At 44.2% G+C, this 72,089-nt stretch overlaps 1 protein-coding gene and 1 long non-coding RNA gene across 2 annotated transcripts; both read left to right on the top strand.

Annotated features, from left to right (window-relative positions):
- The first annotated feature begins 31,332 nt into the window (after positions 1-31,332).
- On the top strand, positions 31,333-43,874 carry LOC147087176 (Fc receptor-like protein 5). The gene is made up of 6 exons (XM_085978080.1): positions 31,333-31,450; positions 32,847-33,179; positions 35,177-35,470; positions 37,381-37,674; positions 41,818-42,114; positions 43,714-43,874. The coding sequence occupies exons 1-6, from the start codon at positions 31,333-31,335 to the stop codon at positions 43,872-43,874; spliced, it is 1,497 nt and encodes a 498-aa protein (XP_085834206.1).
- A 1,768-nt stretch (positions 43,875-45,642) lies between these two features.
- On the top strand, positions 45,643-50,200 carry LOC147087175 (uncharacterized). The gene is made up of 2 exons (XR_015075599.1): positions 45,643-47,618; positions 48,675-50,200. It is a non-coding gene; the product is annotated as an uncharacterized LOC147087175 (long non-coding RNA).
- The last annotated feature ends 21,889 nt before the right edge of the window (positions 50,201-72,089 follow it).

Genomic DNA, 72,089 nt, shown 5'->3' with positions numbered 1-72,089 from the left:
CAGTTACTCTGTACTCGGTCTGATTGTGTTCAGTGGGTCAATTACTGTGTGTTCGATCTGGTTGTGTTCAGTGGGTCAGTTTCTGTGTGTTTGGTCAGGTTGTGGTCAGTGGGTCATTTTCTGTGTGAACGGTCAGGTTATTGGTCAGTATGTCAGTTACTGTGTGCTCGGTCTGGTTGTGGTCAGTGTTCGATCAGATTGTGGTCTGTGGTTCAGTGTCTGTGTGTTCGGTCAGGTTTGTTCATTATGTCAGTTACTGTGTGCTCGGTCTGGTTGTGGTCAGTGAGTCAGTTTCTGTGTGTTCGGTAAGATTGTGTTCAGTTTTTCAGTTTCTGTGTTTTCGGTCAGCTTGTGGTCAGCGGGTCAGCTTTTGTTTGTTTGGTCAGGTTGTGGTCTGTGGGTCAGTTACTTTGTGCTCGGTCTTGTTGTGGTCAGTGGGTCAGTTTCTGTGTATTCGGCCTGGCTGTGGTCAGTGGGTCTGTTTCTGTGTGCTCGGTCTGGCTGTGGTCAGTGGGTCAGTTTCTGTGTGTTCGGTCAGGTTGTGTTCAGTGGGTCAGTTTCTGAGTTTTCGGTCAGGTTGTGGTCTGTGGGACAGTTTTTGTGTGCTCATTCTGGTTGTGGTCAGTGTTTGAGTTTCTGTGTGTTCGTCAGCTACTTGTCTATGGGTCAGTTACTATGTGTTCGGTCAGGTAGTGGTCAGTGGGTCAGTTACTTTGTGCTTGGTCAGGTTGTGGTCAGTGGGTCATTTTCCATGTGTTCTGACTGGTTGTGTTCTGTGGGTCAGTGTTTGTTTGTTCGGAGAGGTTGTGGTCAGTTGCTCAGTTTCTGTGTGTTCTGTCAGGTTGTGATCAGTTGGTCAGTTAATGTGTGTTCAGTCAAGTTCTGGCCATTGGGTCAGTTTCAGTGTGATTCGTCAGGTTGTGGTCAGTGGGTCAGTTTCTATCTTTTTGATCAGTGTTCGGTCGGCAGGTCAGTTTCTGTGTGTTCGTTCAGGTTGTGTTCCGTGGTCAGTTACTCTGTGCTTGGTCTGGTTTTGTTCAGTGGGTCAGTTACCGTGTGTTCGATCTGGTTGTGTTCAGTGCGTCAGTTTCTGTGTGTTTGATCAGGTTGTGGTCAGTGGGTCATTTTCTGTGTGATCGGTCAGGTTGTGGTCAGTGGGTCATTTTTTTTCTTTTCTATCAGTTTCTGGTCATTGGTTCAGCTTCTGTGTGTTCGGTCATTTATTGGTCAGTGAGTCTGTTATTGTGAGCTCGGTCAGGTTGTTGTCAGTGGTTCTGTTTCTGGGTTTTCAGTCAGGTTGTGGTCAGTGGGTCAGTTTCTGTGTTTTCGGTCATGTTGTGGAAAGTGGGTCAGTTCCTGTGTGTTCGGTCACCTTGTGGTCAATGGGTCAGTTTCTCTGTGTTCGGTCTGGTTGTGATCAGAGGGTTAGTTTCTTTGTTTTTGATCAGCTTCTGGTCAGCGCGTCAGTTTCTGTGTGTTCGGTCAAGTTGTGGTCAGTGGGTCAGTTGCTGCGTGCTCGATTTTGTTGTTGTCAGTGGGTCAGTTTCTGTGTGCTCGGAGATGTTGCAGCCAGTGGTTCAGTTTCATTTTGCTCGGTCAGGTTGTGGTCAGTGTGGCAGATTCTGTGCGTTCGGTCTGGTTGTTGTCTGTCTGTCAGTTTCTCTGTGTTCAGAAAGGTTGTGGGCTGTGGCTCTGCTTCTGCTTGTTCGGGCAGATTTTGGTCATTGGATCAGTTCCTGTGTGCTCGGTCAGGATGTATTCAGTCTGTCAGTTACTCTGTGCTCTGTCAGGTTGTGGTCAGTGGGTCAGTTTCTGTGTGTTCGTTCAATGTTGTGGGCTGTGGGTCAGTCATAGAGTCATAGAGTCATAGAGTCATAGAGTTTTACAGCACAGAAAGAGGCCCTTCGGCCCATCGTGTCTGCGCCGCCCATCCATCCCTGTCCAGTCTAATCCCATTTTCCAGCATTTGGTCCATAGCCTTGTAAGCAATGGCATTTCAAGTGCTCATCCAAATGCTTCTTGAATGTTGTGAGGGTTCCTGCCTCCACCACCCTTTCAGGCATTGAGTTCCACATTCCAACCACCCTCTGGGTGAAAAAGTTCCTCCTCAAATCCCCTCTAAATCTCCTGCCCCTTACCCTGAATCTATGCCCCCTTGTTATTGACCCCCCCCACTAAGGGGAAAAGTTCCTCTTTATCTACCCTATCTATGCCCCTCATTATTTTGTACACCTCAATCAGGTCCCCCCTCAGCCTTCTCTGCTCCAAGGAAAACAACTCCAGCCTGTCCAGCCTCTCTTCATAGCTGAGGCGCTCCATCCCAGGTAACATCCTGGTGAATCTTCTCTGCACCCTCTCCAAAGCAATCACATCCTTCCTATAGTGAGGCGACCAGAACTGCACACAGTACTCCAGCTGTGGCCTCACCAGCGTTTTGTACAGCTCCATCATAACATCCCTGCTCTTATATTCTATGCCTCGGCTAATGAAGGCAAGTATCCCATATGCCTTTTTAACCACCTTATCTACCTGCTCCGCTGCCTTCAGGGACCTGTTCGGACAGGTTGTGGTCATTGGATCAATTTCTGTGTGTTCGGTCATGTTATGGTCAGTGGGTCAGTTTCTGTGTGTTCGGTCAACTTGTGGTCAGTGGGACAGCTTCTGTGCTTTCACTCAGGTAGTGGTCATTGGATCAGTTTCTGTGTGCTCGGTGAGGTTGTTGTTCAGTCTGTCAGTTACTGAGTGCTCGGTCAGTTTGTAGTCAACATCTCAGTTTCTGTGTGTTCGTTCAGGCTGTGGACAGTGGGTCAGTTTCTATGTGTTTGTTCAGGTTGTGGTCAGGGGGTCAGTCTGTGTGTTCGGTTAGGCTGTGGTCAGTGTGTCAGTTTCTGTGCATTTGTTCAGGTTGTGGTCAATGGGTCAATTTCTGTGTGTTCGTTCAGGTTGTGGTCAGTGGCTCAGTTTCTGTTTGTTCAGGTTGCGGTCATTGGTCAGTTTCTGTGTGTTTGTTCAGGTTGTGGTCAGTGAGTCAGTTTCTAAGTGTTCGGTCTGGTTGTGTTCAGTGGGATAGTTTCTGTGTGTTCATTCAGGTTGCGATCAGTAGGTCTGTTTCTATGTGCTCGGTCAGGTTGTGGTCAGTGAGTCAGCTTCTGTGTGTTCAGTCAGCATGTCGTCAATGGCTCATTTCCTGTGTGTTCAGTCAGGTTGTTGTCTGTGGTTCAGTTTCTGTGTGTTCGATCAGTTCGTGGTCAGTGGGTCAGTTTCTGTGTGTTAGATCAGGCTGAGGTCAAAGGGTCAGTTTCTGTGCGTTCGGTCAGGTTGTGGAAAGTATGTCAGTTCCTGTGTGTTCGGTCAGCTTGTCGTCAATGGGTCAGTTTCTGTGTGTTCAGTCAGGTTGTGATCAGTGGGTCTGTTTCTTTGTGTGCGGTCAGGCTGTAGAAGGTGGGTCAGTTCCTCAGTGTTCCTTCAGCTTTTGGTCAATGGGTCAGTTTCTGTGTGTTCGGTCAGGCTGTGTACTGTGGGGCAGTTACTGTATGATCGGTCAGATTGAGGTCAGTGGTTCACTTTCTGCGTGTTGGGTCTGGTTGTAATCTCTGGGTCAGCTTCTCTGTGTTCGGACAGATTGTTCTCAGTGTGTCAGTTTCTGTGTGTTCGATCAGCATGTGGTCAATGGCTCATTTCCTGTGTGTTTGGTCAGGTTGTGGTCATTGGATGTATGTCTGTGTGTTCGGTCATGTTGCGGTCAGTGGGTCAGTTTCTGTGTGTTCGGTCAGCTTGTGGTCAGTGGGACAGTTTCTGTGCTTTCGCTCAGGTAGTGGTCAGTGGTTAAGTTTCTGAGTGTTCTCTCAGCTTGTGGTCTGTGGGTCAGTTTCTGTGTGTTCGGTCAGGTTGTGGTCATTGGATCACTTTCTGTGTGCTCGGTCAGAATGTTGTTCAGTTTGTCAGTTACTGAGTGCTCGGTCAGGTTGTGGTCAACATCTCAGTTTCTGTGTGTTCGTTCAGGCTGTGGTCAGTGGGTCAGTTTCTGTGTGTTCGTTCAGGTTGTGGTCAGTTGGTCAGTTACTGTGTGTTCGGTCAGTTTTGTGGTCAGTGAGTCAGTTTCTGAGTGCTCGTTTAGGTTGTGTTCAGTGAGTCAGCTTCTCTGTGTTCGGTCGGCATGTGGTCAATGGCTCATTTCCTGTGTGTTCGGTCAGGTTGTGGTCTGTGGTTCATTTTGTTTGTGCTCAGTCAGCTTCTGGTCAGCGGGTCAGATTCTGTGTATTCGGTCAGGTTGTGTTCAGTGGGTCAGTTTCTGTGTGTTAGATCAGGCTGAGGTCAAAGGGTCAGTTTCTGTGCGTTCGGTCAGGTTGTGGTCAGTGGGTCATTTACTGTGTATTCGGTCAGTTGTGGTCAATGGGTCAGTTTCTGTGTGTTCGGTCAGGTTGTGATCAGTGGGTCTGTTTCTGTGTGTGCGGTCAGGCTGTAGAAGGTGGGTCAGTTCCTGTGTATTCTGTCAGCTTTTGATCAATGGATCAGTTTCTGTGTGTTCGGTCATGTTGCGGTCAGTGGGACAGTTTCTGTGCTTTCGCTCAGGTAGTGGTTAGTGGGTGAGTTTCTGAGTGTTCTTTCAGGTTGTGGTCTGTAGGTCAGTTTCTGTATGTTCGATCAGGTTGTGGTCATTGAATCAGTTACCGTGTGCTCGGTCAGAATGTTGTTCAGTCTGCCAGTTACTGAGTGCTCGGTCAGGTTGCGGTCAACATCACAGTTTCCGTGTGTTCATTCAGGCTGTGGTCAGTGGGTCAGTTTCTGTGTGTTTGTTCAGGTTGTGGTCAGGGGGTCAGTCTGTGTGTTCGGTTAGGCTGTGGTCAGTGTGTCAGTTTCTGTGCATTTGTTCAGGTTGTGGTCAATGGGTCAATTTCTGTGCGTTCGTTCAGGTTGTGGTCAGTGGCTCAGTTTCTGTTTGTTTGTTCAGGTTGCGGTCATTGGTCAGTTTCTGTGTGTTTGTTCAGGTTGAGGTCAATGGGTCAATTTCTGTGTGTTCGTTCAGGTTGTGGTCAATGGGTCAATTTCTGTGTGTTGGTTCAGGTTGTGGTCAGTGGGTCTGTTTCTGTGTGTTTGTTCACGTGGTCTGTGGGTCAGTAACTGTGTGTTCGTTCAGGTTGTGGTCAGTTGGTCAGTTACTGTGAGTTCGGTCAGTTTTGTGGTCAGTGAGTCAGTTTCTGAGTGCTCGGTAAGGTTGTGTTCAGTGAGTCAGCTTCTCTGTGTTCGGTTGGAATGTGGTCAATGGCTTATTTCCTGTGTGTTCGATCAGTTTGTCGTCAGTGGTTCAGTTTGTTTGTGCTCTGTCAGCTTCTGGTCAGCGGATCAGATTCTGTGTATTCGGTCAGGTTGTGTTCAGTGGGTCAGTTTCTGTGTGTTAGATCAGGTTGAGGTCAAAGGTTCAGTTTCTGTGCGTTCGGTCAGGTTGTGGTCAGTGGGTCAGTTACTGTGTGATCGGAGAAGTTGTGGTCAGTGGTTCAGTTTCTGTGTGTTCGATCAGTTTGTGGTCAGTGGGTCAGTTTCTGCGTGTTCGGTCAGGTTGTGGAAATTGGGTCTGCTCCTGTGTGTTCGGACAGGTTGTGGTCAATGGGTCAGTTTCTGTCTGTTCGGTCAGGTTGTGATCAGTGGGTCTGTTTCTGTGTGTGTGGTCAGGCTGTAGAAGGTGGGTCAGTTCCTATGGGTTCTGTCAGCTTTTGGTCAATGGGTCAGTTTCTGTGTGTTTGGTCGGCTGTATTCTGTGGGGCAGTTACTGAATGATCGGTCAGATTGAGGTCAGTGGTTCACTTTCTGCGTGTTGGGTCTGGTTGTAAACTCTGGGTCAGTTTATCTGTGTTCGGACAGATTGTGGTCAGTGGTTCAGTTTCTGTGTGTTCGGTCAGCATGTGGTCAATGGCTCATTTCATGTGTGTTCGGTCAGGTTGTGGTCAGTGGGTCAGTTTCTGTGTGCTCAGTCAATTTCTGGTCTGTGGGTCAATTTCTGTGTGCTTGATCGGGTTGTGGTCAGTGGGTCAGTTTCTGTCATTTTGATCAGTTTTCGGTCAACAGGTCAGTTATTGTGTGTTCGGTCAGGTTGTTTTCAGTGGGTCAGTTTCTGTGCGTTCAGTCAGGTTGTGGTCAGTGGGTCAGTTACTGTGTGTTCGGAAAAGTTGTGGTCATTGGTTCCATTTCTGTGTGCTCGATCAGAATGTGGTCAGTGGATCAGTTTCTGTGTGTTCGGTCAGGTTGTGGAAAGTGGGTCAGTTCCTGTGTGTTTGGTCAGCTTGTGGTCAATGGGTCAGTTTCTGTGTGTTCGGTCAGGTTGTGATCAGTGTGTCTGTTTCTGTGTGTGCAGTCATGTTGTGTTCAGTGGGTCAGTTTCTGTGCGTTCGATCAGGTTATGGAAGGTGGGTCAGTTCCTGTGTGTTCTGTCAGCTTTGGTCAATGGGTCAGTTTCTGTGTGTTCGGTCAAGCTGTGGTCTGTGGTGCAGTTACCATATGATCGGTCAGATTGAGGTCAGTGGGTCAGATTCTGCGTGTTCGGTCTGGTTGTAATCTGTGTGTCAGTTTCTCTGTGTTCGGACAGGTTGTGGTCAGTGGGTCAGTTTCTATGAGTTCGGTCAGGTTGTGGTCTTTGGGTCAGTTTCTGCGTGTTCGGACAAGTTGTGTTCATTGGATCAGTTTCTGTGTTTTCGGTCAGGTTGTTGTCAGTATGTCAATTTCTGTGCATTCGATCAGGTTGTCCTCAGTGGGTCAGTTTCTGTGTGTTCGGTCAGGTTGTGGAAAATTGGTCAGTTCCTGTGTGTTCGGTCAGCTTGTGGTGAAAGGGTCAGTTTCTGTGTGTTCGGTCAGATTGTGATCAGTGGGTCTGTTTCTGTGTGTGCGGTCATGTTGTGGTCAGTGGGTCAGATTCTGTGTGTTCGGTCAGGTTGTGGAAGGTGGGTCAGTTACTTTGTGTTCTGTCAGCTTTTGCTCAATGGATCAGTTTCTGCGTGTTCGGTCAGGTTGTTGTCAATGGGTCAGTTTCTGTGTGTTCGGTTAGGTTGTGGTCAGTGTGTCAGTTTCTGTGTGTTTGTTACGGTTGTGGTCAGTGGGTCAGTTTCTGTGTGTTCGTTCAGTTTGTGGTCAGTGGTTCAGTTTCTGTGTGATTGTTCAGGTTGTGGTCAGTGGGTCTGTTTCTGGGTGTTCATTCAGGTTCGGGTCAGTGGGTCAGTTTCCACGTGTTCGGACAGCTTCTGGTAAGCGGGTCAGATTCTGTGTGTTCGGTCATGTTGTGTTCAATATGTCTGTTACTGTGTGCTTGGTCAGGTTGTGGTCAGTGGGTCAGTTTCTGCATTTTCGGAAATGTTGTTGTCATTGGGTCAGTTTCTGTGTGTTCCATCAGGTTGTGTTCAGTATGTCAATTATTGTGTGCTCAGTCTGGTTGTTGTCAATGGTTCAGTTTCTGTGTGTTCGGTCATGTGGTGGTCAGTGCGTCAGTTTCTGTGTGTTCCGTCTAGTTGTGGTCAGTGGGTCAGTTTCTCTGTGTTCGGGCACGTTGTGTTCAGTGCGTCAGTTTCTGTGCTTTCGGTCAGCTTATGATCAGTGGGTCAGTTTCTGTGTGTTCGGTCAGGTTGTGGTCTGTGAGTCAGTTTCTGTGTGTTCTGTTAAATTGTGGTCAGTGGGTCTGTTACTGTGTGTTCGGTCTGGTTGTGGTCTGTGTGTCAGTTTCTGCGTGTTCGGACAGCTCATGGTCAACGGGTTAGTGTCTGTGTGTTCGGTCAGAATGTGGTCTGTGGGTCAGTTTCTGTGTGGTCGGCCAGGTTGTGGTCTGTGGTCAGTTTCTGTGTGTTCTGTCAGGTTGTGGTCAGTGGGTCTGTTACTGTGTGTTCGGTCTGGTTGTGGTCTGTGTGTCAGTTTCTGTGTGTTCGGACAGTTCGTGGTCAGCGGGTTAGTTTCTGTGTGTTCGGTCAGATTGTGGTCTGTGGGTCAGTTTCTGTGTGTTCGGCTAGTTTGTGGTCAGTGGGTCAGTGTCTGTGTGTTCGGTCAGGTTGTGGTCAGTAGGTCATATTCCGTGTGTTCAGAGAGGTTGTGGTCAGTGGGGCAGTTTCTGTGTGTTTGATCCATTGTGGTCAGTGGGTCAGTTTCTATGTGTTCAGTCAGGTGGTGGTCAGTGTGTCAGTTTCTGTGCTTTCGGATAGTTTGTGGTCAGTGGTCAGTTTCACTGTTTTCAGTCAGGTTGTGTTCAGTGGGTCAATTACTGTGTGTTCTGTCAGGTTGTGGTCAGTGGGACTTTTACTGTGTGTTCGGCCTGGTTGTGGTCTGTGTGTCAGTTTCTGTGTGTTCGGACAGTTCGTGGTCAGCGGGTTATTTTCTGTGTGTTCGGTCAGATTGTGGACTGTGGGTCAGTTTCTGTTTTTTCGGACAGGTTGTGGTCAGTGGGTCAGTTTCTGTGTGTTCGGTCAGGTTGTGGTCAGTAGGTCATAATCCGTGTGTTCAGAGAGGTTGTGTTCAGTGGCTCAGTTTCTGTGTGTTCGGACACGTTGTGGTCAGTGGGGCAGTTTCTGTGTGTTTGGTACATTGTGGTCAGTGGGTCAGTTGCTGTGTATTCGGTCAAGTTGTGGTCAGTGTCTCAGTTTCTGTGTTTTCGGATAGGTTGTGGTCAGTGGGTCAGTTTCACTGTTTTCAGTCAGGTTGTGATCAGTGCGTCAATTTCTGTGTGTTCGGTCTGGTTGTGGTCAGTGGGTCAGTTTCTGTGTGTTCAGTCAGTTTGTGATCAATTGGTCAGTTTCTGTGATTTCAGTCAGCTTGTGTTCAGCGGGACAGTTTCTGTGTGTTCGGTCAGATTGTGGTCTGTGTGTCAGCTTCTGTGTGCTCAGTCTGGTTGTTGTCTGTGGGTCGGCTTCTGTGTGTTCGACCAGGTTGTGGTCAGTGGGTCTGTCTCTGTGTGTTAGTTCAGGTTGTGGTCAGTGGATCAGTAACTGTGTGCTCGGTCAGATTGTGGTCAGTGTGTCAGTTTCTTTCTGTTTGGTCAGGTTTTGGCCAATGGGTCAGTTTCTGAGTGTTCAGTCAGGTTGTGGTCAGTGGGTCAGTTCCTGTGTGATCATTCAGGTTGTTATCAGTGGGTCAGTTTCCAAGTGTTCGGTCAACTTCTGATCAGTGGGTCAGGTTCTGTGTGTTTGGTCAGGTTTTGTTCAATATGTCTGTTACTGTGTGCTCAGTCTGGTTGTGGTCATTGCGTCAGTTTCTGTCCTTTCGGACAGGTTGTGGTCAGTGGGTCAGTTTCTGTGTGTTTGGTCAGGTTCTGTTGAGTATGTCAGTAACTATGTGCTCGGTCTGGTTGTGGTCAGTGGTTCAGTTTCTGTGTGATCGGTCAGGTTGTGGTCAGTGGGTCAGTTTCTGTGTTTATGATGAGCTTGTGGTCAGCGGGTCAGTTTTTGTTTGTTCGGTCAGGTTGTGGTCAATGGGTCAGTCACTGTTTGCTCGGTCTGCTTGTTGTCAGTTGGAGAGTTTCTGTGTTTTTGAACATGTTGTGGTCAGTGGTTAAGTTTCTGTGTGTTCGGCCATGCTGTGGTCAGTGGGTCAGCTTCTGCTTCTTCGGTCAGGTTGTGGCCAGTGGGTCAGTTTCTCTGTGTTCATCAGCTTGTGGTCAGTGGGTCAGTTTCTGAGTGTTCGGTCAGTTTGTGTTCAGTATGTCAGTTACTGTGTGCTTGGTCCGGTTGTGGTCAGTGGTTCAGTTTCTGTGTTTTCAGACAGGTTGTGGTCAGTGGGTCAGTTTCACTGTTTTCAGTCAGGTTGTGATCAGTGGGTCAACTTCTGTGTGTTCGGTCTGGTTGTGGTCAGTATGTCAGTTTCTGTGTGCTCAGTCTAGTTGTGGTCTGTGGGTCGGATTCTGACTGAGCACGCAGAAACTGACCCACAGACCACAACATGACCGAACACACAGAAACTGACCCACTGAACACAAATTGACCAACATACGACTACCTGGCCGAAAACACAGAAACTGACCACTGAACACAACCTGACCGAACACACAGAAACTGATCCACTGAACACAAACTGAACGAACACACAGAAACTGATCCAATGACCACAACCTGTCCGACAACGCAGAAACTGATCCACAGACCACAACCTGACCCGAAAACAAAGTAACAGGCATACTGAACACAACCTGGCCGAACACACAGAAACTGTCCCACTGACCACAACCTTACCGAACACACAGAAACTAAACCACTGGACACAACCTGACAAAACAGACAGAAACTGACCCACTGAACACAATCTGACCGAACACAAAGACACGGACACACTGACCACAACCTGACCGAACACACAGAAAGTGAGCCACTGACCACAATGGATCAAACACACAGAAACTGCCCCACTGACCACAACGTGTCCGAACACACAGAAACTGACCCACTGAACCCCACCTGTCCGAAATCACGGAAAATGACCCACAGACCACAATCTGACCAAACACACAGAAAATAACCCAGTGACCACGAACTGTCCGAACACACAGAAAGTGACACACAGACCAGAACCAGCCCGAACACACAGTAACAGATCCACTGACCACAACCTGACAGTACACACAGAAACTGACCCACAGACCACAACCAGACTGAGCACGCAGAAACTGACCCACAGACCACAACCTGACCGAACACACGTCAACTCACCCACTGACCACAACCTGTCCGACAACACAGAAACTGAACCACTGACCACATCCAGACCCAGCACACAGTAATGGACATATTGAACACAACCTGACCGAACACACAGAATCTGACCAGCTGACCAGAAGCTGACCGAACACACAGAAACTGACCCACTGAAAACAACATGACCAAACAGACGGAAGCTGACCCACTGACCACAATCTTACTGACCACAAAGAAACTGACACACTGACCAAAACCTGACTGAAAACACAGAAACTGGCCCATTGACCGCAATTGACCAAACACACAGAAACTGCCGCACTGAGCACAACCTGTCCGAACACACAGAAATTGACCCGCTGACCACAACCTGTACGAACACACAGAAACTGACTCAATGAACACAACCTGTCTGAACACACTGAAACTGACACACAGACCACAACCAGACCGAGCACACAGTAACTGATCCACTGACCAAAACCTGAACTAACACACAGAAACTGACACACTGACCACAACCTGGTCGAACACACAGAATCCGACCCACAGACCACAACTAGACTGAGCACACAGAAACTGACACACTGACCACAACCAGACCGAACACACAGAAGTTGTCCCACTGATCACAACCTGACTGAAAACAGTGAAACTGACCCACTGACCACAACCTGTCTGAAAACACAGAAACTGAACCACTGACCACAACCGGACCAAGCACACAGTAACTGACATACTGAACACAAACTGACCGAACATTCAGAAACTGACCCACTGACCACAAGCTGATGAACACAGAGAAACTGACCCACTGGCCACAACCTGACCGAAGAAGCAGAAGCTGACCCACTGACCACAGCATGGCCGAACACACAGAAACTTAACCACTGACCACAACATGTCCAAAAACACAGAAACTCACCAACTGACAACAAGAAGACCGAGCAAACAGTGACTGACCCAATGACCACAACCTGACCGAACACACAAAAACTGACCCGCTGACCAGAAGCTCATCATAAACACAGAAACTGACCCACTGACCAGAACCTGACCGATCACACAGTAACTGAATCCCTGACCACAACCAGACCGAGCACATAGTTACTGACATACTCAACAGAACCTGACCAAACACACAGAAACTGACCCACTGACCACAACCTGTCCGAAAGGACAGAAACTGACGCAATGACCACAATCAGACTGAGCACACAGTAACAGACATATTGAACAAAACCTGACCAAACACACAGAACCTGACCCACTGACCAGAAGCTGACCGAACACTTGGAAACTGATCCACTAATAACAACCTGAATGATCACACAGGAACTGACCCACTGACCACAACCTGACTGAACACTCAGAAACTGACCCATTGGCCAAAACCTGATCAAACAGAAAGAAACTGACCAACTGACCACAATCTGACCGTGCACACAGTTACTGATCCACTTACCACAAACTGAACTAACACACAGAGACAGACCCACTGACCACAACCTGGTCGAACACACAGAAGCCGACCCACAGACAACAACCAGACTGAGCACACAGAAACTGACACACAGACCACAATCTGACCGAACACACAGAAACTGACCCGCTGACCACAAGCTGACTGAAATCACAGAAACTGACCAATTGATCACAAACTGACTGAACACACAGAAACTGACCCACTGACCACAACCAGACCGAACACACAGAAATTGACCCACTGATCACAACCAGACCGAGCACATAGTTACTGACATACTCAACAGAACCTGACCAAACACACAGAAACTGACCCACTGACCACAACCTATCCGAAAGGACAGAAACTGACGCACTGAACACACCAGACTGAGCACACAGTAACAGACATATTGAACAAAACCTGACCGAACACACAGAATCTGACCCACTGACCAGAAGCTGACGGAAGACTTGGAAACTGACCCACTGAAAACAACCTGAATGATCACACAGGAACTGACCCACTGACCACAACCTGACTGAACACTCAGAAACTGACCCATTGGCCAAAAACTGACCAAACAGAAAGAAACTGACCCACTGACCACAATCTGACCGAGCACATAGTTACTGATCCACTGACCACAACCTGAACTAACACACAGAGACTGACCCATTGACCACAACCTGGTCGAACACACAGAAGCCGACCCACAGACAACAACCAGACTGAGCACACAGAAACTGACACACAGACCACAATCTGACCGAACATACAGAAACTGACCCGCTGAGCACAAGCTAACTGAAATCACAGAAACTGACCAATTGATCACAAACTGACTGAACACACAGAAACTGACCCGCTGACCACAACCAGACCGAACACACAGAAATTGACGCACTGATCACAACCTGACTGAAAACAGTGAAACTGACCCACTGACCACAACCTATCCGAAAACACAGAAACTGAGACACTGACCACAAACTGACCGAACACACAGCAACTGACCCACTGACCACAATGTACCAAACTCACAGATACTGCCCCACTGACCACAACGTGTCCGAACACACAGAAACTGAGCCACTGAACACAACCTCTCTGAACACACGGATTATGACCTACTGACCACAACCTGATCGAACACACAGCAACTGACCCACTGACCACAACCTGGCCGAAAAAACAGAAACTGACCCACAGACAACAACCAGACTGAGCACACAGAAACTGACACACAGACCACAATCTGACCGAACACACAGAAAATGACCCGCTGACCACGAACTGTCCAAACACACAGAAACTGACACACAGTCCACAACCAGGCCGAACACACAGTAAAAGTCCCACTGACCACAACCTGACAGAACACACAGTAATTGACCCACTGTACACAACCTGACTGAAAACAGTGAAACTGACCACTGACCACAAACTATCCGAAAGCACAAAAACTGACACACTGACCACAACCTGACTGAACACATAGAAACTGACCCACTGACCACAATGGATCAAACACACAGAAACTGCCCCACTGACCACAACCTGAACCAACACACAGAAATTGACCCATTGACCACAACCTGAACAAATGCACAGAAACTGACACACTGACCACAGCCTAAATGAACACACAGACTGACCCCCTGACCACAACCTGAACAAACACATAGAAACTGACCCACTGTCCACAGCCTGAACGAACACACAGAAACTGAGATGTTGACCACAAACTGACCGAGCACTCATTAACTGACAGACTGAACAACAACCTCACCGAGCACACAGAAACTGATCCAATGACCACTACCTGAGTGAAAGCACAGAAACTGTCCCACTGACCACAAGCTGACCGAACACACAGAAACTGACCCACTGACCGCAACATGACCGAACACACAGAAATTGATCCAATGACCACAACCTGTGCGAACACGCAGAGACTTACCCACAGCCCACAACATTGAACGAACACACAGAAACTGACCCACTGACCACAACCTGACAGAGCACAGAGTAACTGACAGACTGAATACAACCTGACCGAGCACACAGGAACTGATCCAATGACCAAAATCTGCCCGAACAAGCAGAAGCAGAGCCACAGCCCACAACCTTTCTGAACACAGAGAAACTGACAGACAGACAACAACCAGGCCGAACGCACAGAATCTGCCACACTGACCACAACCTGACCGAGCAAAATGAAACTGAACCACTGGCTGCAACATCTCCGAGCACACAGAAACTGACCCACTGACAACAACAAAATCGAGCACGCAATAACTGACCCACTGACCACAACCTGACTGAAAACCCAGAAACAGAACCACTGACAACAATCTGACCGAGCTCACAATAACAGACTCACTGACCAATAAATGACCGAACACACAGAAGCTGAACCAATGACCAGAAACTGATAGAAAAGAAGAAAAAGGACCCACTGACCACAACCTGATCAAACACACAGAAACTGACGCACTGAACACAACCAGATCGAACACACGGTAACTGACCCACTGAACAAAACCAGACCGAGCACAGAGTAACTGACCACGGAACAGAACCTGAACGAACACACAGAAACTGACCTGCCGACCGAACACTGATCAAAAAGATAGAAACTGACCAACTGACCACAACCTGACGAATCACACTGAAACTGACCCAATGGCCAGAACTTGACTGAACACACAGTAACTGACCAACTGATCACAACCTGACAGAACACACAGAAACTGAGCAACTGACCACAACCTCTCCGAACAAACAAACACTGACCCACAGAACACAACCAGTCAGAACACATGGAAATGACCCACTGACCACAACCTGACCAAGCACAAAGTAACTGACCCACTGACCACTACCTGACCGAACACATAGTAACTGACCCATAGACAAGTAGCTGACGAACACACAGAAACTCAAACACTGACCACAACCAGAATGAGCACACAAAAACTGTCCCACAGACCACAAACTGTCCGAAAACTCAGAAACTGACCCATTGAACACAACCTGACCGAACACACAGAAACTGACCCACTGACCACAGCCAGACCGAGCACACAGAAACAGACCCACTGACCACAGCCAGGCCGAATACACAGAAACTGACCCACTGACCACAACAAGACCGAGCACAAACTAACTGACCCACAGACCACAACCTGACCAAACAAACAAAAGCTGACCCGCTGACCACAAGCTGACCGAAAACACAGAAACAGAACAACTGATAACAACCTTACCGAACACACAGAAACTGACCCACTGATCAAAACCAGACCAAACAAACAGAAGCTGACCCGCTGACCACAAGCTGACCGAAAAAAGAGAAACTGAAAAACTGAACACAATCTTACCGAACATACAGAAACTGACCCACTGACCACAACCAGACCGAGCACACAGTAACTGACATAATGAACAAACCTGACCGAACACACAGAAACTGAACCACAGACCACAATCTGATCGAACACTGACCACAACCAGACCGAGCACACAGTAACTGACATACTGACCAATAACCTGACCGTTCACACAGAAAATGACCCACTGACCACAACCTGACCAAACACACAGAAACTGACCCACTGAACACAACCAGATCGAACACACAGTAATTGACCCACTGAACACAATCAGACCGAGTACAGAGTAACTGACCCACGTAACACAACCTGAACGAACACACAGAAACTGACCTGGCAACCGAACACTGATCAAAAAAACAGAGACTGACCCACTGACCACAACCTGACCAATCAGACTGAAACGGACACAATGACAACAACTTTACTGAACACACAGAAACTGATCAACTGGCCACAACCTCTCCGAACACAAAAAAACTGACACACAGAACTCAACCAGTCAGAACACGCAGAAAATGACCCACTGACCACAACCTGACCAAGCACACAGTAACTGACTCACTGAACACAACCTGACCAAACACATAGAAACTGACCCACAGACCACTAGCTGACGAACACACAGAAACTGAAACACTGACCACATCCAGAATGAGCACACAGAAACTGCCCCACAGGCCACAACCTGACCGAAAACACAGAAACTGACCCACTGTACACAACCTGACCAAACACACAGAAACTGACCCACTGAACACAAACTGACCAAAGACACAGATTCAGACCCACTGACCAAAACCTGACAGAAAACACAGAAACTGACACAATGACCACAACCTGACCAAACACACATTAAACTGACCCACTGACCACCACCTGTCCGAAAACATAGAAACTGACCCACTGACCAAAACCAGACCGAGCACACAGTAACTGACATACTGAACACAACCTGACCGAAACACAGAAACTGACACACTGACCAGAAGCTGACAAAACACACAGAAACTGACCCACTGAAAACAATCTGACCGATCACACAGAAACTGACGCGATGACAGCAACCTCCTCGAACACACAGAAGCCGACCTACAGACCACAGCCAGACTGAACACGCAGAAACTGACACACAGGCCACAATCTGACCGAACACACAGGAACTGACCCGCTTACCACAAGCTGCTGAGCACACAGTAACGGACCCACTGAACACAACCTGACCGAACACACAGTAACTGACCACTGACCACAACCAGATCGAACACACAGAAATGGACCCACTGATCACATCCTGACTGAAAACAGTGAAAATGACCCACTGACCGCAACCTGACCGAACACACAGTAACTGACCCACTGACCACAGCCAGGCGTAACTCAGAGAAACTGACGCACTGACCACAACATGACCGAACACACGTAAACTCACCCACTGACCACAACCTTTCCGATAACACAGAAACTGAACCAGTGACAACAACCAGACCGAGCACATAGTAACTGACATACTGAGCGCAACCTGACAGAACACACAGAAACTGACCCGCTGACCAGAAGCTGACCGAACACTTGGAAACTGACCCACTGAAAAGAACCTGACTGATCACATAGGAACTGACCCACTGACCACAACCTAACTGAACACTCAGCAACTGACCCATTGGCCAAAACCTGCCCAAACAGAAAGAAATTAACCCACTGACCACAATCTGACCGAGCACACAGTAACTGATCCACTGACCACAACCTGAACTAACACACAGAAACTGACCCACTGACAACAACCTGGTCTAGCACACAGAAGCCGACCCACAGACCACAACCAGACTGAGCACACAGAACCTGACACAAAGACCACAATCTGACTGAAAACAGTGAAACTGACCCACTGACCACAACCTGTCCGAAAACACAGAAACTGAAACACTGACCCAAACCGGACAGAGCACACATTAGCTGACATACTGAACACAAACTGACCGAACACACAGAAACTGACCCACTGACAACAACCTGACCGAACACACAAAAACTGACACACTGCCCACAACCTGTCCGAAAACACAGAAACTGACCCACTGACCACAACCTGACCGAACACACAATGACTGACCCACTGACCACAATGGACCAAACACACAGAAACTGCCCCACTGACCACAACGTGTCTGAACACACAGAAACTGACCCACTGACCACAACCTCTCTGAACACACGGAATATGACCTACTGACCAAAACCTGACCGAGCACACAGTTACTGACCCACAGACCACAATCTGACAGAACACAAAGAAATTAAACCACTGACCACGAACTGTCCGAACACACAGAAACTGACACACAGACCACAACCAGACTGAACACACAGTAACAGACCCACTGACCAAAGCCTGACAGAATATTCAGAAACTGACCCACAGACCACAACCTGACCGAACACACATAAACTGACCCGCTGACGATAAGCTGGCCGAAAACACAGAAACTGACCCACTGAACACAACCTGCCCGAACACAGAGAAACTGACCAACTGGCCACAACCAGACGGAGCACACAGAAGCTGATGCACTGACCACCACATGACGGAACACACAGAAACTGAACCACTGACCACAACCAGACTGAGCACACAGTAACTGACATACTGAACACAACCTGACCGAACACACAGAATCTAACCCACTGACCACAACCTTTACGAAAAGACAGAAACTGACGCAATGACATCAACCAAACTCGTAAAATAAATAAGGTATAACCAGTGGATGTGGTGTATTTGGACTTTCAGAAGGCTTTCAATAAGGTCACACGTAAGAGATTAGTGTGTAAAGTTAATGCACATTGGATTGGGGTAAGGTACTGTCTTGGGTAGTGAAGTGGTTGGCAGACAGGAAGCAAAGAGTTGGCATAAATGTGCCTTTTTCCAAGTGGCAGGCAGTGACTAGTGGGGTACAGCAGGGATCTGTGCTTGGACCCCAGCTATTGACAATATATATAAATGATCCAGAGGAGGGAACTAGATATAATATCTCTAAGTTTGCAGATGACACAAAGCTGGGTGGGCGTGTGTGCTGTGAGGAGGATGTAGAACAACATCAGTACGATTTGTATAGGATGGGTGATTGGGCAGATGCATGGCAAATGCAGCATAATGTGAATACATGCGAGATTATCTACGTCCCTGGCAAAAACAGGAAGGCAGATTATTACCTGAAAGGCAATAGATTGGGAAAAGGGGAAGTGCAAAGAGACCTGGGTGTCCATGTGCACCAGTCGCTGAAGGTAAGCATGCAGGTGCAGCAGGCTTTTAAGAAAGCAAATGGTATGTTGGCCTTCTTAGCGAGAGGATTCGAGTACAGGAACAACGATGTCTTACTGCAGTTGTACATTCCTTGATGAGACCACACCTTGAGTGTTGTGTGCAGTTTTGGTCGCCTTATCTGAGGAAGGATGTTCTTGCCATGTAGATAGTGCAGCGAAGATTCATCAGACTGATACCTGGGATTGCAGGAATGACGTATGAGGAGAGATTCGGTCGATTTGGCTTACATTCGCTAGAGTTTAGAAGAATGAGTGGGGATCTCATTGAAACTTGTACTATTCTAACAGGACTAGACAGACTAGATGCAGGAAGGATGTTCCCCATTGCGGGGAGTTCAGAAGCAGGGTTCACAGTCGAAGGATAAGGGGTAAACCATTTAGGACTGAGATGAAGAGGAATTTCTTCACCCAGAGAGTGGTGAAACTGTGGAATTCTCTGCCACATAGGGCAACTGAGGCCAAAATCATTAAATATATTCAAGTAGTAGTTAGATATATTTCTTGAGGCTAAAGGGATCAAGTGATATGGGGAGAAAGCAGGACAGGTACCTCATTTGGATGATCAGCCATGATCTCATTAAATGGCGGAGTAGGCTGGAGGGGCCGAATGACCTACACCTGCCCCCATCTTCTATCTTTCTATGCTTCTATACTGTTCTAGGAAACCATCCCAGATACACACTATGAACTCCTCCTCAAGGCTACCTTGGCGAATTTGATTTGTCCAATCAATAGACTACCGAATAAGGTCAGAGTATGCGGAGTCAGGAGATAAGTAGCAGAATAGGTTGCTAGCTGGCTTCAAGACAGAAAGCAGAGAGTGGGAGTAAAGGTTAGCTATTCACAGTGGCAGAAGGTGCGTTGTGGTGTTCCACAACGATCAGTGCTGAGATCACTGCTGTTCACAATTTACATTAACGATTTAAACTATTCAATCAAAACACAATTTCTGAATTTGCAGATGATAACAAATTGGGGCAATAGTCAATAATCTGGAGGAGTGCAATCCATTATAGGGGGATGTTAATAAACTCGAAGAATGAGCAAATAATTGGCAAATTAAGTTCAACATAGATACATACGAGGTAATACCTTTAGGCAGGAAGAATAGGGAGGTCACTTATCACTTGATAGGTTCGAATCTAGGTGGGTTAGAGGAACAACATTTCCACTGATTTCAAATACATACATTCACTTAAATTTGCGACATAGGTTAGCAAGGCCACTTAGAAACAAATCAAGCACGAGGGTTTATTCTAGAAGGACACAACAGAAAAGTAGGGAAGTTATGCTGAGCCTGCATCGAACCTTTGTTGGACTGCATTTAGAGTACTGCTTGCAGTTCTGGTCGCCAATTGTTAAAAAGGATTTAGATTCAAGGGAGAAAGGGCAGATGAGATTTACAAGAATGATACAAAAATGTGATGGTATACTTATAGGAAAAGATAAAATTGCTGGGTCTCATTCCTCTTGAAAAAGGAAGGATGAGGAGTGAGCTTATAGGGGTCTTTAATATTATGAAAGGTTTTAATAGATTGGATACGGAGAGAATGTTTCCACTTGTGGGGAGGAGCATAACTGGAGGCCATCACTAGAAGAGTGACACCAAGAAATCCAATAGATAATTGAGAAGAAACTTATTTTCCCAAACAGTTGTGAGAATTTGGAACTCGCTTCCAAAGTGAGTGGTTGAACCGAATAGTATAGATGCATTTCAGGGAGGCAGGACATGAAGATGAGGGAGAAGGGAACAGAGTGTTACGCTGACAGATTTAGATTTAGACAGGAGGAGGCTCGAGTGTAGCATAAACGCCGGTATGGACTGATTGGGCCGAATGGCCTGTTTCTGTGCCGTATATCTATTGAAATCCTATGTTATCCTATCGAGTCATCATCTTCCAAAAGTCTCTCGATTGAAGAATTGAACGATTGGATTGGAAAATAGCAAGACGCAGAGCATTATTTAAGAGGGAACGAGAGATCAACTAGGAAATTATGGGCTCAGTAGACTGCTCTCAGTTGTGGGGAATGTACAACAATCTATTATTAGGACAGAGTGACAGAGCATTCGGAAACAAATGAGCTGATCAGAGAGATCCAGCATGAATTTGTAAAGGTTAAGTCACCTCTGTCGAAGCTAGTTCATCGTTTTGAGGAGATACCTAAAGTGGTAGGTAAAGGATTGTCTATGGATGTTATTCAAATGGAATCTCAGAAGGCATTCGACTAGCTTGTGCATGGAATTGGAGGAAACTTATAGACTTCAAGGACAGGAAATTTACTATATTGCTGGAGACAGATAGTAGGAATAATGGCTCTGTAATCACACTGGCAGGATGTGATTAGTGGTGTCCACCGGGGATCTGAACTGAATCTCAGATTTTCAGTAAATTTAACAATGACTTGAAAGAAGGAATAGGGAGTCGTATATTTAAGTGTGCTGGTGAAATTAATTTAACTGACGCAGTAAATAATGCACTCTTGAGCAGAAAGCTTTAAAGGGACATTGATGGATTGGGTGAGTGGGAAAAATGTAGCAGAGGAATGTAAAGTGAAAAAGTGTGAGATCTTCCAATTTGGACGTAAAACAAGATTCCTGTATTTCTTATTTGGTGAAAAACTGGGGAAAATGGAGGATCGGAAAGATTTAGGAATCAAAGTACAGAAATTAGTAAAATCTAGTGGAAAGGTAGGAACATAATTACAAAGACTAGTGGAATGTTAGCCTTTATCTCAAGATGTGGAGATGCCGGAGTTGGACTGGGGTGGACAAATGTAAGAAGTCACACATCAACAGGTTATAGTCCAACAGTTTTATTTGAAATCACAAGCTTTCGGAGCGCTGCTCCTTCGTCAGGTGAAGTGGAGAAATGCATAAAGACACAGCTTATATCTCAATATATAGTTTTATCTCAAGATATAGTTTTATCTCAAGATAGCTGGGATTCGAAGTGGAGGAAGAAAGTTGTCGCTGTACAGAGCACTTGATTACGGAGACATGGTTGCAGCGTGACCAAGACTGGGTGCTGAATATCCAGGGGTATTTGATATTCAGGAAGGAAAGTCAAGAAGGAAAAGGAGGTGGGGTGGCACTGTTAGTAAAGGATGACATCAGAGCAATAGTGAGCAAGGATATTTGCTCAGAAAATCAAGATGTAGAATCAGTTTGGGTGGAGCTAAGAAGCACCAAGGGGCAGACAACATTGGTGGGAGTTGTCTGTAGGCCTCCAAACAATAGTGGATCTGTAGGGGATGGCATCAAACCGAAAAATAGAGATGAGTGCAACAAGGGTTGTACAGTAATCATGGGTGGTTTTAATCTACAAATAGGCTGGCCAACCAAATTAGCATTATTAGAGTGGAGGATGAATTACTGGAGCGTGCACAAGATTGTAATTTAGGCCAGTACGTTAAGGAGCCAACCAGGGAACATGCTATCCTAGATTGGGTATTGTGCAATGAGAAGGGGTTAATTCATAATTTAGTTGTTATGGATACTTTAGGAAGAGTTACCATAATATGATGCAATTCTTCATTACGATGGAAAGTGAACAATTCCAATCAACCAAATTTTTAACATTACTGTGGAGTAGGAATTCCTGGAGTGTTTACAGGATGGTTTCCTGGAGCAATATGTCGAGGAACCAAACAGAGATCAGGCCATATTAGAATGGGTATTTTGTAACGAGAAAGGATTAATTAGCAATCTTGTTGTACGAGGCCCCTTGAGTCAGACGATCATAATATGATCGAATTCATCATTCAGATGGAGAATGACGTTGTCGACTCACAGGCTTGGTACCTAAATTTAAATAAAGGAAACTACGACAGTCTGAGGCGCAAGTTGGGTAGGATTGCTTGGGGAATGTCACTCAAAGGGTTGATGGTGGATATGCAATGGCAAACATTCAAAGACCGCATGGATCAACTACAGTATTTGTTCATCACAGTTTGGCATAAATATAAAACGAATAATGTGACTCAACCGTGGCTACCAAGGGAAATTAGGGATAGCATAAGATCCAAGGAGAGGACATATAAATTGGCCAGAAAAAGCAGTAAACGTGAGGATTGAGAACAGTTTAGGATTCAACAAAGCAGCACAAAGGGATTAATTAAGAAAGGGAATATAGAAATAAGAGTAAGCTTGCAGGGAACATAAAAACCGACTGTGAAAGCTGTTATAGATATGCGAAGAGAAAAACATAGGTGAAGTCAATCGTAGGTCCCTTGCAGTCAGAATCAGGGGAATTTATAATGGGGAACAAAGAAATGTCCGACCAATTAAATACATATTTTGGTTCTGTCTTCACAAAGGAGGACACAAATTACCTCCCAGAGATGTCGGGGAACATAGGGTCTGATGAAAGGGAGGAACTGGAAGAAATCAGTATTTGTACGGAAATGGTGTTAGGGAAATTGATGGGATTGAAGGTGGAAAAATCCCCAGGGCCTGATAATCTACATCCTAGTGTACTTAAGGAAGTGGCCCTAGAAAAAGTAGATGCATTGCTGATCATCTTCCAAAATTCGATGGAATCTGGAACAGTAACCATGGTTTCGAGTGTAGCTAATATTACCCCACTATTGAAAAAGGGTGGTAGAGAGAAAATGTGGAATTACAGACGGGTAAGCCTGACATCGGTAATGGGGAAAATGCTAGAATCCATTATAAATGATGTAATAGCAGAGCACTTGGAAAACAGTGACAGGATCGGACAAAATCAACATGGATTTACAAAATGTAAATCGTGCTTGACTAACCTACTGGGATTTTTTGAGGATGTAACTGGTAAAATAGATAAGGGAGAACCAGTGGTTGTGTTGTATTTGGACTTTCAGAAGGCTTTCGATAAGGTCCCGCTTAAGAGACTAGCGTGTTAATTTAAGCAACATGGGATTGTGGGCAAGGCATTGAATTGGATAGAGAACTGATTGGCAGAGAGAAAGCAAAGAGTTGGAATAAGCGGGTCTTTTTCCGAGTGGCAGGCAGTGACTAGTGAGGTACCGCAGGGATCGGTCCTTGGACCCCAGCTATTCACAATATATAATAATGATCTAGACAAGGCAACTAGAAGTCATATCTCCAAATTTGCAGATGACACAAAGCTGGGTGGTCGTGTGTGCTGTGAGAAGGATGCTGAGAAAATCCAGGATGATTTGGACAGGTTGGCTCATTGGGCAAAAGCATAGCAGATGCAATATAATGTGGATATATTTGAGGTTATTCATTTTGGTGGCAAAAACAGGAAGGCAGATTATTATCTGAATGGCAATAGATTGGGAGAAGGGGAAGTGCAACCAGACCTGGGTGCCCTTGTGCACCAGTCGCTGACGGTAAGCCTGCAGATGCAGCAGGCATTTAAGAAGGCAAATGGTATGTTGGCCTTCTAAGTGAGAGGGTTTGTGTTCAGGAAGAGTGATGTCTTGCTGCAGTTATACAGGGCCTTGCTAAGACCACATCTTTAGTAGTGTGTGCAGTTTGGTCGCCTTATCTGAGGAAGGATGTTCTTGCCATGGAAGGAGTTCAGCGAAGATTCACCAGGCTGATACTTGGGATGGCAGGAATGACGGGTGAGGAAAGATTGGTCGATTGTGCTTGTACTCGCTGGAGTTTAGAAGAATGAAAGGGTATCTAATTGAAAGTTATAAAATTCTGACAGGTCTGGACAGACTAGATGCAGGGAGGATGTTCCCGATGGTCTGGGAGTTCATAACCAGGGGTCACAGTCTAAGGATAAGCGGTAGGTCATTTACGACAGAAATTAGGAGGAATTTCTTCACCCAGAGAGTGGTGAACCTGTGGAATTCTCTATCACAGAAGGCAGTAGAGGACAATACATTAAATATATTCAAGAAGGAGTTGGATATATTTCTTAAGGCTAAAGGGATCAAGGGGTATGGGGAGAAAGCAGGGGCCGGGTTCTGAATTTGGATGATCAGCCATGATCGCATTGGATGGCAGAGCAGGCTCGAGGGGCCGAATGGCCTACTCATGCTCCTATCTACTATGTTTCTATGTTTCTATGTTTCTAATCCGAAAGTAGGGTCCTTAATCTAAACAAGGGAAAGTACGAAATATGAGGAGGGAGTTGGATATAATAGATTTGGGAGCTTAATTTAATTGCATGACAGTGGATTGCAATGATTAACGTTTAAGGAACGAAAGCAATAATTGGAAAAGTTATAAATTCCTTTCTGGTGCAAAAACCGAAAAGAAAAAGCGGCCCAACAATGGATAAGCAAATAAATTTAGGATAGAATTAGCTCCAAAGAGAATCCATATAGAGTTGCCAGAAGTAGCAAGCCTGAGGATTGGGAGCAGCTTAGAGTTCAGTAGAAAAGGACCAAGAGTTTGATAAAGAGGGGAAAATAGAGTATGAGAGTAAACTTGGAAGGAACATAAAAGCGGATTGCAAAAGCTTACACAAGTATCTAAAAAGAAAACGATTAGTGTAGAAAAATGTAGGTCCCTTACAGCCAGAAACGGGCGAGTTTATAATGGGGAACAAAGAAATGGCTGGGCAATCAAACAATACTTTTTTCTGTCTTCACGTAAGAGCACATTAATAACATCCCAGAAATTGTAGGGTACCTGAGGTCTAGGCAGAACGAGGAATTAAATAATTTAGTATTAGTAAAAAAATAGTGCTGGAGAAATTAAAGGGACTGAAAGCCGATAAATCCCTAGCATCTGATAATCTGCATCCCAGAGTACCATAATAGGTAGCCATGGAAATTGTGGATGCATCGGTTGTCATCTTCCATAATTCTATAGATTATAGAACAATTTCTGCAGATTGGAGGGTGGCAAATGTAACCCCACTATTTAAAAATAGAGGGAGAGAGAAAACCGGGAACTACAGACCGGTTAGCCTAACATCAGCAGTAGGTAAAATACTGGAGTCTATTATAAAGAATGTGGTAATCGGACACTTAGAAAATATGAACGGGATTAGAAAATGTCAACATGGATTTATGAAAGGGAAATTGTGTTTGACAAACCTACTGGAGTTTTTTAAGGATGTAATTGGTAGAATAGATAAGGGAAACCTAGTGGATGTGTCGCATTTGGCTTTTCTGGTGGCCTTTGATAAAGTCTCATATAACAGTTTTGTGTGCAAAAGTAAGTATATGTGATTGGGGGTAATATACTGGCATGGATTGTTAATTGGTTATAGACAGGAAACAGAGAGTAGGAATAAATGGGTCTTTTTTGGGGTGGCAGTCAGAGACTATTGGGGTACCGCAGAGATAAGTGCTGCGGCCCCAACAATTCACAAAATATACCAATGATTTGGATGAGGGACAAAATGTATTATTGTGAAGTTTTCTGATGACACAAAGCCAGGTTGGATTGTGATTTGTCAGGAGAATGCAAAGAGGCTTCAAGGCGATTTAGAAAAGTTGAGTGAGTGGGCAAATATATGGCAGATGCAGTATAACGTGGATAAATGTGAAGTTATCCACTTAGGTATGAAAAACAGAACGGCAGAGTACTACTTTAAAGGTAATAGATTGGAAAATGTTGATGTACAAAGGGACCTGGGTGTCCTTGTACACCAGTCGCTGAAAGTAAACATGCAGGTCCAGCAACGGTTAGGAAGGAAAATGGCATGTTGGCCTTCATTGCAAGAGGTTTGAGCACAGGATCAAGGATGTCTTACTACATTTATACAGGGCCGTGGTGCGACCTCACCTTCAGTACTGTGTGCAGTTTTTGTCTCCTTACCTAGCGGGAGTGCAGCGAAGGTTCACCAGACAGGTTCCTGTGATGGTAGAACTGCCGTATGAGGAGAGATTGGGTCTGTAGTCGCTAGAGTTTAGAAGAATGAGAGGGAATCTCACTGAAACGTATAAAATTCTGACAGGGTTTGACTGGGTGCAGGGAGGATGTGGGGACTTGAACGATGGGTCGCAGTCTGAGTATACGGGGTAGGACATTTAGAACTGAGATGAGGGTGTTGAACCTCTGGAAATCTCCACCAGAGAAGGCTGTGGAGGCCATAGCACAGAATATATTTAAGAAGGAGAGAGATAGATTTCTAGACACAAAAGGCACCAAGGGATATGACGAGAGAGTGGGAATATGGTATTGAGATAGAGGAACAGCCATGATCATATTGAATGGTGGAGCAGGCCCGATGGAACGAATGGCCTACTCCTGCTTATATTCTCTATGATAGACCCCGTCTGGTGGAACTGCATTCAGTTCTGGGCAGTGGGCCATATGAATGATATGAAGGCCCAAAAATTGCGGTCAGTCTCGATGGAGCTGCAGAGAACTGAGACTTGCTCTTCGACACTGCTTAGTTGTGGGCAGCATATGACATCACTAAGGCCAGGAGTGCAGCCTACAGCCAATGAGTAAGTGAAGACACGCCCACAAAAGCAGTGAAAACTAAGCCACGCCCACATTAACCTCTTTCAGTCTCTTCCATTTTAATTACATTTTAAAAAACTTTCCAAACTTCTAAGAACTTCTAAAAATATTTAACTTACTGGTGCTTGTACTTTTTTATATATCCGCCGTTTGTTTTATTTGTTTTCATCAAACCCACAATCTATTGGTCCCTCGCTATACAACCTCTTGTTTTGACACCGAGAAAAAGTCTAACAATGTTTTATATCTCCTACAGGTAATGCTGTTGAACTTCAGAAATACATTCCCAGCCATATTTTCAATGTTAATTTCCAGTATCAAAATATATTTTTCAGACATCATTTAGACTGTTAATAAATAAATCTGCTCTCCACGTTATAGAGAGATTATGTTGTTTGTTATAGAAACATAGAAGATAGGAGCAGGCCATTCGGCCCTGCTCCGCCATTCAACGAGATCATGGCTGATCATCCAAACCCCAGCACCCGGTCCATACAGCGACAGCCATCCCACACAAGATCTATCCCCGTAACCTCGCGTATTTAATCCCCCCTAACACTAAGGGCCACTTTTTTATCATGGCCAATCAACCTCACCCGCACATCTTTGGACTGTGGGAGGAAACCAGAGCACCCGGAGTAAAACCCACGCAAACACGGGGAGAAAGTGCAAACTCCACACAGGCAGTCACCGAAGGCCGGATTTGAACCTGGGTCCCTGGCACTGTGAGGCAACAGTGCTAACCACTATGCCACCGTGCTTCCTTTATGTTGAAAGTACAGAATTGTTCACTGAAATCTGCTAGAAGTTAGAAGGAGTAAGGATACCGATCAGCAATTATCGAATTGAATGGCAGAAACAGGCTCGAGGGACTGAATGGCCTAGTTCGATTCCTATGTTCCTATATGCTAATTATGGTGTGGTTTGCTGAAGTGCTCACAGTATTCCAGATGTAATATATATCTTGCTTAGGTCGAAATTGGTTGACCAAACAGCCCCCGACACTGAACTATATTGCCCAGAGTTTTGCCCACTCATTAAGGTAGCAATGTCCCATTACAACGGTCTGCTGCTATCGCCAGAATATACAGCTTAGTGCCGTCAGTGGAGTTGGATATCTGGAACTTTATTCGTTCCTGTAACTCATAGATCAATGCAGTTAAAACACGAGGCCGCATTACAGAATCCTGGGGACACCACTTGTCACTTTTTGCCAGTTAGATTACAGACACATTATCGCTGCTCTATGATTCGTAACTGCTAATCAATTCAGTACCAATGTCACTAATTTGTCTTCAATTCCATGCGCTTTACCGGACAAATGCTCGACTTAATATTACGATGACTTATTTTGATCTAACCTGTGTATAATTTTGTTAACAACTCAAGTCCCTTTTTATCCAGCTTCCCTGGCATTCCACTCTCCTTAATTTGCATGAATGATTTATTGGTGAACAATCCACAGCGGCATTCTGTGCCTCTCCTGGCATTCTCTGAAAGGTCTATCGAGATTTCTGTCAATCTTTTCATACGTGCAGCAACGCCCACTCCCGCTCCTGCACTGTTGCTGATCACGACACCCATCACTCTTGCTGAAGCCTAATCACACAATCTATTTATCCATCCCAGTCAAGTAATTCACCACTATCCCCTTGGGTTGTTCAATGTGTCAACCAGCACCGCTACCAATTTCCATCCGGATTAATTGTTCACTATTATTATATATATGTACAAAGTGTGAAGTGGAAGGATATACGTGGATCAACATATGTAAGTGAAATCAGGATAACACTTACTACGTAGAAACTAATTTCCAAAATGGGGTTGAAGAGCAGAGGAATCTGGGGGAACAGGGCACAAATCACAAAAATTTGAGACACAATTTAATTAACACATAACAAAACAAAGAACGCCCTGGGATTCATTTCTTAAGGCAGACCACATTGGAGCACTCTCAAAAGTTCTGGTCTTAATATTATAAACTGGATATAGAGGCACTGGAGAAGGTGCAATGTGTATTTACTACGATGATACCAGACCTGAAATAATGTAACTATCAGAAGAGATTGAAAAGGCTCGGGCACTTTTCTCTAGGTATATAAAGACGAAGGGGTGACGTGAAAAAGCTCTTTAGGATTATGAACGGGTTTGATAGGGCAGTTGTAGAGAACATTTTTCCACTTCCGTGGGAGACCAGTTCTAAGGTCCATCAACATAAGATCGTCATTGATGAATCTAATAGGGAATCCAGGAAAAACCTCTTTACCCAGAGAGTAGTTAGAATATGGAACTCGCTAGTTGAGGAGAAGGATATGTTGATGGGGTCAGAAGGAGAGGGTGGGAGGAGGGTCGTGTAGAGCATAACAGCAGACATGGAATTAATGGGTCGAATGACCTGTTTCTGTGCTGCCATATAATGTAATGCAAACAAACAAGGCAGTTGCAATCCATGTGGGTGATTGCTGAATTGCTTTGATCTATTGGCTTTGCCTGAGACTTGACTCACAATGGCAACATCATGAACCTCGCTGAAGCCTCCCGACGTGCTTCCGCATTCTCGCACCTGTGGTAGCACTGTGGCCCTAATCACCAAATCTCAGCGCAGACTCTACTCTTGCTCATCTGTTACCTACACTTACATTCACCCCCTCAACATGATCCACGCTCCTGGTCTCTCCACAAGACATAGTTGCCTTAAAAACTCCAGTCCCATCCGAGTCTCTTACTAAGATATGCTTTCTCCCTTTCATCCCAGGACCTGTTCATTGAGCGACTCCTTATCCTCAGTGTTTTCAGTTCCCATGTCAGTTTCTCTCCCCACCCCGTGTGTTCGGAGCTCGGCTGTGTTCCTAAACATCTCCCTCCTCTAATACCCAAACCCACCATCACCTCCCCTAGAACTTTTCATCACAGTACTCTCCTCTATTCCTAAGGTCATCCACTCAGCTGCCTCTGATCCTTCAACTCCTTCCCTTGCCCTGCAAAAGAAACCATCCCCTTATCCCGCTCACCCTGCCCTGAACTTGAATTGCATTTTATTTCCTATTATCTCCCATCTCCCCATATGCCCTTTCTGAACTCGTTCTGAGCACGAACACCACCTCCTGCTCCCTTGACACAAGAGAGCACAAGTACCTCCCTGCTCTTCAGAAAGTGCCAGGGAATATTTACCATTCACCTGTGAGGAAGGTAAGGACCTCGGTTTAAGGTTTCATCCAAGGTTTGGTATCTCCACAGTGCATCACTCCCTCAGTATTGCAGTGGGCGTGTCGGCCCAGATTATGAGCTCCAGTGTTTGGAATGGGGCTCGAACCCACAATCATCTGACTCAGAGACGAGAGAGTGATAAACACTCGCACTTCACAAAGATGGAGAATTCTAAGATGTTTCTCCACTCGCTTCGATGTGTTATCCCACCATTTGCTTGCAACTTTAGATGCCCTGAAACGTGCATTAGCGCCTTCTGTCGGCGAACAACGCCATCACAAAAGCAGGTCACTAACATCAATCCCTTTCTATTTCGGTAGAGCATAAATTCATAGCATAATACCGTCTCTCAGGAACAGAAGTAGTCCACTGCACCCATCATGTCTGTGAAAGCTGTGTGAAAGAGCTGTACAATTGTGTCCCACACCCCAGGTTTTAAATTAAAGCTGGACATTAGCACCCTTCAATACATGTCCAATTGAATCATGAGTGTTCCGGTGGAATCTGTATCCAGCACCTTTTCACTTATTGCTTTACCAATCTTAAAATCATCTGAGTGAAGAAATTCTCCGCCGGTCCCTTCTTGTTCCTTTCTCAATTATTTTAAGCCACTGAGCTCTATTTATGGACCCAGTTTCCAGAGGATACAGATTCTCCCTATTTGCTCAAACTTACCCCTCTTAATTTAGAATACACCAATATGGTTCTCCCTTAACATTCTCTGCACAATCGCAGATTCTGCAATCTCTCCACGTAACTGAAGTCCCTCACACCCGGATCATCCTGGTAAACCTTCACTTTACACTATACAAGTCCTTGACATCGGTCTTAAAGTTTGGTGCCCAGAACACTACACTATACTCCAGCTGCCAGCAAGTCAATGCTTTATAAATGTTTAGCATGATTTTTACCGTAGAACTTCAGCTGAAACCTGAAATTACCCTGAATGAAGAATCTGGCGTGTATTTACCCGGAGAGAACATCACAATTACCTGCAATGGCGACATAAATTCCCCAGGTAGCGATTATACCTTTTATAAAGATGGGGGCAAACTTCCATTTCCCACTACCAGCAGAGTGTCTTACATTGCGTCAAGGAGCAGATATCAGCAAGGAGATTACCAGTGCAAGTATGGATACCTTGCAAACGAGCAATGGACCTGGTCCTCACTTAGTGCCTCGGTGTGAGTAACAGTAACAGGTGAGTGAGACGGGCAGCATTTTTGCAATATCACAACTGGTAAGTTTTTTATTTATCTGGAGAGACTAGATGAGATGGTTTTGTACCTTAAAGCTGAAAAGAATAAGCGGCGGCTCAATAGAGATGTTCAAAATTATAAGGGTTATCGACAGAGTAAATAAAATAGAAACTGAACCAAAGGCACAGATTTAAGATCATTGGCAAAAGATCCAGAGAGGAACTAAAGAGCACTGTGTTACACGGCGAGATGTTGTGATCTGGAATGCCAAGCCTGGAAGGGTGCTGGAGACATATTCAATAGCAACATTCAAGAGGGAATACATTTTTGAAGCATAGTAATGACCTGGACTTGGTTATACAGATCATAAGTCTCAAAGTTGGCAGACGAGAGGAAACTCGGAAATATAGTGAGCAATGAGGAGGACAGTAATAGACCTCCGGAGGACAATTACACAATCCCAAACCAGCGACCTCCACCAACCAGAAGACAAGAGCTTCAGGTGTATGGGAACACCATCACCACGAGGCACCCCTCCCACTCTCAGACCATCCTGACTTGGAAATATATTGTAATTCCTTCATTTTTCATTGCATTAAACCGTGCAACTCCCTGCGGGAGCACTGTGTGAGCACCTTCCCCACACAGATTGCGTCGGATCAAGAAGAATACCCACCCCCATCTTCTCAAGGCCAACTTGATATAGGGAACAAATGACGGCCTTACCATCAGCGGCCTCATCTGGAATGATTCAAAAATATTTTGGGACCACCGAAATAACTCCATTATTTGAAATGCGAATCCGCAGAGTTAACGTGGAGGTTCAGTAATCTTACCACATGTTCATCTTCGCTAAATTAGCAGAAATAGCGATGCCCAATTAAGCATTTTCCTTGTTCCGCCTGTATTCCAGAGTAAATTTTCTGGCCTAATATCTGACTTTGGAAAGAGAATCGAAGCTGATTTATTTTCTTTGACTCTGCCATTTGATTTCCTACATTTCAGCTGTGACTTGAGCTCCAAAGTATTACATTGTCTGTGAAGCGATTTAGGAGTTGCTGAGTTCCTGAAAGGTGCTATATAAATGCAAGTTTTCTCTTGCTTTTAATCAGGTCCCGAACTCCACTTTTGTGGAATCTCAGTCCCCAATGAAAGGACTTCCCTCCAACGTAGCACAATCACTTTTGAGTGAACAAATGACATGAACAACCGCAGATCTATTTCTAATTGTGCTTTCCGTTAATTTTACCTCAGATCCGCTAACAAAGCCAGTGATGTCTCTTGAACAACCGAGTCGGGTGTATGTAGTAGGAGAGAGGGTCACCATTACCTGCACTGTGACCGGAGATTATCGCAATAAAGCCTTCTACTTTGACAGAGATGGCCCAATGCTGTCCTCCAGCCCAATCGTAACAAAGGGCAACATTGCAACATTCCTGATTACACAGCGTAACCAAAGAGGGCGGTACCAATGCCAATATGGAATCTCCTTCAATGGAAGGCAATTATTTTCCCCGCTGAGTGAGGCTATTACGCTGACAATAGTAGGTGAGTAACAGGGGGCAGAGTTTATTAATATGTCTATGCAACATGCTTGGTATTTTCAAAAATCCATGTGTTATTCACAATACCAAAATGAAATGTTTAACGTTAGGAGAAAGGAATAAAAGCGAATGGCCTTTGATCTCATTGCTCAAAGCTTGACAGGATCCGTGTAACAATGGCCCTGAATACACCGCTGTGCATCTACTGTTATTAACAGCAATACTGAGATATTGCACCTGAAATTTGTCTCGGGTGGAGGAGCAAAAAAGACGAAAGTGAATCGGCTGCACGTTTTTACGCTATCCGATTCCATTGTGTGTGATATTAAACCTACTCGCTCAGCAGAAAACTGGCCGGTGGTCATTTACATTGTCCTGGCTATATCCAGCTCACAGCTTACAGCTCATGGTGGGCAATTGTGAGCAAATCCACCAAGCGGGAAAGAGCTTGTTTCGGGCCGGTTTCACGATTTACACTCCGCCCGATTTTACCATTAATTTACTTCAGTACAACGTAAAATCGGGTCGGCTGATTGGGTCACAACCTTTCGGAAATTACTTTCATTTGACTTCAAGGAGAGTATAATAGTCTGGGGTGAAAAGCGGATTGCAGAACCGTTCACGCCCAGCGGGATATTGATTGCTTGTTATCCTCACAGCTCATCCTCACAAACCATTAATATCACTTAACCTTCTGGATCAAATATTTGTGAGAGGGGAGATGGTCAGAGTTACCTGTAGAGCCCGATCTCCATATTCAGGGAGCATGTTCTATTTGTACAGAGGAGGGCAAAATAATCCAATCAAAATGGTCAAAGCCAATTCATGGGAATCCGCGATCATCTTTGACATCACGGACAGCATGGGGACTGGGTCAGAAGATTACTCCTGTGTGTATAAGGGAACAATGTCAGAGCGGCAGATAACCTCAGACCGAAGTGATACCGTGGAGGTAACGGTAATGGGTAAGAATCAATTTTTTCACTGTAATACAATCGGATATCACTGCTTGTCTCTCACATAATGACAATATAGGAGAATGAAACATATGGCCTGCGGTAGCATTACATGGGCGATAGCGATTTGCTGCTCATTTTATGACCCGCCTGATTATGTTTTCCATTTAATTATGTGTACAAAATCAAATTGCGGCCGCCTGATTCAAGGATCCGCCTAAGAAAATGTTTATCACTAGAGGTTCGAACAATCAACGATTAGTGCCACAATGACAGCACGGCGCCAGGGATTTAACCCCACTGAGTGTACTGTCATCTCAAGAAGCTCTGCAAGCTTACAGGAGAATCTGCGTGCTGAGATTTTCAATAAGATCTTGATATGCACGATATTTTAATCTAATTATCTCGTGGGTTTCCATCTCTCTCCCTGCATTGCATTTCGATAGTATTTCAATTCCACGGGACCTTCACCAGCCAGAACGACAAGGGCAGCAGACTCATGGGAGCAACATCCGCTCCAAATTCACCTCCACATAAACACTGTGACTACTAGAGCTGGTCGGAGGCAGGGAATTCTGTGGCGAGTGTCTCACCTCCTGACTCCACAAAGCCTTTCCACCATCTCTTTGCACAAGTCAAGAGTGGGATTGAATACTCTCCACATCTCTGGATGAGAGCAGCTGCAACTCAGGAAGCGTGACACAATCCAAGACAAAGCAGGTCACTTGATTGGCAAATTATGCAGCACTTTAAACAGTCACTCTATCCACCACCGGCACAAAGTGGCTGCAGTGTTTACCATCTACAAGTTGCACTGCAGCAAGTCACCAAGACTTCTTCGGCAGCACCTCCCAAACCTGCAACCTCTCCCATCTAGAAGGATAAGTGCAGGAGGCGCATGGGAACACCACCACCTCCAAGTTCACCTCCAAGTCATAAATCAGCCTGACTTGGATATATATCATCATTGAGATCCCAACCTTGCGCTTTACATGAAAATCCCCAGATGCATTTCTAATTGTACTTTCTGTTTATTTCACCACAGCTCCGCTAACAACACCAGTGATAACTCTTGATCAACCGAGTGGGGTGTATGTAGTAGGAGAGACGGTCACCATTTCCTGCACCTTGACTGAAGATTATCGAGATAAATTGTTCTACTTTTACAAAGATAATCAATATCTGCAATCCTATCAAAATATCAGAAAGGACATCATTGGAAAAATCCCAGTTACCAGTAAAGGCCAGGGAGGGCGGTACCAGTGCCACTATAAAACCTCTGTCAAGGGAAGACGGTTAGAATCTCATCGTAGCGAGTCTGTGACGGTCACTGTAGCAGGTGAGTGACAGGGATCAATGGATTTTGTATGATTTTATCAAGCTCTTGGAATTTTTATAAAATCATGCTTTAATCATTGGAACAACATGAATGTTTTAATATTAGGATAGAGGAAGAAACCGAATGGGTTTTGAACCTATTGATCAATTCTCGAAAGGATTCATGTCATTCTGGACCTGTGTTCAATTGATGTGAATCCATTACCGACAAAAGGCATTACTGGAGATAAGGCGATGAAATTCGTCACGGGCGGTAGCTCAAAACGGGCGCTAGCGATTCGGCCGCCCGTTTTCAGCCCTGCCTGATAAAGCTTTCCATTTAATTATGTGTATAAAATCGAATCATAAACACTATGTTCAAGGATCCGCCTCCAAAAAAATGTCCCACTTCATGTTTAAACTTTAAATTTTATTGCCACAATGAAAGTACAGCGTGTGGGATTTAACTCCACTGAGTGTAGTGTCAGCTCAAGAAGCTTTCCAGATGGGCTGGCCATAACAGATTACAGGTTTCTCTGTCCGAGAACAGAATCTGCGTGCCAAGACTTTCAAAATGATCCTATTATGTGTGATATTTTAATCGAATTACTTTGTGGGTTTCCATATCTCTCTCTTCATTGCATTTCGTCAGCATTTCACTTACACGGGATCTCCACCAGCCAGAAGGACAAGGGCAGCAGGTGCATGGGAACAACATCCACTCCAAATTCACCTTCAAATAAACACAGTGGCTACTAGAGCAGGTCTGAGGCAGGGAATTCTGCGGCGAGTGTCTCACCTCCTGACTCCACAAAGCCTTTCCACCATCTCCTTGCACAACTCCAGAGTGTGATTGAATACTCTCCACATCTCTGGGTGAGAGCAGCTGCAAATCAGGAAGCGTGACACAATCCAAGACAACGCAGCTCACTTGATTGGCAAATCATGCAGCACATTAAACATTCACTCTGTCCACCACCGGCGCAAAGTCGCTGCAGTGTTTCCCATCTACAATATGCACTGCAGCAAGTCACCAAGGCTTCTGCGGCTGCTCCTCCCAAACCAGCGTTCTATTCCTCCTAGAAGGACAAGGGCAGCAGGTACATGGGAACATCACCGCCTCAAAGTTCCCCTCCAAGTCACACACCATCCTGACTTGGACATATATTGCTGTTCCTTCATCGTTGGTACGTCCAACCCTTACAATTCATTACATTGTTGTGCACTTTGACCACACCGGCCTCACTAAGGTTCAATTAGAAGGCCACCCACACCTTCTGGAGGGGAAACTAGGGATTGACAGTAGTTGCTGGACATGCCAGCGACAACCACAATGGTATATATAAAAATAATTGTGTGCTCGCAAAAACGGCTAAATTATTTCAAAAGTGTGACACTCAAAGCCTCGCTTAGATTGGTTGCTCACTGCCTTCTGTTGGCGGGGGTATTATACTTGCAGTGGTACCAGTCGCTGCTATGGGAATAATGAAGACTTTCACTCTCTCTGATCTCATCTTCACCTTGCTAAAGTAACAGCACTGGGCATTTCAAAGCAACCATTTCCTTGTTCCGCTCGCATCCCCGAGTAAAATCTCTGGCCTGAAACCGGACTTTGGACCGAGAACTTGAGCGGATTTTGGTTCTTTGGCACCACCATTTGATTTCCCACATAACAACAGCGAATACACTTCAAGATTACTAAATTGGCTGTAAACTGCTTTGGGACGTCCCATGGTTATGAATGGCGCTAGAGAATTGCAAGTCAATCTTTTTTTATAATCAATTCCCGAACTCCCCTATTGCGGAATCTCTGTATCCGATGGGAAACTGTGCTTCAACAGCGCACAATCATCAATGAGTTCCCAACCTTGCACTGCACGTGGAAATCCGCAGATCCATTTCTAATTGTACTTTATATTTATTTTACCACAGATCCGCTAACTACACCAATGATATCACTTGATCAACCGAGTGGGGTGTATGTAGTAGGAGAGGCGGTCACCATTACCTGCAATGTGACCGGAGATTATCGAGACAAATCGTTCTACTTATACAAAGATAATCAATACCTGCAATCTGATCAAATGGTCAGAAAGGACAACATTTTAACAATCCCGGTTAACAGTACTGACCAAGGAGGGCGGTACCAGTGCAAATATAGGACCTTCGTCAATGGAAGGTGGTTAGAAACTCAGCGCAGTGAGTCTGTGATGGTCACTGTAGCAGGTGAGTGACAGGGAGCAGAGGATTTTAGTATTTTTCCAGCACTCTTGGTATGTTTATAAAATCATGCTTCTATCACTGTAACTGAATTAATATTTGGAGAGAGGAATAAAACAGAATTGGTTTTAAGAACATAAGGATATAAGACACAGGAGCAGGAAAGGCCATTTGGCCCTTCAAGCTTGATCTGCCATTCAGTAGGATCATTCGCAATATTCTACAGCATCTCCACTGTCCTGCACTATCCACATATCCCTTGATTCCCTTAATATTCAAAAATCTATCTACCTCTGTCTTGAATATACTCAACGACTGAGCCTTCACAGCCCTATGGGGTACTGAATTCCAAAGATTTATCATCCAGTCAGTGTAAAAATGTCTCCTCATCTCATTCCTAATTGGCCGAAACCTTAACCTGAGACTGTGGACCTTGGATCTAGACTCACACTTCTCCACATTCTGTTCCATTTGCCCTGTCCCTGCCCACTCATCTTGCCTGTCTATATCACCTGGAAGCCTTCTTGCATTCTCCTCACACCTTAAGTTGCACCAGCTCTGTATCATCAGCAAACTTGAATATATTACAATTGGTCCCCTAATCCAAATCATTGATGTAGATTGTGAAAAGCTGAGGCCCAAGCAAAGATCCTTACATAACCCCACTTGTTACAGCCTGCCAACCCGAAAATGAATCTTTTATTGCAACTCTCTGTTTTCTGTCCGTTAACCAATCCTCAATACATGCAAATATATTATCCCCAATCCCATGAGCCCTAATTCTGTTTAGTAACCTCGTGTTTGGCACCTTATCGAATGCCTTCTGAAAATTCAAATACACCACCTCCACTGATTCCCCCTTATCAATTCTGCCATTTACAACTTCAAAAAACTCCACCAGATTTGTCATACATGATTTCACTTTCATAAATCCGTGTTGACTCTGTCAATGCTATTTGTATTTTCTGAGTGACCTATTACCATTTCCTCAATAACAGATTCGAACTATTTCCCTACTACTGACGTCAGGCTAACTGGCCTGTAGTTCCTCGTTTCCTCTCTCCCTCCTTTCATACATAGTGGGGCTAGGTTTTAATCTGATTCCTCAACTCTTGACAGGATTCATGTAACATGCCCTGCAATCACTCGCTGTGCACCTGCTCACCGCAAAGGGCATTACTGGAGATACTGTGACATTCCTCACGGGAATTAGCGTAGAACAGGCGAAAGCGAAACAGCCGCCCGATTCACACCCGACAGATTTCTGATTCCATTGCAGGCAATTGAAATGGAAATCCGGCGATGTGTAAAACGTGCTGATGTTGAGCTATCGCCTGCTTTAGGCTACTGTACAAGACGAATTTATACTCCATTGCGTCTGAATGTTGTGCATTCAATCCCGACGAAAAACATGAGCTCACAGTCCATGGCGACACTTGTAGGGTAACTTTAACCACATCCTCCAGGTGGAAAAGAGGCGGATAGGGATCGACCTTCCATTTTACTCTCCGCCCAATTATACCCTCCATTGACTTAAATGGAATCTAATATCGTGCTAGTTTACCATTGTCCCTGTGACTGAGTACTGAGGGAATGCTGTTTGATGGAGCTGAGAGATTGGATATTTAGCGATGTGAAGACAACACATTCTGACAGGGGGCGGCCGGCTATCTCTTAAAATCACGCAAAATCTGACCCTGATTTCCAATTTTACTCACTAAATGTCTGGAACTACCACAGTGGAATGTTTAACGTCAAATGGCTTCTTCCTGCCAAAGTTTTAACTCCACTGAATGTATGGTCACCTCACGAGGCACCGCCAGTGTGGGTGGCCTTGTCAGATTACAGATTCTCAGTCAGATAACCGAAACAGCGGAATGAGATTTACAAAAACATCCTGATACGCAAAATATTTTAACTTAAGTACATTTAAGGTTTCATATCACTCAATGGATTTCGTCTGCACCTCGAAATCCCTCGACTTCCATCATAAAAAAGGACGATGGCAGTCGTAGCATCTGAACAGCATAATCTCCTAGTTCTACCTCCAAGTCACACACCATCCTGACTTGGAAATATATTTGGCGTTCCTTCATCGTCGCTCGCTCAAAATCTTGGAAGTCCATACCGAACAGCATTGTGGGAGCATAAATGGGTTAAAGAAGAAGACTGACCATCATCTTCTCAAGGGCTACTGGGTTCGGGCACTAAATGCCAGCCTTTCCAGCGAAGCCCACATCCTACAGCCGAGCAACTCTGCACTGCCTGATGTGAAATGTAAATCCACACAGTTTATGGGAGTTGTTCACTCTTTTTATTCAGGTTATGGCTCGACTAAGTTAGCAGAAATGTGAATTTCAAAGGAAAATATCTTCTCCTGGTATCAAAGATGGTAATTTCAGCGATAAGCCCAGATTTTGGAACAAGATCCCCAACTGATTTATTTTCTTTTTGAAACCATCAGTTCCCTTTTTGTCGAATCTCAATTGCCGATACGAACATTTCAATTAAACACGTCACAATCGTTATTGAGTTACCAGCCTTTCATGGCACAAGAACATGCAGAAATCCATTTCTGTTGTTCTTTACATTCATTTACCACAGATGCAGTAACAATACGAAATATATCAACGTGGAAGAGTGTGACATGATATATTTGGTACGAAGAACGAGGAGAGACAATAAAAACTGAAAGCTGCAACGCTAAAGTGTATGTGTAACCAGAGAAACCTGTAGGTATTTGTGCACACATTGTTGAAGGTGGCAGGGCAGGTTGACAAAACGGTTATACAAGCATACGGGATCCTGAACTTCTTAAATAGCAGCATAAAGTACAAAAGCAAGGATGTCATAATAAACATTTATAAAACACTTGTTCGGCCTCAACTGGAGCATTGGGTCTAATTCTGGGCACCGCACTCTAGGAAGGGTTGGAAGGCATTAGAGAAGGGCAGAGAAGATTTACGAGGACGATTCCAGGGAGGACGGACCTCAGTTACGTGGATAGAGTAGAGAAGCTGGGGTAGTTCTCCTTAGAGCAGAGAAGGTGGAGAGGAAGTTTGATTTGTACAATCAGACCTGCGTCCCCTGGTTACCTACCTTGCTGTCACTGGAAAAACGTTCTCCTTATTTAATCTATCTAAACGCTTCATGATTTTGATCACCTCTATTAAATCTCTACTCAACCTTCTCTGCTCTGACGAGTCAATCACAGCTTCTCCAGTCTCTCAATATAACTGAAATCCCTCTTCCCTGGAACCATTCTGGTAAATCTCCTCTACACCATCTGTAAGGCATTGACATCCTTCCTAAAGTGTAGTGCCCTATTCTGGGACACAGTATTCCTACATGGCGTCTAACCAGTGATTCCTACAGCTTTAGCATATCTTCTTTGACTTTGTAGTCTAAGCCTCTGTTTGATACAGCTTTTCTTTAAATGTAACCTCAGCTTATCCCGCCACATTCAAAGACTTGTGCATGTGCACCCCAGGTCCCTCTGTTCCTGCACCACGTTTGAAATTGTACAATTTCGTTTAAACATTCCCTCTTAATTCTTTCTACGAAATTGTGTCACTTCACACTTATCTGCATTAGATTTCATCTGCCATGTTTCTCTCAATTTCACCAGTCTCTCTATGTAATCCTGAAATAAAAACAGAACATGCTGTAAATACTCAGCAGGCCAGGCAGCCTCTGTAGAGAGAGAAACAGTGTTAACGTTTCACATCGATGATCTTTCCTCAGAACTGGAAAACTTAGAGTTATAAAACATTTTAAGCAAATGCAGAGGCAGTGAAATGGGGAAGGGAGGAAAGATCAAATGGGAAGGTCTGTGTTAGGTTGGAAGGCAGGAAAGATTAAATTACAGTAGGTCTGATTGTACAATGCAAAAGGAGATGGTATGGGACCAGTAAAGAAACAAAAGCTGGGTCTAGAGGAAGTGTAAATGGGAATAGCAGAATCATGTCCCCTTGATGTGTGTTGATATCATCCTCACTGCTCACTATATTTTCGACTGTCTTGTCTTCTCCAAACGTTTCAGTTATCCCCTGTGTACAGAAGCCCAGCTCATTCATATTTTGGTTCTCAAGAATAAGTCTATATTGCATTTTGAATCGATGATCACTACTTGTTCCTTTCGAATTACAGGTCTACCCAAACCAAATATATCAATGGATTCCAATGTTCTTGTGAAGGGTGGAGAAGTCACCTTTAACTGTACAAGCCCACGGGAGCTTCCTGGCATCACATTTTACTTATACAGACATGGAGAAACGAATCACTCGGATGTCCAGCATGCTGCTGCAGGGTGTAATTCTCTCACCTTCACCATCAGGAATATAGGTCATTCCGATGGAGGAAGTTACACCTGCCTGTACAAAGCGGATGTGAGCGGAAGGCGGCTAACATCGGCTCTGAGTGACCCTGTACATGTAACTGTAGGAGGTGAGTGAGATTCACAGAGTCACTGTATTTATCGAACCCCAGCACAAGGGGTGCTTGCATCATAGTTAGTCTGCATCAGTTGTTCTGTTTAAGGATTAAAACTGGCATGTAAATGACATCAATATGTTAAAATTCTTATTGGATGTTGACTCATAGGCTGCCCACTTTACACCCCGTCATACAGGACTGAACAGGTGGGCGATGTGACATTGCCCACTTTTATGCCAGTGCTCGAATACCCCTTGACTCTTATTCCATTAAGTGTTTGCTACTTACTGCGTGACTGATGGCAGAACTAAATCGCTAACCATTGGATGGTTTTACTTCTCCAACTCCGATTAAAAGTTTGATTCACTCGCTTTCTCCTGTAGTTCCTCATCGATTCTATAATAGTGCAAGATTAACCCTAGGGAAGCTGAGAAAAAAAAAATATTCACGTTACCGACTTTAACAAAAGGTCATTTTAACCTGGTAAGCAATAAGCAAAACAAACAATCTGCTGTTTGAAATATACAACAGGTCAGTCGGCGTCTGTGGAGAGAGCAGGATGTTGTGACAAAGGTCCGCACCTAAAAAATTAGCTCAACTCATTCTCTCCTCGCATGCGCAGTTTTGACCCAATGACCAGAATGAAACTTACAGAATGAAACTGACTAATTTACGTGCAATCTGTTATATTTTTGCCGCCAGCTGGGAACAGTCGCTTTGTCCCAGAACACGGTTAATATCCAATGAAAGAATCAAAGAATGAACGAGGCAACTAATCAATCGAACAATGAGAATCAGCTTCGTGCTGCGTCATGTTCTCCCAATGCATTGTGACGTCAACTGCATGCCAAACCCCCGCCGACTTTATTACTGATTCGCTGATATTGCAGCGCTGATTTAATGCGGGTCATTTATTATAAAAAACAGAGGAGGAGAGAACGACTTTGAACATCTGAGGCACGTTTTCGAAACAGTGAAAATCCAAGGCACCGCTAACATTAAGTATCGCGAGTGTTGGAAATGCTATGCCATTTTATGTGAAGAGACAAGGGAATCTGAGGTCGTTCTCCTTAGAGCAGAGAATGTTAAGGGGAGATGTAATAGAATGGTTCAAAATTATGAGGGTTTACGCTAGAGCAGATAAGGAGAAACTGATTCTACTGGCAGTAGGGTCGATAACCACAGGGCGCAGATTAAAGATCACTGGCAAAACACAGAGGTGAGATAAAATTATTAAATAAACAAGCGAGTTGTTGTAATCTGGAATGCACTGCCTGAAAGTGAGGTGGAAGCAGATTAAATATAACATTCCAAAGGGAATCGGATATATACTTGAAAGTGAGAACAAAATGCAGGGCTGTGGGGAATGAGCAGAGGTGTGATACTATTTGTATAGCTCTTTCACAGGCACGATGGGCCAAATGGGCTCATTCTTTTCTGTGCAATTCTATGATATTATATCAACCTTTTAATTTCTTATGTATTTTTTCTGCTTTGGAATTCACTCCGGATCCACTGCCTATCTGTGGCTTCTGTTAAGCTGCAGATTATCTATTTTTTGTAGAAACTTTTGTTTAACTTGGTTACGCTGTGTCCCTTTACCTCACTTAGATAAATCCTTTGCGCTGGAGGCTGGTGTTGGCTCTGCTGTGGGTCTGATTCTCATCTTTTTTCTGTTGGGTGTGTGCTTCTGGAAGAAAGGTGGGTTAATCAACATGCATTATCCGTTCATTACAGACATGCAGACCATGCTTACTGCCGCCTCTCCATGAACACAGTACTGACAACCTCCTCCAACCATCTCCCACTTCACCCATAAGCTCGGACTGTAAATATTTGGAAATCGTAGACTGACAGGCGAAATAGCGAGGGTCGAAGCAGAAAGGGTCCTGGGTAGAAATGCGTCTTTGGTGGAAGCACATAACGGGTGTATTTTAAATAGCCGCCTGTTATTTGCTCCATCCGATATTTAGTATCATTGATTTCAATAGAATATAGATTTTAACGTAGAATGGGCGGCTCAACGCTACTGCTAATTTTGAGCAACTGCATTGCTGGGGTACAAATGTGTCTTACTTGATCGTGCAAGATGGATGATATCGCATTTGCCACCTGTAGTATTCCCCATGTATGGAACTGAATGTCCTGTGGGGTGTAGAACATGCAGAGTGAGCGATACCGCCCATTTTCCTTTACCAGTCAAGTGGAATTCCAACCCACAGTGTCACATTGTAACGAATGAATCGAAAAACTCGGTATTCTTAGTCTGGAAGGAGACGGCTGAGAGGTGATTTTGTGGAGGTGGTTAGGGTAGTACATGAGTATGGAGGAGGAAAATCTGCAACACAGCATGGAATGAAATTATAGTTTGGCGGAGCGGGAGATGGGCGCTGTGTACAATGGAAATCCTGCCTGAATTCGACCGTTTCCCACCGGTGGGTTTATTTAAAAGTACCCCCTTCGGGTTCCTTCATAAAACATTGGTTGGTTGTGTCGGGACAGCTATGGTGCTGAGGCACAGGTTTCTGTGTCCAAAAGACCTTTTCAGCTCATTGACTCTACTCTTATTCCTATTTTGTAAACCATTATTTGGCTCAGATTTCTAACACTTACATTTTCTTCTCAGGGAAGTGGAGAAGCAGCAGAGAAATGAGGTGAGATCATTGACTGTTGAATTGTCAATTACAACCACACCTGGCCAAGATAAAACTCAGATGCAGATGTTCAGGAATAATTGTACCCTGTATACTTCACTTCCTTTTCATATTAGAAAGAAACTCCCCCACTCACACTCACGCACACATTCCAACACGCAATTAGACGTATATACATACATACACTCACAAATATGTATATATATACACAGACTGGTATACATAATCACACACATTCACACACAAGAACACATATATTTTCTCATACGTTCAGTGAAAGACACAGATACACGCTCATAATAAAGCATACACTCAAACTCAAGCACACACATATTAAAACACACATACACACACTCAAACACACAATCATAATAAAACACACACACACTCAAACACACACACAATCACACACACTCAAACACACACACAATCACACAAACTCAACCATATTCAAACACTAATCCAGGCAGTTTTCACTTACTTCAGTAATTTTGTTTGCATCTGCACTGCATCCCATTAAATGTGTTTTTGTTCATTATCTCATTAAACTATAGCCTTTCTCATCTGGGGATCCCATATTAACGACAGCTCAATGAGAGATGAAATCCCTCTTTGTGCTCACTGAATCGATATCGCGAATCGGTTTGTGATGATTTCATCAAATTCTTATTTTTAGCCCAATGGAAATTCTGCTCGCCAAAAAGATTGTCCAACGGGAGGAAATATTCACAAACTATGTAATGGTGCCGCTTCACATGGTGAGAGCAGGAGATAGGTCCTCATTAATCACCTTAGACGTCAAACTAATCATTAGTTCCAGGGTAACAAGGAATAACCTGGCCTGGGAACAGTTGGATAAACACATGTTCCAGGACATGGGCAGAGAGATACTTCTACATATAACATGGGATCCATGTCTGAAATCCAATCAATACCTGTATCAAGAATTTAATGATCTGTGACATCGAAAATAAAATGATTAATTGACGATATATGTTGTTTTAAGGAACACAGCGCCTCCTGGTGACCAAAGCAGTGAGACCCTGACATGGAAGTTCAGTTTTGTATTCGTACATCCAAAATTCTCCTTTGCATTTAGCTTTTCTTGCAGTTAACGAAAAGGAATGAACACAATATTATTGTTACATTTCTAGTAACCGTTTGTAGACATTTTATTGTATTAGCAAGCCAACTGTGAATCACATAAACTGTCAATCATTCTGAATCATTTAGTGAATCTGACCAAGAATCAAAATAAACTCTGAATATATATTTTCATCATTCAATGAAAGTGATTTTTCAGACAGGGAGTGATGAGGGAGTGTAGTCAACAGATGCAGAGAGGATAGTCGGAAACAGGTCGCTGGACCCGGCACATAGATGTAAAACAAACCCCTTTTTTATTCCGACCCACTGTGCTAATTTGTTTCTAATAGGAAATCTGATCATGCATTGTTTTAAATATTTATATATTTACAGTACAGTAGTGTAATAGATGGCAATTGCTGAAGCAAGTTGAGTCGGTAATAGCATCACAGGTTTTTGCAAACATGCTGTGAAGCTGCACCACGCCACCACTGGTGGATAGATGTAATTACAGTATGCCAAATTCCTGTCGCAGATTTTGATTCTACAAGTGAATCAAGCAGAGGAATTTATCATGAGCAATGTGAAGCAACTAATTACAATCGGAAGTGCGATTTATAAAGAGCACAAAAGATTTGTATGGTATTGCTCATCGAATTCGCAGTGCAATAGGCATGTGGAGTCCGGGCTAAGTAGAGTCTTCAAGTGCAGCATTGCAGGGTCATCTTCTTAGGGTGTCAGTCGGAACCGAGGATGACTTGCTTCCACACTAAAAATTAGTTCTCAGGTGACTACACGCTCTGTCAAAGGTGGGGCAGACGGTGGTTGAAGGGGTGGGTTGGTGGGCTGCATGGGTTGACGTGCGCTCCTTCCACTTTTTGCTCTTGTAGGGTAGTGGATTACTGGACCGGGGTACACAGATGTAATTAAATTCCAATGTTGGCCGTTTTTCCCTTTTGTACAATACTTCACGTTTTATTGTTATTTAATGTTAAATAGCAAAACCCTTTCAAAGATGTGAAGCTAACACATTGGGTTAGGAGGAGCATCGAACTTCTTCTCCAGTAACGTTTAATGCGTTGTAGTGCCACCCGTGGTTAGATGGTGTAACAACAGTGTGAGAAATGTACATATAAAGTTTCCAGAATAAAGGATCACATAGGTTATTATAATGAGAAAAGATTGAACAAAAAGGATGACAACATTTTTACAACAGCAAGTAAGATTTTGTAGAGAGGTAGCAACATGCCTGTATGATGTAAATATTTCGGAATCAAGTGTTTCCTTATTCAAATAGCTAAAGTTATTATCATGGATAAAAATGCATTAATATTCAACAATCGAGAGTTTAGCACTCATTGAGATCACAGGACAACTCTAGATTAGGCAAGCTATCGCTGCATCAGCGATAATCCGAGAAACATCAAGTCATACAGTGAAAATCTACTGCCCATGTCGAGAGAAACCTCAGCCAACCCATCCACTTCCTGGAGAAACCGAGGAATTGAGAAGGGAAGCTCAGCATAGGAGGTGCATTCACTTCCTAGTGGATAGTCAAATACCCATTGGTAGTTGTCAATGGCCAGCTAGTTCCCACTATTGAGTGTGGAGATGGTGTCCCATCCATATGATGCTAAACAAAACCTCCATAGGAATAAAACTCTTTAATAAAAGAGGGAAATGCTCTAAGTATTTAAACATCAATCCATTTGTTATTGTGTTTTATTTTGTTTAGATGCTGTTCTTAACCTGCAAACATTGCCGAGAGTAAACGCTGTAAGTTAAAAATGCACTGGGATTTTATTTTTCCATTGATGTGGACTTTTATCTCGCTCATTCCATCTCCTGGAACGATGTGTCCAAATATTTGTTGCCTTCTCCAACAGAGTTCTTCTTCTTTTGAAATATCACAATTGCCTTGTCCAGTAATTAATATACACGAGGACAAAAATGTTTTTGATCACACTTCAATATGTCTTTAAACGGCGACAGAATGATGTCCAATGCAGAATAATGAACGGATCTCTATTTTTCTAAGCGGATTGAACAAATGTATTTGCAATAGAACAATAATATTTGAGGGGTGAGGTGTAGATTTGGGCCCGCTATAGGAACTGAAGGGAAATTACAGAGTTCAATTACCACGAATGCAGCTGCAAACACACTCCTGTACAAGCGAATCTAGGCAGTGTACAGCATTTACAGTTTAACAATTGGTTAATGTCTGGAATATGCAGAGCATTTTGACATAAACAAGACCATTTTCTATTTCACCCACTGAACCAACATGCGCTTTCCACGTCTTACACACAACATCCTAGTATCCCACCTGGAAAGTTAAGTTGTCCCTTCATTTTCCAATGCTGTCAGAGATAGGCGCTGGAACTTTTGGCTTAGAGTGGGCCTAAAACAGTGATCTGGATTCAGCCGCCCATTTTACACCTTACTGATGTCCCTTTCCATCGATGTCAAAGTGATCGGTGGCCGAACCCTTATCGTCCCTTCAGCACCTCTGATCAAGTAGAAAATTCCTCCCGCTCTCTGTTTCCATCATGTCCTGTTGCCCTGCTGCTGCTCGAGAGTCCCTTCTTGTTTTAAACAAACAGCATTACCTGAGGTGAAACCTTCATCTGCAAATGTAACCGTTAGCAGACAGTTAATACCCTTTAGAGCAGTGCAATATTCCCCGTTTAATACTGCTCACTCCAACAACGCTGCTTTTGACATTTTTCGGCTTCTGCCTTGGAGCATCAGCTGATAGAATTTAGCTGAACTGTTACCAGAGTGTAGTTGTTCGATTGCATTTCTGACCATTTGCACCATTCCTTTCAGAGTCAGCGAGACACCGTCCAAAACCTCGGTGAGGACTCCGTCCTCTATGCAGCAGTGAAACTCGAGAAGACCAGGCACATCCATCTCAACAGTACCGGACAATGCCATGGTCATCAGCATTTCACCCATTAAAATATTATTCAGCGAGACTTTGTGTTTGCAAGAAGCCATCTATAGAAATGTAATCTGTGAGAAATGTCTGACCCCACTCCAGGTTATTAGTTTACTTTGTGCGTAATTTAAACAAACATTTTAGAACATGGTAACCAGGAGCCGGCCATTCAGCCCCTCGAGCCTTCGCTATGGAATGAGATCATGGTTGGTCCGAAGCTCAACTCGGTTTACCCGGTTTGTGCCTAATCATTTGATACGCTGACCTAACAAAACTTTTCAATCCCTCTCTCGAAATCTCCTATTGTCCCCCAGCACAGAGCCTTTCTGCGGGTAAACTTCTAAATTTCTACAAAACTTCGCGTGAAGATGTGCTTCCTGAATTTGCTTCTGAGCGGCCTACCTCTAATTTTATAATTACCTTGTTATAGATTTCATTACCAGAAGAAATAGATTACCTATAGCCAACCTATCAGATAGTGTAAACATTTTAAGAACCTTGATTAATTTACACAATAATCTCCTGTACTCAAGGGAAAACAATCCAAGTCAATGCAACCTATCCTCAGAATGTAACTCTCTAAGCTCCGGTAACATTCTGGTGAATCTGCGCTGCACCCCTTCCAAGGCCAATAGTTCCTTCCTGAAGAGCGATGCCCAGAAATGGCCGCAGTATTCCAGACCGGGTCTGACCAAGGATTTGTACAACTCAAGTTTAAATTCCATCCTTTTTGCCATGTTCCTTGAGATAATTGTGACTGAATCGCTGTTTCTGTGTAGCCGGGCACAAAATGCAAACTTGGCCCCCAGTCATGAATTTGAATAATCGATTAACCGCCGGATTGGGGGCTATCAATTTCGCCAATACTCTCGGCACCACCTTGCAGCAGGAGGGTAGAAGCGGTGTTTTAGTAAAGTAAAACTTCTTACTAAGCTTGCACATTACAGAACGGACCTCACTTTGGGGAAATTAGAATAGATCAGGAAACTTCATGAACATCTTTGCCCTCTCCGCTACTGCTGGAGTTTCCTCCAGGAAGTCAATTCTGCTCTAAATAATTTGGTGTAAAATATGTTTTTGCTTTTACTGCCTGGGTGCTAAGTTTCACCATAGCAGAGCGCCGAATGTTAAATCTGGCGCAGAGTATCGCGCGCACCTTGAGGAATGGGATTGACTTTCCTTTCACTGACAAAAACGGGGTTTATTATGTTAAAACTGTGCGACTCCCCTCTGCCCTGCCAGAGTTTCCTCTCTGCGCTCTGCCCGGGTGATGCTTTGTTGCAGGAAATAATTATAACTGTTAATGGCATGGAAGATGATTTAATAGCTTTATAATAGCATATGCATTTGAGCGTACAGCAATGTCATGCGTTCAGTATCTGAATAAAGGCATTACAATTTCGCAGAAGTCTAATTACACAGTAGTGGCGTTTGTTTATTTACTACAAGGTCCCATGAGGTTGGAAAGTCCAATAAAAACAACTTGCATTTATATCCTTTCCTTAAACGGTCCAAGGTGTTTCACAGGAAGGTAAGCAGAAAAAAATTGAGATCGAGGTATCTGAGAAGATATATATTCCTTGGCTCACCTAGAGTGCAAAAATCAATCTGTCTCAGCCTTGAATATGCTCAACGAATCAGCATCCACAGCCCTCTGGGGTAGAGAATTCCAATGATTCATAACCCTCTGAATGAAGTTATTCCTCCTGATCTCAGGAATGAATCTATTGAACCTTCGTTGCACCACTCCTAAGGCATGTATATCCTTGCTCCGATAAGGAGATAAAAATGGCTGAGACGTTAAACCGAGTCCCCGCTTACTTTCTCAAGTAGACATAAAGTATCCAATGGCACTATTCGATAATGCGCAGGGGAGTTCTCCCCTGTGTTCTGGACAATGTTTGTCTCTCAACCAACATCACTAAATCAGATCATCTCCACCTCATAACAACAGAAAATGCTGGAAAAACTCAGCAGTTCAGGCAACATCCGTGGAGAGAAATTTGAGTTGACGTTTCGGGTCGGAACCATTTTTCAAAATTGGAAAGAAAATAAAATCGATCGAAGGCAGGACTGCGATCGACAAAAGAAGTAAAAGAGACAATAAAAGGTATTCGAAAGCAAACGAGATGGTTATAGGCCGGTGGAGACAAAAGACAGCTGAGATTAGGTGTGAAGTGAACTAGCAGGTAAGAGACAGCTGCCAGGTGAGAGGGAGAAACAGAAGGAAATGCGGGTGGGAAGGAAGACCCAAAACAAACGGGTGGAAAAAATTATAAGTAAAAAAGTAATAGGGGACGAGGTTATGATCTGAAATTGTTGAACTCGATATTGAGTCCGGAAGGCTGCAAAGTGCCTAATCGGAAGATGAGGTACTGTTCCTCGCATTGCACTTCGTGGGACATTGCTGTGCACAAATTGGATGCCGCATTTCTGACATTGCAACAGTGATTGCTCCTCAAACGTACTTCATTTGCTCTACAGTGTTTCCTGGGTTCGTGAAATGGAAGACTTTATTTTTTCTTTCGACTTTAACAGGGTGGAAATACCTTGCCCTTACTAAAGCCCCCACAAAACATACTTTCCGCCCTCTTTCACGTCCACACATCTCCACTAACGGGTGGGTAAACCTATATCGCTCATGATACACTAGCTCCCAAAGATAAAATTACAAACGTTGTGTGGACCAGCGGTCAGCGCTTTGTAAAAGTGAGAACTGAAGATTGGGCTGGAATCTGAACTGTGATTCAGAAAGTGGGAGGACCAATCACCGGCAGCCAATGAGGAACAAGAGGGGCTGCTCGCTCACCGTGGACACCATCACATATTCAGGCACTACCCATTGAACTGAGCTGTTTCTGGGAGCCTGAGATTAACTCCTGCTCCGATATAATTAAATGTTTGGAGGTGATGAGTCTGTGGGAGAGGCGCTCAAAGAAGCAAACAGCAGCCCTTGGACAGCAGCGCTCCTCTCTCTGTCCAAGGTTTGCGTGCTTAGCTGTCAGTGTGGATGTAGCTCAGTGGTAGAGCGCATGCTTTGAATGTATCAAGGTCACGTGTTATAATTTTTAGTCTCTCCAAGCACATTATGACTGTAATTATGAAAATATAATCTCTATTTTCTCTGACAGAGAGCCAGCTGCCCAGCGATACTGATGGCTCACAGCTTTTAAATACTTTTCTGTTCTCAAGGTTTCTGCTCCTCTTTGAATATTTCAAAAACAGGTCTGTGGCATAAATGCAATGACCAAGGTTTAGTTTCCAAGCTGACATCCGACCTTTGAATCAGCAAGTGAGATGGAAGAACCACAGGGCGTCAAACAGGAACTGGAGCTGTGGCTGCTCGCTCAGCATTGTGAGTCACACAATCTGGCCAGTCTGTTACTGTGGGTGAAGAGCAGCTTCGGCCCAGTGAATGTTTCTGGAGCCTCAGCTGTTGTAACCTGCTGCCCTCATAAAGCAACATTCAGCAACTGTAGTTAAAGAAAATGCTTGGAGATGCAACTTAGGCTCGCATACCACTGAGCTACATGTCCGGGGCACCAAGCTAATGACATCAAGGATAGAAGGACTGAGTTCCTTACTTTCTCAATGCCAACATTCATTTGCTGGACTTAAAATAAGCTCCTTTTTTGCTCCAAGTATGTACTGAATATGTGCATCGAATACAACTGTGGGTGAAGAGAAGAAACCAGGGCTCAGCACAGAAGTGTGAAAGGGGCATTGAGCAGGAAGACATGGGGACTCCTTGGGCTCCTCCCTCAGGGAAAAAGGAGACTAAGAGGAGACCTCAGAGAGGCCTTTATCATTATGAAGAGATAACAACATATAATCATAGAATCTTACATCACAACAGGGGTATTTGGCTCTGTTGTGAGAGTGCCGTCTCTTTGAAAGAACAATCCAATTTAATCCCACAGCCCACTATTTGTCCCATAACTATCCTTCTAAGAACATATAAGAAATAGGAGCAGGAGTAGGCCATTTGGGCCCTCGAGCCTGCTCCTCCATTGAATAAGATCATGGTTCATCTTCTACCCCAACTCCACTTTCCTGCACTATCCCAATTCCATCAATTCCTTTAATATCCATAATTCTATCGATCTCTGTCTTGAATTTACTCAAGGATTGAGCATCCATAGTCCCCTGGGGTGATTAATTGCAAAGATACACCACCATCTGAGTGAAGAAATTTCTCCTCTTCCCAGTCTTAAATGGCCGTCCCCTTATTCTCAAACTGTGACCGCTGGTTCTATACACTGCAGCCAAATGAAACATTCTCGCTGCATCTAGCCTGTCGAGCCCTGTAAGAATTGTATATGTTTCGAGAGAATATAGGCCTAGTCTACTCAACATATATTAATAGTACAATCCCCCTATCCCAGCAATCAGTCTGGTGAACCTGTGTTTGCACTCCCCCTACGGCACGTGTAATTTCCCTTAGGTAAGGAGAACAAAAGTTTTCACTGACAGTCTGAATGCTTATCCTCACATGTAGCATGTACATTGCACTTGTTGACTAGGATCAGTTTCTGAGGATCCTCGTTCTCTATCTCACATCAGTTCCCTTTAGTCAGTCCACTATCAATCAGACTAATCCCGTTGTAACCCTGTAGCTCCCTACGAGGTGTTACCGAGATCTGGAGCAAACTGTTCAGATGCTGCTGCCGACTTCCTTTCGTTAAGTTTCTGCTCATCTCCCCTGTAAACATTAAAAGAAACTGCAGCAAAGCAGCAATTGTGAAGGTTTTGTGACCAGACCAAAATCCGATGTCCGAAACAGAAAGTGAGGTGGAAGAACGACAGGGAGTCAAACAGGAACAAGAGCTGTGACTGCTCGCTCTGCATTGTGAATACACACGATCCCGTCAGCCAGCGGCTGCTGTGAGCTGAGATGTTGAGGAATCCGGGTTGATGAAGAGCAGCTCCGGGCCAATTCAATGCTGCTGGAGCCTCAGATGTTGGAACAACTTGCTGCCCTCATGAAAAGTGGATGTTTAAACTAGTGGATGGGGTGCCGAGCAAGCGCACTGTAATCAAGGGAAAAATTAACGGGCACTTGGGAGCTTTAAATTAGTGAAGTAGAGCCACCACGAATTTGTAAAAGGCAGATCGTGTTTGACTAATTCAATTCAAATTTCTGCTAAAGTAACAGGGCGGATTGATGAAGGGAATGCAATGGATGTTGTCTACATGGATTTTAGGAAGGCATTTTACAAATTACCACATAGAAGGCTGGGTACCAACATTGCGCCACATGGAATAGGCAAGTTAGATATGGAATTGGCTTAAGGACAGAAAACATCGTGTTGTGGTAAATGGTTGCCTTGCAGACTGGAGAATCGTAGACAGTGGTGTTTCGCAAGTGTCTGTGTTGGGGCCACTGCTTTTTTGAAATGTTTAAATGACCTGCATATTTGTATACAGAGTAGAATTTCTAAAATTGCTGATGACACCAAACTTAGGGGTGGGTGACAAACAGTGGGGATGATACCAATAGACTGCAACAGGACATAGATAGGCTAGCAAAATGGGAAGACAAGTGGCAGATGGAATTTAATACAGAGAAGTATGAGGTGATGCATTTTGGCAGAAATAACAGGGAGGGGCAATATACACTTCATGGCACAGTTTTAAAGAGTGTGCAGGGAGAGAGGGACCTGGGAATTAATGTGCATACGTCCCTGAAGGTGGCAGGACATATTAGGAGTGTGGTTAGCAAAGCATATGGGATATTGGGCTTCATAAATAAAGGTATTGAGTACAAAAGTACTGAAGTTATGATGAACGTTTATAAAGCACTGGTTATGCCATAACGGGAGTATTGCGTTCAGTTGTGGTCACCACATTTAAAAGAGGAAATTAACACAATAACAAGGATGGATATTAGCACTAATTATGTGGTACCCGTAGGGTTAGAGCTGACACTTACCTAGGGGCAGAAAAAGATAGTGGGAGTTGTATACAAACACCCAAAAAGTAATACTGAGTTTGGGGCTGACATTAAACGGGAAATTAGAGAAGCGTGCAATAAGGGCACAGCAGTTATCATGGGTGACTTTAATCTACACTTAGATTGGGCTAACCAAATTAGTAACAATACTGTGGACGAGGAAATAGTAGCCTGTATACGGGATGGTTTCCTGGACCAATTTGTCGCAGAAACAACTAGAGATTAGACCATCTTAGACTGGGTATTACGTAATGGGAACGGATTAATTAGCAATGGTGTTGTGTCCGGCCCCCTGGGGAGGAGCGATCATAATATGATAGAATTCTTCATTAAGGTGGAGAGTGAAATAGTTGAATCAGAGACTAGAGTCCTGAATTTAAATAAAGGAAACTACGATGTTATGAGGCAGACAAAGGGATTAATTAATAGGGGGGAAATATAATATGAGAGTAAGCTTCCAGGGAACATCAAAACGTACTGGAAAAGTCTTTATAGATATGTGAAGGGCAAAAGATTGGTGAAGTGAAGCGTAGGTCCCTTGCACTCAGAATCAGTGGAATTTTTTACTGGGGAACAAAGAAATGGCAAAACAATTAAGTACATACTTTGGTTCTGTCTTCACAAAGGAGGACACAAATAACCTTCCAGAGATGTCGGGGAACATAGGTTTGAATGAGAGGGTGGAATTCAATGAAATCAGTATTTTTAGGGAAATTGTGTTAGGGAAATTGACGGCATTGAAGGCCGATAAATCCCCAGGGCTGGATAATCTACATCCTAGGCTACTTTCAGAAGTGGCCCTAGAAATAGTAGATGCATTGCTGGTCATCTTCCAAAATTCTATAGGCACTGGAATAGTCCCCATAGATTGGATGGCAGCTAAATTAACCCCACTATAAGAAAGGAGGTAGCGAGAAAACGGGGAATTATAGATCGGTAAGCCTGACATCGGTATTGGGGAAAATGCTAGAGTCCATTATAAAAGATGTAATAGCAGAGGACTTGTAAAATAGTGACAGGGTCGGACAAAGTCAACATGGGTTTACAAAGGGTTAATCATGCTTGAATAATCTACTGGAATTTTTTGAGGATGTATCCAGTAGAATATATAAGGGAGAACCAGTGGATGTGGTGCATTTGGACTAACAGAAGGCTTTCGATAAGGTCCCGCATAAGAGATCAGCTTGCTAATTTAAAGCACATGGCATTGGGGGGAATGTATTGAATTGAATAGAGAACCGGTTGACAGACAGGAAGCAAAGAGTTGGAATAAACGTGTCTTTTTCCCAGTGGCAGGTAGTGATTAGTCGGGTACCACAGGGATCGGTGCTAGGACCACAGCTGTTCACAATATACATTAATGATCTAGCCGAGGGAACTAGCTGTAATATCTGCACGTTTGCAGACGACACAAAGCTGGGTGGGGGAGTGTGCTTTGAGGAGGATGCAGTGAAACTCCAGTATGATATGGACAGGTTGGGTGATTGGGCAGATGCATGGCAGATGCAGTACAATGTGGGTAAATGTGAGGTTATCAACATTGGTGACAAGAACAGGAAGACAGATCATTATCTGAAAGGCAACAGATTCGGAAAAGGGGAAGAACAATGAGACCTGGATGTCCTTGTGCACCAGTCGCTGAAGGTAAGCATACAGGTGCAGCAGGCGGTTAAGAAGGCAACTGGTATGTTGGCCTTCACAGCGAGAGGATTCGAGTAAAGGAGTAAGGATGTCTTACTGCAGTTGTACAGGGTCTTGGTGAGACCACACCTTGAGTAATGTGTGCAGTTTCCGTCGCCTTATCTGAGGAAGGATGTTCTTGCCATGGAGGGAGTGCAGCAAAGATTCACCAGACTGATACCTGGGATGGCAGGAATGACGTATGAATAGAGATTGGGTCAATGAGGCTTATATTCGCTGGAGTTTCGAATAATAAGGGGGGATCCATTGAAACTTATAGAATTCTAACAGGACTAGACAGACGAGATGCAGGAAGGGTGTTCCCGTTGGTGCAGGAGTCCAGAACCAGGGTTTACAGTCTAAGGATAAGGGGTAAGCCATTTAGGACTGAGATGAGGAGGAATTTCTTCACCCAGAGAGTGGTAAACCTGTGGAATTCTCTACCAGAGAAGGCAGATGTGGCCAAATTATTAAATATATTCAAGAAGGAGCTAGATATATTTCTTAAGGCTAAAGGGATCAAGGGATATCACAGAAAGCAGGGACCAGGTTCTGAATTTGGATGATCAGCCATGATCTCATTAAATGGTGGGACAGTTTTGAGGGGCCGTATGTCCTACTCCTGCTCCTATCTTCTATGTTTCTTTGTTTGTATGTTTCTCAGAAGGATGTGAAGACACTTGAGAGGGTGCAGAGGAGATTTAACGGTGATGGGGGATCTTAGTTACAAGGACAGGTTGGAGAAGCTGGATTTTTATCATTACAGCAAAGGAGGTTGAGGTGTGACTTGATAGAGGTGATTATGACAGGTTTGCCTTGGCTACACGGGGAAAGGCTCTTCCCAACAGCTGATGTTACAATGACTAGGGGACACAGATTTAACCTTTTGGGCAAAAGATACAGGTGGGATGTGCGGAAAAACGTTTTGATTGAGCGAGTGGTGATGATCCGGAAGTCGCTGCCGTTAGAAGAGGCTGGAAGTGGAGACACTCAAATTTTTCTAATGGAGACTGGATAGGCACTTGAGGGAATTAAAGTTGCAGGGCTACGGGGTAAGAGCGGGGGAATAGCACTGACTGGATTTCTCTATAGACAGCCGGCAAGGACGCAATGGGCCGAATGACCTCCATCTGTGCCGTTATGATTCTATGACTATGTTTGAAACGGTTGCTTTAAGGATTCAAACCGCATGCTCCCGAACGGAGATAATCGGCCACAGAAATGTCCTTATGACTGTGTAGGTATGAGGTTAATTTAGAACAAATTGTTTATACAATTAAGTTAATTCACATCTAAAAACAGGCTGTGCAGTGCGATTTTGAACTGACTGCGTTTTAAACAGAGTCGTGCGAGTTGAGTGAATCAGGGAGTTAGGTGAGGAGTGGGAGGAGGAGTTCCCTTGCTTCGCCTTTGCTTTTCCTAACTTTTCACCCTGTAGGAATTGGTTCTTACTTTACACCAAGTAAAGAGCTCGAGAGCAGGAGCAGTCAAACAACAACTGCGAAACCACTAAAATGACCTCACAACCATGGAAGGAGCTGATTGCTAAGTAGGACCTGGTGACTATATGTACATTCCAGTCGTTAAAGTAAAAGTAAGGTCTATAGATTAGAATAAGTAGTGTTTAAATAATATAAGGTCCCTAGTGTAATTAATGGCCCAGAAATTAGGGTCGGGGGCTTCCCGCGGGTGCAAGCCCCCGACCTACACTTACCTAGCATGCCGACATTTCAGACCTCGGCCTGTGTGGAAGCGTCTGTGGCCCGGTCCAGGTCCCGGCGCGCTGTGCTAGCGTGATCCAGCGACGTAGTTAGTTAGCTGGGATCACGTGAGTACTGGGCAACTAATCGGAGGTTGCAAAAGTTCATTCGTGAGTTTGATAGTAAGAACTGTCAAACTCATGAAAACTCCGGGCGCCCAAAACAGTACTTAAACTTAAAATAAAAGTTAAAAAAAATCCCACTAATTAAATGAACTATTAATAACATTAAAAAACTATTTAAAAAATTATTCAAATTTCGGAAAACATTTTTTTTCACGAAATCGGGTCCAAAAATACACTTACCTTACTGTAAATTCTACTAAAATAATAAACCTGTGGAAAAAAAATTCTAACTTTAATTATTGCATCACTTACCTTTTAAAATGCAGTCCTTATGCCCAATTTTTACATTTCTAAAATATAAAGACGTACCATCACGGAAAAATCTGTAAAAAAAAACGTAAGTGCAAAGCGCACGCAGAGACTCCCTTGCGCACATATTCGTTCAGAGGTCCGGAAATGCCGGTTTCCCACGCCTGCGCTATGCATGAAAGAAACTGGCACTTCCATCGGGTCCACGCGTGGGTACTCCGTCCATACTCACGTGTTGGGACCCGAATTACTGGGCCATTATTCCTTAATTTAAAGAAAGTAAAGGGAGTAAATTAAGAGTAGGGCATGGCAGGGCAGCTCGGCAGTGTGGAGTGCTCCTCCTGTGCTATGTGGGAAGTCAGGGACACTTTCTGTGTCCAGGGCGAACATGTGTGCAGGAAGTGTCTCCAGCTGCAGCTAGTCGAAATCCGCCGTTCGGATCTGGAGCTGTGGCTGGGGTCACTGCGGAGCATCCGCAAAGCTGAGATCTTCGTGGATAACATGTTTAACGAGGTGGTCACACCACAGGTAAACAGTGCACAGGCAGACAGGGAATGGGTGACCGCCAGACAGAGTAAAAGAACTAGGAAGGTAGTGCAGGAGTCCTCTGGGTCCATCTCCCTCACCAACATATTTTCTGCTTTGGATACTGATGGGGGAGATTGTTCTTCGGGAATGCAGCAAGAGCCAAGTCCATGGCACTGGCAGTGGCTCAGCTGCACAGATGGGGAGGAAAAAGATTTGGTGAGCAATACTGATAGGTCATTCGAACGTATGGGAAACAGATAAACATTTCTGTGGCTGCAGAGCTGACTCCGGGATGGTATTTTGCCTCCCTGCTGCCAGGGTCAATGATATCACTGAACGGCTGTAGGGCATTCTTGAGGGGGAGGGTGAAAATCGGAAGCCATGGTTCACATTGGTACCAAGGACATGGGTAGAAAGAGGGATGAGGTACTGCAATAAGAATTTAGGGAGCTAGGTAGCAGATTAAAAGCAGGACCTCAAAGTTTGTAATCTCTGGATTTCTCCCGGTGCCAAGTGCTAGTGTGTATAGGAATAGGAGGATAGAGCTGATGAATGTGTGGCTAAAGAGTTGGTGCAGGAGGGAGGGCTTAAGTTTCCTTGATCACTGGGTCTGCTTCTGCGGAAGGTGGGACCTGAACAAGTCGGAAGGGATGCTCCTGAACCGGAACGGGACCAAAATCCTTGTAGGGAAGCTTGCTAGTACTGTTGGGGGGGTGGTTTAAAATAACTTGACAGAAGGATGGGATACGGAGTGCAGCTATAGAAGGGGTTGCTGCACAGCCAAATATAGAGGAAAAAACAAGTCATCCTGTAAGGCAGAGCAAATATGTAATGGCACAAGGGTGTATGTCAAGGCTGGGTGTCATTTGTATTAAGGCGAGGAGTCTTGCGAGTAAGGCAGCTAAATTGAAGGTGTTGGTGCAACCATGGGGGTAGGAAATTGTTGCTATCACAGAGGCATGGTTGAGGGAGGGGCAGGACTGGCAGCTCAATATTCCGGGGTGTAGAATTTTCTGGCGAGACAGAGGGGTGTGTAAAAGAGGAGGGCTTGTCACAATATTAATCAAGGAGTGAATTACTGCTGTATGGAGGGATGATATCTTAGCAGGTTCCTCTAATGTGGCCATATGGGTAGAACTTACAAACGAGAATGGTGCCAGCACTTTGCTGGGAGTGTACTTTCGGCCCCCAAACAATCAGGGGGAAATAGAGGAACAGATATGTAGGCAAATATCAGAGAAGTGTAGAAATATTAGGGCAATAATCGTAGGGGATTTCAGCTTACCCAATATTAACTGGGATAGACCGACTGTGAAAGGCTTAGAGGGGCGGAATTCTTAATGTGCATCCAGGAGAGCTTTTTCAGCCAGCATGTAGAAAGTCCACAAAGAGAGGGGGCGGAAACTGGACCTAAATCTATGGAATGTAGCCGGGCAAGTGGTAGAAGTGTTAGTAGGAGAGCATTTTGGTGACAGTTTCCATAATTCGGTGAGATTCAAGGTAGTCATGGAAAAGCAGAAACATGGACCGGAAATAAAGATTATAAATTGGGGGAAGGCCGATTTTTATATGAAAAGGCAGGATCTGGCCAAAGTGGACTGATACCAGCTACTTGTAGGACAATCCACATCAGAGGAATGGGAGTCTTTCAGAAAGGAAATAAGGAGAGTACAACGCCAACGTGTTCCCGTAAACGTCAAGGGTGGGTTCAAAAAGCCAAATGAATCCTGGCTGTCAAGCGATATATAAGAATGGATTAGGAATTAAGGGGGGCTTTTGGTGGGTACAAAGGACTAATAACAGTGGAAGCTCTAGAGGAGTATAGAAAAGACAGGGGCCTATTTAAAAAAGAAATAAGGAGAGCAAAGAGGGGGCATGAAAAAACACTGGCGGGCAAAATAAAGGAAAATCCCAAGGTGTTTTTATAAGTATATTAAATGGAAGAGGATAACTAGGTAAAGAGTAGGGCCCATTAGGGACCAAAGTGGCAATCTGTGTAGAGAGCCGGAAGATGTAGTTGTGGTTTTAAATGAATATTTTGCATCTGTGTTCACTATGGAGAAGGGTGATGTAGGCATAGAAATTAGGCAGGTGGATTGTGATATACTTGAACAAATGAGTATTCAGAGGGAGGAGGTGCTAGCCATTTAAGCAGACATAAAAGTGGATAAATCCCCAGGCCCTGACGCGATGTATTCCAGGCTGCTGTGTGAGTAAAGGGAGGAGATTGCAGGGGGTCTGATATAAATGGCCAGAACCTCTCTGGCCACAGGGGAGGTGTCAGAGGACTGGAGAACAGCTGACGTAGAACCATTGTTCAAGAAAGTTAGTATGGATAAACCAGGGAATTACAGGCCAGTGAGCCCAACATCAGTGGTCGGGTAATTACTGGAAAAAATTCTGAGGGACAGAATTATTCTCCAATTGGAGAGGTAAGGGTTAATCAAGGATAGTCAGCATTGCTTTGTCAGGGGGAGATCATGTCTAACAATTTGATTGCATTTATCGAGATTGTGACTAGGTGTGTGAATGAGGGTAGTGTAGTTGATGTAGTCTACATGAACTTCAGCAAGGCTTTTGAAAATGTCCCACATGGGAGAATGCTCAAGAAGATAAGAGACCATGGGATCCAGGGTGATTTGGCACATTGCATCCAAAATTGGATTAGTGGCAGGAGACAGTCGATGATGGTCTAAGGTTGTTTTTGCGACTGGAAGCCTGTATCCAGTGGTGCACTGCAGGGATCGGTGCTGGGTACTTTGCTATTTGTTGTGTACATTAATGATTAAGATATGAAGGTAGGAGGTATGATCATTAAGTTCGCAAATGAAACGAAAATTGGTGGAGTTGTAAATAGTGAGGAGGGAAGCCTCAGGCTACAGGACGATATAGGCGGGTTGGTTAGATGGGCAGAACAGTGGCAAATGGAATTTATCGCTGAAACGTGTGAGGTGATGCATTTTGAGAATAATAATAAGGCATGGGAATACACAATGAATGGTAGGACCCTAGGAAGAACAGAGGATGAGATGGACCTTGGTGTGCATGTACATGGTGCATCCCTGAAGGCAGCAGGACAGGTAGATAAGGTTTTCAAAATGGCATATGGGTTACTTGCCTTCATTAGCCAAGGCATAGACTATAAGAGCAGGGAGGTTATGAAGGAGCTTTACGCTGGTTCGGCCACAGCTGGAATACTATGTGCAGTTCTGGTCACCACACTATCGGAAGGATGTGACTGCATTGGAGAGGTTGCAGAGGAGATTCACCAGGATATTACCTCGACTGGAGAGCTTCAGCTATGAAGAGACATTGGACAGGCTGGCGCTGTTTTCGTTAGAGCAGAGAAGGCTGAGGGGGACATGTTGATGTGTACAAAATTATGAGGGGCATAGATAGGGTAGATATAAAACAACTTTCCCCCTTGTTAGAGTGGTCGTTAACCAGCATGCATAGATTTAGGGTAAGTGGCAGGAGGTTTAGAGGGGATTTGAGGAAAAATATTTTCACCCACTGGTTGGTTGAAATCTGGAAATCACTGCCTGAAAGGCTGGTAGATGCAGGAACTCTAAACATTCAAGAAGCGTTTAGATGAGCACGTGAAACGCCGTAGCATACAAGGCTTTGGACCAGGTGCTGGAAAATGGGATTGTTATAGACAGGGCTGGATGACCGGCACGGACATGATGGGCTGAAGGGCTTCTTTCTGTGCTGTGTAACTCTATGTATTACTCTATTAATGCCATTACAACGACATCTGACCCTCAACCAGAAAACAGTGACATTGCAGCTGATATACATTCCTTTCTGGTGCAAAAGCACAAAAGGAAAAGAGGCACCGCCATGGCTTACAAAAGAAATGAAGGATTCTATTAAATCCAAAGTGAAGTCATATAAAGTTGCCAGAAAATGTAGCAAGCCTGAGGATTGGAAGCAGTTTAGAGTTCAGCAAAAATGTGTCAAGAGATTGATAAGAGGGGAAAAATATAGTATGAGAGTAAACTTGCAACGAACTTAAAGGTGGATTGTAAAACTTCTGCAAGTCTGTAAAAAGAGAAAGATTAGTGAAGACAAATGTACGTCACTTACATTCAGAAATGGGAGAAATTATAATGGAGAACAAGGAAATGGCAGTGCAATTAATCAAATACTTTGGTTCTGTCTTCATGGAAGAGGACACAGTTAACTTTCCAGAAATGCGAGGGAACCAAGTGTCTCGTGAGAAGGAGGAATTAAAGGAACTTAGTAATAGTAAAAATAATAGAGCTGGAGAAATTAGTGGGAATGTAAGCTGATAACTCCCCAGTGCGACAATTATTCCTGTTTAACTTTCCTCTACCTCTCTCAGTTTCTGTCTCCATTTGTACAACAATTTCTCGCAGCTTTCTCTTGCTCACAAACTCCTATCTTTCTCTTAAGTTGTGCTGAATGTGTGCTGCTTTCTTAATTTATATACATGTGCCTTTACTGTTTATGGCTTTCGTCCATGTAATTTCCCTCATTATATTGTTTTCTTTCTATTTTCCTCCATCTTATCTTTTGCCGGTTTCTCTTTCTGCCTTCTCAGTGTGTCTGCCCAATAATTTCTCTCTCTCTCGCTCTGTCTCTCTATTCTTCTTTCTCTCTTGTTTCACTATCCATTTCAGCACCTACATCACTTACTCTTTGCATCTTTACCTATATTGATTCGTCTCTTGCAGTGTTTACTTTCTTTACCATGTTACCTCTGCCTCTCTACGCGCTGCAATCAGTTGAACAAAGACCCAGAAATGGAAAATCGGAGGAAATCCATCGTTTTGCTCTTCAGTATATCTGGCTGTTATATATTATTATGGACGCCCATTGTTGTTTATTTTCTATCTCTCCGTATGCCAGCCCTCTCTTCTTCCTCATCCTCCTGCTTCCCATTGAAACTTTCATTCCCAAATATGTGATCAGCTTTTACATGTACGTTGACGAAACCAGTTTTAATCCTCTGTCCCCTCTATCGCCACCCACTCCCCCCCCCCCTTTGATGTCGGACTACATTTCCAATATCCTGTTTTGGATGAGCCATAATTTTCTCTAAACAAACATTGGCATGGCTAAATGCATCATCTTTAGTCGCAGCCACAAATATTGTATCCTAATCACCAATATCAATCCCTACATTGGGCGTTAGCTGCCAATGACCCTCAGCACCTCTCTGATCATAGGTTCTGCGTTATGCACAATAGTCACTCTATAACAAAGTTCACCTAATTCCGCGTCAGTAGCATCGCCGCATCCATCTTGCCACACAGAGTTCAGGCCCAATCTACTCAACTCTCCCCTTAGTACATTCCTCCCATCGCATGGATCAATCTATTAAACCGCCATTGCACTGCCTTGAAGGCAAGTATACCCTTTCTGTATGAAATAGACCAACCCCGTGCGCAGTACTCCAGGTGAGGTCTCACAAAAGCCCTGTAGTACAATTGTAGTAAGAATTCCTTACTCTTGTACTCGACCCCATTGCACTAAAGGCAAACATGCCATTTACCTTTCTAATTGTTTGCTGTACCTGAATGTACAACTGAATAGTCGTTCAAATTACACTTAAAAATGCTTACAACTCAAAGTTGCTGTTTTGCTTGAGGGAGCCAAATGCCTCAAAATTCAGTTTTCTGTTTTCAGGCTTAATCAGATCCAGTCGAACCATATGCATTTGTTCAAAACTATCACGCTTATAACTTTTACGCTTACCATTATTGAGGATGAGATAACAGGGCACTTAGAAAATCATAATATGTTTAGGCAGAGTCAACATGGTTTTTTGAAAGGGAAATCGTGTTAAGGAAATTTATTGGAGTATATTGAGATGCAACTGGAAGGGTAGATGAAGAGGAAGCAGGTTATCTGGATGTAGATTATTTGGATTTCCAAAAAGCATTCCACAAGGTGCCACTTACAAATGGTTATGGAAGATAAAGGCTTATTAGGTTGGTGTAAAACACTGGCATGGTTAGAGGATTGGATAACGGGCAGATAACAGAGAGAAGGGAAAAACGAGTCATTTTGCGGTTGGCAGGCTCTTATTAGTGGGGTGCCGCAAGGGTTAGTGCTTGGACCACAAATATATACAATCATAAATAATGATTTACATGAAGGAACCTATTGTAAAGTATTCAATTTGATGCCGATGCAAAGCTAGGTGGGAAAGTCAATTGTGAGGGGGATACACAGATCCTGCAAAGGGATAGACACAGTTTGCATGTTTGTACAATAAACTGTCAGATGTACTAAAATGTGAGCAAATGTGAGGTTATTCACTTTGGTATAAAGAATAGAAAAACAGAATACATTTAACTGGTGACAAAGTATTAAATGTTGAATTTCAGAGAGAATTAGGTGTTATCGTACAGGAATATTAGTTGGTGGGTGAGTAGTTACAGCAGAACCCATGGGGGTTGAGGTTAATTTTTCCTTGTCTTTGCTTGTAGGCTAGTTCCCATGTTAGAATAAAGTTGCTCGAGTGAAACTGATCCAAAACCATACATGTTCCAACTGTGGTTTCATACCGCTTTCATTGATTGGGTGAAATCATATATTGGTAAGGGAATATCTGTCACAAGAGCCTTCAACTGCGTCTTAGAGTGTTCAGATCTTAGGACAATAAGAATTGCTGCTGAATGAAATGTCTAAGATATTGTGGAACGCCGTATCACAGTAAATTTCAGATATTGTTTGATGCAGTGAGAGGAAAGTGGCTCCAATTGTCAATCATGCTATTTACACGGCACTCTTACGGGCCATACTTGTGTCCAGTTTATTTGGCTGGCCTGGTAAGGTCTGTAAAATTATTCCCGCATGAATAACTTGCTGGAAATAGCAATCACTAGCAAGGTTACCCTCTGTGGAGCTGGGTCATGACATTCTTGGACCTCCTTACATTGGAGAGAAAATGGAAAATGGGCGATACGTTTCCAGATTGCCGCGAGCAACCCATGAATTTAATATTATTTAAATTTATGTTTCGATGCCCGCAGTAGCCCTAACTACAGAAATGAATTGGTTATCTTGGCTCTTTCAGCTGTCGCAGCATCAGCGATGTCACCCACAGACGAGTACTGCTGAGGGGGTGCGAATACGTCCGGTCTCAATATTTAATGAAGGTTTTCTGAGGAGAAGCAGTCTGGTTACTGGGGGAGTGACGCTGAGTGGTGGTGAAGGATTTTCAGGTCCATTTAGGCAGTACATCAGCCGTTGAGGTAAATTTAGCTGAGAAGAGACAATCTGGGTATTTCCCGTTGATTGAAAGTTACATTTATATTGTGTTAGTTACAGGTGATTCAGGTGATGATGTGCGACGGTTCCCTTCTGATGGGAACAGTTGCTCCAATGATACACGATGCTGCATCATCCTTCCAACTGGCCCTAAATCCATCCAATCAATCATCCTGTGTAACATTAATAATCACCTGGGCATGTTCAGTCAGCATTTATTTTAATTTTCACAGTTAATAACAGGAAAACATTTAATATTATAATCATACATGTGACGTGACATAACACAGTTTGTTAAGGAAAATATATTACAGTAACCTTGGATTTGCAACTTTGCTTAAAATGTTGTACCAATATCAATTGATCCATTAAACAGGTTTTGATCTTTATTGCAATGGCCGATAAACATTGTATGGATAGACATCAGCTATTTCTATTATTTAAATAATTTTGCAATTAAATGCAGTGGATAGTTTACCCCATTCTTTAGCTCCTCTCTGAATTTACCCTGGGTCAGCACATAAATAAATGTGTTTGTGCAGCAATTGAGAACCTGAAGCTTGAATCCCACCGATTCAATGTAATTAACATCACCATACTGAATGATGGTTGTACGGAGAGATAGAGAATAAACAACAATGGTCGTCCAGAACAAAATAAAACTGCCCGATATACTAAAGAGCAAAATGATGGATTTCCTTCGGTTCTCCATCTCTGGGTCCTTGTGATTCTCTCCATTGCTGAGGCCCCGGAGTCCCCTCCGGACTCGACTGGACATTAAAATGTGTCTAGCGGTGAGAACATTGAGCAACAAAATCAGAACGAATGGGACACAAGGGATTAAAGTAAGAATAAAGATGTCAAACGCTGCCCAGGCGGGTGCAGTAAAAAAGGCTGCTTTCCAGACACAACCCCGGGGTACGTTCTCCATTATATATTCAGGGTCAAATACAAAGTACCAGGGAATGTTTATTAAACAGCCAAGCGCAATCACCACCCCGATAACAACAGCCGCAGTTTTCTCGGTGCAATATTTTGTTTTCAGCTTCGGACAACAAATGGCCACAAATCGATCGAAGGTGAAAACCACTGTGAACCAGACAGAGGTCGCCGTGGCTGCACAAAGCAAGACCATATTGAGACAGCACACGGGGGTAATTGTCATGAATGAAACTGGGAAATAAATTTCAACAATGCAGCTTAATATTACATCCGTACAAACTACCAGGAGATCGGCCGTTGCCATGGCGACCAGGTAGCGAGTGATACATTTGGAGAGACCGCACTTTCCTCGGGACAGGATCACAATCGCCGCCAAGTTAACTGCAAGTGATACACAGATCAGTGAGATTTGTTTCCACTCAGACACACTTTATATCCATCGTTATTACAGTTATTTTGAGTGAAGTTTCAGGTTGCTATTGCACTGATGAATGGGATATCATGTGTGCTCTGTTGCTTCCAATCAGCTCCATCGCTGAACTCGCATCTTTCTCCAATTTCTCTCCTAGCTCCCCTCATGCCCTCTACGAGCTCAACTTGTCTATGGGACCCACCTGCTGCTCACTTGCTCCTATTCCCACCAAAATGCTGACCACCCAACTTCACTTCCTGGCCCGCATGTTAGCTGATATTGTTAATGGTTCTCTCTCCTCACATACTCTCCCCTCCCCTTCAAACATGCTGTCATGAACAACTGCTCAAAAACTATCCTTGAAGCCTGTGTCCTTGCCAAGTACCGCCCTATCTCCAACATCCCTTTCATTACCATGTCCTTCTTCGTGCTGTCTCCTCCCAAGTCCGTGCCCATCTTTCACAGAATTCCATTTTGGACCACGTCATATCAGCTATCGCCCCCTGCCCGACTTCTAAATCGCCCTTACCAAAGTCATAATTTGTATTCTATGTAACTGTGTCTGCGGTAAGCTATTCCCTCTCTTCCTTTCCGACCTGTCTCATGCCTTTGTCTGGACAAACCACCTCCAACGCCTCTCCAGCGTCATCCAGCTGGGTGGGACTGCAAACGCCTGGCTCTATTCTTATCTATATAACCATAGCCTGCAACGGCTTCTGTGCTCGCTCCAACACTGTTACCTCTGGCCCCATCTTATCATCATCTACATGCTACTCATCAGCGATATCATCTGTAAACACAACGTCTTGTTCAAAGGCACGCCGGGGACACCCAGCTCCATCTCACCACCACCTCTCCCAACACGGCACTTGTCCCCATTTTGTCACACCGCTTGTCAGATTGGATGAGGAAAAATTTCCTGCAACATATTATTGGGAAGACCGAAGTCATTGTATTCGTCCCTGCTTTAAACTCCATTCCCAGCCAACGACTACATCCCGCCCTGGCAAATTTATGAGGCTGGACCAGACCGTGCACAACCTTGGCATTGTAATTGACCCCGAGTTGAGCTTCCGACCACATATCTTCTCCATCACAAAGACTGCCTACTTCCACCTCCGTAACATCACCCGACTCAGCCACTGCCTCAGCTCAACTGCTGCTGAACCACTCATACATGCTGCGGTGCACTCTATGATTGATTACTCCAAATCCCTCCTGGCAACACTATCATCTTCCAACCTCATTAAGCTTGAGCTCATCCAAAACTCTGCTGCCTGTATCCCAAATCGCAGCAAGGCCCGTTCACCCAGCACCCCCTGAGGTCGCTGATCTACAATTGCTCCCGGTTCATCAAAGTCTAACATTTAATATTCTCATTCTTGCTTTCAAATCTCACCCTGGCCTCGCCCCTCCCTATCTCTGTAACTTCTTCCAGCCCTACAATCATCTGACGTTTCTGCCCTTCTCCAATTCTGGCCTCTTGGGAATCCTGGATTTCAATCGATCCACCATTGGCGACCGTGCCTTCCACTACAAAAGCAATATGGACTGGGCGGGGTGAAGGTGCAATGGAAGTGGGCTGGGCGAATTTGCAAATTAAACTGGGCGGGATGAAGGTGCCATAGGGACTGAGCAGTGTAAATATTCAGTGGAAGTGGCCATGGTGAATATCCAATGGATGATGTGCAGTGGAGCTGCAATGGAGAACAGTCTAGATGAAGGTGCAATGGAAACTGGGCGATGTGAAGTTGCAAGAGAGTCTGGGCAGGGTGAATGTTCAATGGGCATGGGCGGGTTGGAGGTGCAATGGGGAAGGGGCTAGGTGAACGTGCAGTGGGGCACGGACTAGGCAAAGGTGCAATGGGGATCGGGCTGGGTGAAGGTGCAATAGGGACTCGACAGTCTGATTTTTCTCTGGAAGAGGACAGGGTGAAGGTGCAATGCGGTACAGGCTGGGTGAACGTGCAATCGAGAATGGACTGCGTGAAGGTGCAATGGTGACTGGGCGGGCTGAAGGTGCAATAGGGATCGGGCGTGGTGAAGGTGCAGTAGGGACTGGGCAGGCTGAACGTTCAATGGAAGTCGGCGGGGTGAATGTGCAATGGGGAACAGGCTGGGTGAAGGTGCAATGGGGAACTGGCTGGGTGAAGGTGCAACGTTGACTGAGCAGAGTGAAGGTGAAATTGGGACTTTGGGGTGAAGGTCAATGCCAATACAAATTGAGCCCGGCTGATTAAAGAGAAAATAATAACTAAAGCTATGCATTGAGTACATTACAGAGACAATAAAGGAGAGGAAGGCAAATGCCAACACGATGTTAGGAAATAAGCCAATATACAATTAGGAAATCAATGTCGAATTACAAAATTAAATTATCAATCAATATAAAAATAAATATTTCAGAATTCTATAAGCATAGGAATAGGAAAATAGGGATATGGCCACTTAGGAATGGACAGGATAAACTCTAAAATAAAAGCAGTGAAATGAAATAAATTGAACAGTTCTTTTACCTCAGTTTTTACCAGGGCCACAAACATGGTGGGCGTGAAATTATCCGAGGAATTCAAAATGCATACCAAGGCTTCTAAGATAGACAGGAGCGAGGTCTTTGATTAGAAGTGCATGTAACACGGGCAATACAGTAATCATTGTTGACTTTAATGTACATATAGACTGGACAAATCAAAAACCACTAATGGTGTGATGGACGAATTCTTGGAATGCATGCAAGATGGTTTCCTCGATCGATATTTGGAGGAACCAACCAGGGAACAGACTCTGCTGGATCTGGTACTGTTAATGAGAAAGGGCAATCAATAATCTTGTGTTAAAGTGTCCTTTACTGACAAATGACCATAATATGATTGAATTGTAATACTTTTGAGAGTGATGTAGTCCAATCTGAAACTAAATTATTCAGTCTCAACAAAGGAAACTACAAGGGAATGTGGGACAAGTTGAGCATGGTAGATTGGGAGACTATACGAAAAGGTACGAAGGTGGAAATGCAATCGCTAACATTCAAGGTAATAATGCATATTTTGAAAAAAAACATATATTTCTCTATGGCATAAAAACCCAAAAGGAGGAGTGATCCAACCATGGCAAACAAAATAAAATGAACTAGTATTGAGTCAAAGGTGGAAGCTTAAAAAGTTGCCAGAAAAAGGGGTCAGCCTGAGAATTGGGATTTTTTAGAAATCTGCAATGGGTGACCAAAATTTGATAAAGAAAATGAAACTGTAATATGAGCACAAACTAGCGAAAAATGTAAAACCGGATTGTAAATGCTTCTCTAGGTATGTAAAAAGGCAAAGTCTGGCGAAAGTAAATGTAGGTCTTTTACAGTCAGAGACGGGAGAATTTATAATGGGGAATGAGGAATTGGGAAGAAATTAAATAAATACTTTGTTTCTGTCTTCACGAAGTAAGACACAACAAATCTCCCATAAATACGAGAAAACGAAAGCTGTGGCGAGAATAAGGATCTTTAAGAATTTATTTTTAGTAAAAAAAAACAGTAGTAGCAAAATTAATGGGACTAAAATTCGATAAACCTCAAGGAATGGATGACCTGCATCCCAGGGTTTTGCAAGAGGTGGCCATTGGGATAGTGGACGCATTGCTTTTCATCTTCCAAAATTTTATAGATTCAGGAACGGTTCCTGCAGATTTGAGGATAGCAAATGTATCCCCTCTATTTAAGAAAGTGCGGAGAGTGAATACGGGGAACTACAGACCTGTTAGCCTCACATCAGTCGTTGGGAAAATGCTGGAATATATTATAAAGGATGCAATAACTGGGCACTTAGAAACGAATAGTAAGATTGGGCAGATTCAACATGGATTTATGAAAGGGAAATACTGTTTAACAAACTTATTGGAGTTCTTTTAGGATGGAACTAATGCAGCAGGCAAAGGAGAACTTGTTGATGTGTTGTATTTGGATTTTCAGAAGGCTTCGATAAGGTCACACACAAGAGGTTGGTGACCAAAATTTGGACACATGGAATTGGGGGAAATATACTAGCCTTGATTAAGAATTGGTTAACAGACAGAAAACAAAGAGTAGGGAAAAACGTGTATTTTTCAGGATGGCAGGCTGTGCCTAGAGTGGTACCGCAAGGACAGTGCTTAGGTCCCAGCTATTCACGTTCTATGTCAATGTTTTAGATGAGGGGACTAAATGTCACATTTCCAGATTTTACTGATGTCACAAAGCTAGGTGGCAGTGCCTGTTGCGAAGAGGATGTGAAAAGGCTTCAAGGAGCTCTCGACAGGTTCATTGAGAGGGCGAGAACAGGGCAGATGGATTATAATGTGGATAAATTTGAAGGTAGAAAAATCAGACAGGCAGAATATTTCCTAAGTGGTGAAAGATTGGGGAATGTAGATGCTCAAAG

Source organism: Somniosus microcephalus, unplaced genomic scaffold (genome assembly GCF_052327205.1).
Source record: "Somniosus microcephalus isolate GS21.2 unplaced genomic scaffold, FLI_Smic_1.0 unresolved_chr6, whole genome shotgun sequence".
NCBI classification, from domain to species: domain Eukaryota; kingdom Metazoa; phylum Chordata; class Chondrichthyes; order Squaliformes; family Somniosidae; genus Somniosus; species Somniosus microcephalus.
Note: the sequence above shows the minus strand (reverse complement) of the source record. Positions and strands in the feature narration are given on the sequence as shown.

What these genes read in the sequence shown, in the direction of transcription:
- LOC147087176 (XM_085978080.1), top strand. Translation starts at nt 31,333, where the DNA reads ATGATTTTTACCGTAGAACTTCAGCTGAAACCTGAAATTACCCTGAAT. An exon ending in TGGCGACATAAATTCCCCAG is followed by an intron (nt 31,451 to 32,846) that starts GTAGCGATTATA and finishes GAACAACCGCAG; the next exon opens with ATCTATTTCTAATTGTGCTT. An exon ending in TGTACATGTAACTGTAGGAG is followed by an intron (nt 42,115 to 43,713) that starts GTGAGTGAGATT and finishes TACCTCACTTAG; the next exon opens with ATAAATCCTTTGCGCTGGAG.